Source organism: Pistacia vera, unplaced genomic scaffold (genome assembly GCF_008641045.1).
Source record: "Pistacia vera cultivar Batoury unplaced genomic scaffold, PisVer_v2 Contig432, whole genome shotgun sequence".
NCBI lineage: Eukaryota > Viridiplantae > Streptophyta > Magnoliopsida > Sapindales > Anacardiaceae > Pistacia > Pistacia vera.
Window position 1 is genome coordinate 595,224 of NW_022196260.1, and position 72,089 is coordinate 667,312.

Sequence of the window (72,089 nt, forward strand, 5' to 3'; positions counted from 1 at the left end):
AAAAAACTGTAAATTGCTATAATAAGTATCAAAAGCAAGAATTAGAAATAAAAATTTTAAACTGCAATAAGAAACAGCTTCATTTATTGCTTATAATTTTTGCTTTTCATCAGAAACTCCAAAAATACAAAAATTTTCTTGTATTTCTATTTTTGTTTCCAAGAAACCAAACAAAGAAATCGAGGTTGAACATACCTTTTTCGATTTTAATAGTGTTGAAAAGCCCTGCAGGAGAGCTGCTATGGCGGATGAGATTTGAACTATTTCCACTGCCACTCGGCTTCATCGGCGGCGGAAAACGATCCACCCCAACTGAATTCATCGCTCTATAGCCCATTTCAGAGCCTGAAGAATTCTGATTCTGCACGTTCTGTTGAGGCTGGCTCGGATAAAAACTCTGAGAAACAGAGGAAAAATTTCTCTGTTGATTATTTAATGGATGAAGACTAGTCTGTTGATTATTTAATGGAAGAAGACTACTCTGTCTCGGCTGTGGAGGCTCCACTATCTTCTCCGTCACTGGCAACTGTTGCTGGGTGATTCCCGGACTTTGTTCTGATGAATTTGTCAAAATTTTTGCGAAAATTCGTTCGGTTTCAGGGCTTGAGCTCTTCAAGAAGTCTTCACAGAATTCTCTGTCCAAATCTCTCTCTAAGAAACTTGAGAAGTATGTGCTTGGAGCTGATTGGTAACGTGTCAAGCTCGAGTTCAGCTGTCGCTGGTGATCATGGCGATGGTGGTGGTGCTGTTGAAGATCTGACTCCATTTCTTCTTGTTTAGGTTGTTTAACTCAGATCAAACTTTAGAATACCATTGAAGTAAGCTGAAAACAGAGAGAAACAAATGAAGAAAACAGAGAGAAAGTGAGTAAAAAAGTTGAGATTTTGATAACCACTAAAGGATTTAGAATCAAATCTGGAAACAACAACCCACTTCCATAATCTTGAATCTGATCTGAATCACTCAACTCAAGAAGATAACAAGAACAACAAAAATTAGCCACTCAAAAGCAGGAATATTATCATATAAAAAAAAAAATTAAAAATAACAGAACAATAACATGAACCCAACAAAGCAGCAAGGAAGGAAGAAGGAAACTTACTCACTCCCTCTCCCTCTCCACTATCTAAATGATCACTTTCTTTTTTTTTTTTCAGTACTTCTGATGGAAGTGTTTTTGTTGAAGCTGATGGTGTTGTTGTTGTTGCCAGAGACTGAACAGAGAGAAAGTGAAATGAAAAAAGCGCAAAGAGAAATTACAGAAAATATTTGTATGATGTGTACAGGAGGTGAGATGTAATAGGAACCAGAAATATGATAATTTATTTATTTTATTTTCTTAGTTTTTGGACTTGAATGCCCATCACATTCTAGATACTATTTTCGTAACGCTATCAAATCAAATACCAACAGTTAGATTCACTTGTATTAAAATCTAGGAAGGCAATTCAAGTCATTCCATGTTTTTATTTGTATGATAATATTCTCGGACTTTTTTTTGTGGGCGTCAACATTTTTTCTTAAAATTACACTTCAATTTTCCCAAATTGGCAAGAATTAAGTCCATTAACCACTTTTAACTCGTTGAGTGGTTGGACAACGAATCTTGAATCTATTATTTAAGAGATTCTGAAATTGAGTTATCTCGGATAATGCATATAAATTAGTTTAAACATTCATGATCATAAAAATTAGAAAAAAAAAAAAATTAAGTCAACTAAAGTCAATAGGATGATATAAATCTTGTAATTACTTAGTCTTGGATTAAAATATATAAGGACCATTATCAGACTTTTTAGTAACAATTAATTTTATTTTGCAAGCAAGAATTTAAGTTGAGCTAACGTCATACCGTGTTACATGATTTGAACCTCGTAACGCTATTAAAATCAGTATAAAAAATTGCATGACTTAGATTATGAACACATGGAGGTAATAGATTTTTTTTTTTCCCCGAAATATAGACTTAAACTCTCGCTAATAAAAATTAAATGGCTGGCATTGCAAGGGACGTCACTGTACATACGCATGAATTGGATGATTGCGAGGGCATGAAACACGATTTAATTAATTTTATCTTTGAAACTAAGCCAAGATGACTTAATGAATGGGGCACTCAAGGTGTCGAAATGTCTATTCTACCCCTCCTGCCTTGAATAGACGAAATTAATGTGACTCTAACAGTAGGACAACAAAACCCAAATGTTAAAATAATTTCCTCCATCAGTTTGGGAGAAATAGGACAAAAAGATATTATTTTTATATTAATTAATTTAATAATTAAGTGCTAATTAGATTATTAATATCTTATTGCCACAAGGTGGATGACCATTGGTCGGGAATTAAAAAATTAAAAGATGGGCTTAGAATTGTATAATTCTGGGTCCACATTTTGAGTTATGTGACACGCTTTTTAACGCAAAGACAGAAGTGTCCATGTGGAATCATAATTTATCGTGTTAGAATGAGGACAATTTTGTCTTAATATACTCGTGATAAAAATTAAATAAATAAAGTTTAATAATTAATTATATTATCATGTAGAATTAAAGTAAGATGCATGATGACAAATCTTGGTTGTCACATAAATTATGTTGCCAAATAGTACAAATACTTTTCTATGTTGCCATCATCATATTTATAAATGTTTTGGTTCATAATTAATAAAATTATTTGAAAAAGTTTTTATTATAAAATTTTATATGATCTTTCAATTTTTCTTTACGTTCGAAAGTTTATTTTTCAGATGTGAGTAGGCTTAAGAACATTTAAATCATAAGAAGATTCTAATTCTATATGTAAATATCTTGATATCTTTTTCCATTTATTTGGAAGGTATACTTCAAGAACGTTTAAATTAGAAGGGGATTCTGATTCTATATATAAATATCTTGATATTTTTTTTCCATTTATTGGGAAGGTATACTTTAAGATAATATTGCACTAAGTGATAACTTTTTTTTCTAAAAAAATAACATGATTCATGCTTGATGTGTTTCTCTTTCATGTTGGATTAAGTCATAGATTTCCATAAAATTAATTATCAAAAGGAAAAGCAACTTAATGGTGGTTCCCATCAAGACACTTACCTTGACATAACAAAAATATTGCTTAAAAGTTAATTTTAAGACTAATCAGAAATGCACGTGTTAAGTTTCTATGAAAGGACGATTGCCAACGGGTCAATCACTATAATAATCGACTTTATACCCTATAGTAATCTCCTAATGTGATTGAAATCTCAATTTACTTGTTCAAGATCTTGTTTATAGTAATCTAATTACTAAACGACAAATCACATTGAATTAAGAGTAATCACTAATTTTAATACATGATTAATTATCATATATGATGTTGTTAATCATGTGAAGCTTTTTGTGCTAAACACGTGGAACATTTGACCTGGGTCCCACCACTACAGAGTGAGGGGCCTGGGGATATTTACGATGTCGTTTTCTTTAATATATATTTCTTTTTATTGTGACTAATTTTGTCGTTTTTTAACTAAAGATTAGTCTAGTTTGCGGTTTGTAGTCTTGCCAAGTGCCCAAAATCTACTGATGCCAACTTTAAATGATGTGATTTTGAACATTATGCCTTGCTTTTAGCATATCAAGTGTACGTAAAAGGAAAAAGGAAAATATTTTGTTGATTTTAATGAGATTTTATTATAATTAAATTAAAAATAAATTCACTAGAAAATTATATTTAAATATAAATAGAAAATTGGATTCCAATCAATTGAACTATGATTTAGAGTTAAATACGACATTATATATATATATATATATATATATATATCGAAGGTGTCTGAGTCAACTTATATGCACGTCGATTAATCTCCTAAACCTTAAAGTTAATGACTAGATAAACCCTTCAATAACCATCTTTATTAGCAAACAAGAGAAATCAAACTCAAACCCCTTAAGTAATATACCTAAGAGTCTTTATCTGTGAAGATATGAATATTGTTGATTATGAAAACTAATATTTGCCAGTATGACAACTATTATGTTGTTATTACGTAGCTTAATTCATGGTAATTACATCCCTAATTATGTGAGATTACAGCTTTAAGACATGATATATGTTTTCCTTTTAGAGATTCTTAAACTTGTATAAATTGACATTTTGTACAAAACATTCATATATGAAATATACAAGAATCATTTCTTTGGTCTTTTACTCTTCTTTCTTGGGTAGTCTCTAGCAGATACTCTGTTCCTTTTGCCTTCTTCTTCTTTACTACTTCTTCTTCTTTAGGTTGGGACACTATCATTTCACCCGACTATCTAAGAGTATTTACAGGCATTATGTTATTCACTCTTTTTTGGAACTTGTATTAATAAATGTATAGTACTTAAAATCTTTCAGAATTTGAAGATTCATAATACAAGGTCTTAATATAGTATAGTGATAACAATATTTCTCAATAATAATCTTTTGAATTAAGGTCAAAGGAGTTAATATTGACTATTTTAATTACACTTAACCTAAAAATCTTTTAGAGGATAGAAATTTATAATGTAAGGTCATAATACAATATAGAGTAATGCTAGTCTTACTCACTTTTGTAAATATATAGCATAGTACGGATACCATATGTCATTTTAACAAAGGTGAGTAAGAGAAATGAGTAAAAAGAGTGAGTAACGACAACATTTTTCTACAATATAAGACGTACTGATGTTTCTCCACATTAATATCTCTTGAATCATGGTCCAAAGATTAATTTTTCTGGTCTCTACCCTTCACAACGAGGCCCTCCTAGCATAATAATATTGGTACGAGTTTTCTCTCCGTGGCCAACAAATATTAAATGATGAACAGTGAATCAAACTAAGGCATAGTATGAATAATTAATTCCAAGATCAAGAAAATCGGATCCTGTCGATTTCGGACCCCACAGCACCATTTTATAAAAGAACCGAACCGGACTTGACGGGTGAACCATTTGAAGTGTCAACACTCAAAATTAAATTAATTATATTTAATTATGTTAAAGCTTTAAACTATGCTAATTAAAAATAATTATAATATTGTTAAAGACTTTGGCCTTTGGGACCTTAGTAGTGAATTAGTGATAGTCACGTCTGCTTACAGAAGAAAAAAAAATTAATTAATTAGCTGTCGATTATAATTAATTACTTATTTAATCACATCAATTTAAGTTTTCAGGCTCACGGTCTGATTATTAGACCGAATATTAATGATAATTTTGTTTATTGAATTTAATTAAACACTAATTTCTAACCCTTTTTGTTTTTCATGATACTATAGCTTAATTTTTATTTAAAATTTTGACACTCTTTAATGAATGATTTATTTTGATGGAACGACGGTGAGAGATACTGAATTAACATTTAATGTAATTACTTAATTATCGTTAGATTAATAGTGATCAACATTTTATAAGGAATATCAAAATTTAAGTGAGAATATCCAAATCCAATTTTAATTAGAGGAAGATATCCATGATATAATTAATTTATTTAAAGAAATCGGCACAAAATGTGGATAATTTTTTAATATTGTTCTAGAAGTTTTAGACAATCAACACCTAATCACCGACGTTAAAGAAAAATTAGTCAAATTAAGAATGAAAGCATAAGTTAACAAAAAGTTAGGTCTGTACGGGGCCGTTTTTATTTTCCTTCTATTAATTAATTAAGTAATTGACTTTGATAGTGAACGGCACTCAAAGGCACCGCTTTTGTTGAAATTTAGTAAAAAAGATACCCGCAATTTTATTTTATTTTATTATTATTATTTTTTGTTTTACACTTTGTCCATTTATATATATAAAAATAAAAAAGATACCTCAATTTATTTTCTCTTTTTTCCCCTTCCTAATATGGGAAATTTATTTATTTAATTTATTAATTCTTGATAATTTCTTTATTTTTGAATAATAAAAGTTATTATGTATCTCAATCAATTAAATTAATGGATTTGAAATTTAAGTGTTTACTTTTCTAATAAAAAAAAGTAAAAAAAAAAAAAAGAATTTTTAATAATCTTGCAAATTAACTTTTCACATATTACATAGGGGCTAGAATATATCAATTTAAATTTGTAACTTAAAATTTTGATACAAATTTGTGAAAAATAAATTAAACTATGGTTATGTGTTAATTAATTTCATATCATTTAAAACGTTGAATCATAGATTGTCGAAAAATAGTGATAAATTTATATAAAAAAATTTAAAAATCTAAATATCATACCCCATTAAACAGTGTTACATAATACAATCGAACCCATTTTATTAATTTTTGTCTTTGGGGTAATATTAAATACAAGTATCATTAACAAAATTGCAAATTATACCTAAATCTTCTTTAATAGAATCCATTTTTTGGATAACTCATTTGAGAAGACAAAGCAAAATGAGAGAATTTGAGATAATGGGAAGAAATAAATGAACAATATGAATATCAAAAGGGCATTTTTGGTTTTAAAGGATATATATGCATAAAAGGTGAGCGGATGAGGTGGAAACTCAAATAATTGGAGCAAAGGACATGAATTGGAATAAATTCTTCACCAAAATTGTCATTACAAACAAAACCCTAACCTCTTGCTTGCCCTACCAATTTCCCTAACTTTCTTTGCCCATTTTGTTGAAAGATATGATCCACTAAAAAATTGGATTATTGTAATTATTATCAAAGTAATACTAGATTAGGAAGAGAAATATGATCTTCAGTAAGGAATTAAATGATATTTCATACAAAATTGACGAGATATATATTCAATTCAACTTTCTTTGCCTGTATTATTTAAAGGTATGATCGACTAAATTAGGTTGAGATGTAGATGGGAAATATATACTACATTAAGAATATGAATCTCTAATATCCATTGAGGGTCAAATGAAATATAGATGACTAATATGTGTTTTCACTTTTGTTGAGAACCATTACATGAAGTAACGAAATTAACGTGAAATCTTTTATTATTTTTCATGTTATACGAGTTCTCCTAAATTATTCAAATTCAAAGGGATGTGAACATAATTTCATTGTGAAAAAAATTAAAACTTTTTTAGTATGACCTGGGAAACAAGTGTTTAAACATATAGTATGATGATTTAATTTATATTCTTATTATTTTTAATTTTTAAACACGCATTTTATGGTGAATACATATGTTTTATTTTAAGTTAGTTCTAGAAGAATAATTATATATATATATAACATTGCTCGGTTTGGAAACAAATCTTATCTGAATAATTTATGACAGCGAGTGTGAATATAAAAAGAGGAGAAAAAATTGACAAAAGCTCAAGACATTATAAGTCAAATTTGTATGACTAATCAACAAATGAATTAATGAATCTCAACTCAAAACTTTTCTCCTCATAAATGACCAGATTTTTTTTCAACCAATTATTTTGGCTTATGTTCGCCAATTTGGGTTAAGCCCAATGGGGCCCGGCCCGTTTCTTATTATGGGCTTGATTGAGAAGAAAGTGGGCTATGATTCACAAATTTGGAATTTCTTTGGGCTTCATGTAGCCCATTAGAAAATAGACGAGGAGTAGTATGAATTTCCATTAAATTTTATTTACATTTGATTCTTATATGTAATTACATTTTTTTCCTTAGATTAATTTGAATGCTTTAATAAAAAGTTTAATATATACCGTTTGATTGAAAATTTTTTACTAATAAAAATAAAAAGCCCTATGTGGTTATAGTAATAACAAAATTCTTTCTATTATTAAATTGGTGACGGTAGGTAAGTAAATATTCATTAATTTATTATATTCTAAATTCTAAATGATATAAGAAAATTTATATAATTTATGAAATCTTAAGAGAAATTTTATTATTCGATTAAATTTTAGGGTTAAGGAAAAACCTTAAAAATAATTCTAAATGCATTCCTAATCCTATAAAGAATTATTACACATTTTTACGAAAATTAAATCATTTAAGTAATAAATAATTAAAAACTATTTCTTTCATTATTTTTTAATATTTTCCCTTTAATTTAATAAAATAAAACCTAAAAATTAATAATAAAATTAAAAAATTGAAAGTTCTAAAACTATGAAATTGCAAATAAAAATTTCAACGGCAGAAACATGATAAACTTTGCTTACTTGCAATTTCACTCTCATTGTATTACCAAAATAGCCCTCCTCCCCGCCTCCGAAATCCCCTAAACACCCTCGGAACCAACACGTGTCGCCACTACATGACGCGTAGCTTCTATCCAACGACGGTGCGAGTCCCAGAAACTGATCAAACCCCAGAATTTCCTCCTTCACAGAACTCAAACCCTGAACAGAACACAGAACTTCCTGTTCGAACTTCAAATTCCTTGCTCAGAATACAAAACCCTTAATTGGGTCGCTCTTGGTTTCTCTTTTTGACTCAGTTTACTGGTAAGGTTTCGTTTTTTAGCTCGTTTGTTCGTATTTTTTTAAAACTTTCCAAATTTTTTTGGCCACTTTGTATTTTGTTTAATTTAAGGTTAAGTATGGTTTAATTAGGCTTAAATGATTCAATTTTCTGTAGTTGTCATGATAAATTGTAAGTTTAGTTTATTTTGGCGTAAAAATAAATGTTTTGTTGGTTAATGTTGATATTGGGAATTTTATTGTTTGTTTATTCTTTGGCAATTTTGGGGCAGAATGAGAAGTGGGTAATGGCTAAAAATTGGATAAAGGAACAAAAAGTTTGATTTTTTTTTCCTTTTTGATATAAATGTGTGTTTAGTTGTAAGGGGAATGTGAACAGTACTTCCTTGGAGTGATTTGATGCTCATTAGTATCGAAGTGCCAGGATTCCTAAAGTTTTTGGAAGATGAAAATGTGGATTTCCTAATAGATTTATTGACTGTGCAAAGTGGGTTCGTTCCAAAAAAAATGTTCGTAAAACAGGGTGGACTGTATTTGTTTTATGGTAAATTGAATTGTTTCTAAGTTTAAAAGAGGTGGAGAGGAAATGATGTTTATGCTGATTGATGCAGTTGGGACGGTTGCTTACTTGTAGTTGAATATATTTTTCTGTCTTGGAAATGGTTTGACAAGCTTGTTACTGGCATATAGCCTTTGGGAATTACTTGGGAGACAAATAAATTAGGCTTAAGAGTTGAAGTTGTGAAAATTATAATATGAAATGGGTCACAATCTTCTGGATGGACTCTTAATCATCATTATTGCTCAAATGTGGGCATGAAACTTGGTTTGACTTATGTTTGATATACTTGAAAGAGAAAAGCTCCTTTGACTTTGTTCTTTGTTTAGGGAGAGACTTGAGTTGGTGCCAAGATTGGATGTGTGATATAGGGGCTTTACAGTTAATTTGTTTGATGGAAACATTGGTTAAATTGATGATTAGACATGGAATAATGCTTAGAAAACTTAGGAAAACCTTCTGTAGAATCAGGAATTAACTATGTGTTAGATATGTAAAATCCGTGGCTGAATAATCTACTTAAGAGTCAATATACAACCTATAACTCCAAAAACCATTAGAAAATAAAAAATTACAAAATGTTCCCACTTTAATTAAAAAAAAAAAAAGGGGACCATTAGCGGACAGAGACGACTAATAGTACCCAGGGCTCTTTTCTTTAGATGAGAAATGGCATTTTCTCTTTCCTCAGGACCAATGAATTTAGCTCTAAGCTTTCAAAGAGGCTATATTTTCTATAAAAACTATAGATATACATTGTGCTTTGCAGGTTGAGGTTCTTTGAAGAATATTAATGTTTTTGTTGTCACAGAAGCCTGTGTACTATGCCATAAACTTTCAAGTATTCTATAGAAGTTCCTAGGAAGTAGCTTTTAATATAGCTTCTGAGTGCCAGGATATGATAATTGCCTTTAGATTTTTATGATTAGTAATTCAACCATTACAAATTTTTTTGACACTAAGTACCTTTTTCATTTTAATTATTAATAACTTTTAGATCAGTGTTTTCTTTTGTCAAATATTTAGTACCTAAAAATTGTTATTTTTTTGTGCAACTTACAGAATCTTCTCTTTCCAATCATTCCAAATCTATATTTTGTTAAATGGACTATTTCTGATCTCCAACAAAGTTATGTATCAAGAAGTTTGGTCAGTTATGTTTGTTGTTATATTGGATTCAATTGATTAACATGATTAACTAATGAATCATATCCTGGGGTCAATTTTTGTTTGCACTTTTTATATGTTTGTTTCCATTTATAGTACAAATGCTTCTTGAGGTCAGAGTAGGGAAGTTGATTATTTCTGGATGTTGATCTATGTTAATTGTTATTTTTCATTTTAGGCACCTCCATGATGTAGTCATTTTGTAAAAAGTTTAAACCATCGCCACAGGATTTTGAACAACAACCTTTGTGACGCCATATGAAAGACTGAAGACAAATGTGGGGAAAAATTTGCCAAAATTTATTTTGTTATCTGTGATCTGAACAGACCCAATACAATGATGGGTTCTAATGAATTCACAGGCAATTCTCTTTTAGAGCCTCGTGATGATATGGAATTTGAATCTCATGAAGCTGCATATTCATTTTACAAAGAATATGCCAAGGCTATGGGGTTTGGCACTGCTAAATTGAGCAGTCGTCGTTCTAGGGCATCAAGGGAATTCATTGATGCAAAGTTTTCATGCATAAGATTTGGAAACAAGCAACAATCTGATGATGCCATTAATCCACGACCATCTCCGAAAATCGGTTGCAAGGCGAGTATGCATGTGAAAAGAAGGTCAAATGGAAAGTGGTTTATTTTTAGCTTTATTAGGGAGCACAATCATGAGCTTTTACCAGCTCAGGCACATTTTTTCCGAAGTCATAGAAATGTTGATCCGCTTAAGAATGATGTTAGGATAAGAAGACGGAAGAACATAGCTCCAGTGTCTAAACTCTTTTCTGCATATCAAAATGTTGATTGCTTAGAGAATTACATGAGAAATCAGCATGATAAGGGACGCAATTTGGTTTTAGATCCAGGAGATGCTCAAGTGCTGTTAGAATATTTTATGCATATGCAAGAAGAAAATCCTAAATTCTTCTATGCAGTTGATTTGAATGAAGAGCATCGGTTAAGGAATGTCTTTTGGGTGGATGCCAAAGGCATGGAAGATTATACTAATTTCAGTGATGTAGTTTCTTTTGACACTACATACGTTACAAACAAGTATAAAATACCTTTGGTTCTTTTTGTTGGTGTTAACCATCATATTCAACCCACATTACTCGGTTGTGCATTGATTGCAGATATGACTCTTTATACTTTTGTTTGGTTATTGCAAACGTGGTACATAGCAATGGGGGAACGAGCTCCACGAGTGATGCTTACTGATCAAAATGATGCCATAAAAGCAGCTATTGCAGCAATATTTCCAGACACATGCCATTGTTTTTGTTTGTTTCATGTATTGGAAAAGATTCCTGGGAATCTGGAGTATCTAAACCCATGGCACGATAGTTTTATGGTAAAATTTGATAAGTGTATTAACAGGTCATGGACTGAGGAACAATTTGAAAAGAGGTGGTGGAAGTTGGTTGACAAATTTCATCTCAGAGAGGTGCCATGGATTCAGTCACTGTATGAAGATCGCAAACATTGGGTTCCTACATTCATGAGAGGTATTTCTTTTGCTGCATTGTCTACAATTTCACGCTCGGAGAGTTTAAACTCTACATTTGACAAGTATGTGCGTGGAGAAACGTTATTGAGAGAGTTCATTGAACAGTACAGAGTGATTATTGAAGTTAGGTATGAAGAGGAAGCCAAAGCTGATTTTGATGCGTGGCATGAAACACCTGAATTGAAATCTCCATCACCTTTCGAAAAGCAAATGTCACTTGTGTACACACATGAAATTTTCAAGAAATTTCAAGTTGAGGTTTTAGGAGCAGCTGCTTGTCATCTTAAGAAAGAAAATGAAGTTGACACAGCTTCAACATATAGTGTGAAGGACTTTGAAGATGATCAGAACTATATGGTGGAATGGAATCAGTCTAAATCAGATATATATTGTTCTTGTCGTTCATTTGAATATAAAGGCTATGTTTGTAGACATGCTATTATTGTTCTGCAGATGTCTGGTGTTTTCAACATCCCATCTAAATATATATTGCAACGATGGACAAATGCGGCTAAGAGTAAGCATGCTATGAGTGAAAGATTGGATGAGGTGCAATCCAAGGTTCGCCGTTATAATGATCTATGCCGAAGAGCCATTATTTTGGGCGAAGAAGGGTCATTATCGCAAGAGAGTTATAATATTGCACTGGGTGCCATACAAGAAGCTCTCAAGCAATGTGCAACTCTGAATAACTTCATGGAAAACAATGTCAGACCTATTGCCTCAGATATTCTTGCTTTATGTGATGCTGAGGAAGAGAATCAATTTGGTAATGCATCTAAAGACAAGGTTCCCAATCCTTCAGTGACTTCTACCAACAGTAATCCTAGCAGAACTGAGGCAGGAAAGGGAAAGGGAATTAATGCAAATAAAAAAGGAAAGGTTAGTGAGTTAGATGGTTCATATTTTTGTTTCTTTGTCTTGTTGCTCTTGAAATGTTTTGATATATGAATTGGGTACAAAAAGTAATTGCAGTCTACTTCATATATGTGGCAGATTACTCAACCAGGCACTATGAATGTTGAGACTCAAGATGGCTGTCACCAAATGGTTTGTCATGCTCCCGGTTCTTTTCTATTTCAGTTAAAGAGTTAGTTATTCCTGGCATAGAGTAATGAAACTTAATGATGCTGAGTTTAGGACAATATACTTTCAAGCAACTTAATAGTACTTTTGAGTTACGTACTTACAACCTTTGGACACTTTGGTTATATAGGCGCCTTAATTTCACATGAGTTTGTAGCCACATAATTCATCTACTTGTATGTTAATTTGTCGTCATTAATATCCTCTAGAATATAGTTTTACCATTGATGATATACATATCCTAAAACATTAATACCCTTTGATACTTGTGGTTGCAGGAGCTTTCTGACATGAGGCGAACGCAGTTGCATAATTTTGTGCCAACCCAGCTGCAAGTGTTACCTACAATGTTTCACAATGTACCCACAACACAGTTTCACAATGTGACTACAACACATTTGCCGGATAATCGACTCCCTCGGTAACTTAAGTTTAGTTTATTCTGTAAAGATTGAGTACACATGAAATGTTTTAGGGCTGTAGGAAGTTAAATGTACTATTTTACAGTTAAGAAATTCTAGCCTGTTTCTCATCCCCATCTTCAATGTTTTATCTGGGGCCATGTATTCCAGCTCTTAAAATTATGGGGTATTTAAGCAACCCTTTAATTTATGTGACATTCAATGCGTATTCTCTCTGCCCCATCTCAATTTCTTCATTAAATAGTTTATCTTTAATCTTTACAATACTTTAAAATAAATCTATAATCTAACTTTGTTATGTGTCACAGTGCTCGAAATTCCCTGCAAAAATTCAGGGCATATAGATTATATATAATCCAATAAGAACATCCAGGAAGCTTCCAAACCTCTTCTTCTTTAGCCTTAGTTGCTCAAATCACATACAAACAAACTCTCAAAAATTCCTGAAAAGCTCTTGATTTCTTCCACAAATTTCTCAATCTGGTCAGCAAATTTCTGTTTAATATTAAACGGGTACCAAACATTGCCTGAGTTTAAGGTGAAAAGCAAGTAAATAATAAAAATGAAGGCAAGGAGCCGGATTCTGCATGTTCAGTGGCATGTTTTGTGGAAGAAGCACATGCAGAATCCCAAATATCTGGTTCATCATCATCATCTCACTCAATATTTCTTGGTCAAACTCCAGAACTTCGGTTGTTGATTCCCCTGGAAAACCCCTCAACTCTCATTAGATAGACAAGCATTTCATAAATTATTTGCTATTTCTGATTCCGTCCAACATACAGTCCGAAAAGCTAGTAGGTAAAGATTCAATAATATCTGAGTTTTACCACCATTGGATGGTCCAACGGTCAATTAGGACTCTTGGGTATATTACTCAAGAGGTATTAAATTCGATCCACCTGAGTTGCTAATAGAGATAGTCACTGAGAAAATTTACCCGGTTGTCAATTTCTGGGCCTCGGGGAATTAGTTGAAGTATGCATAAGCTAATCCAAACACCCCTAGTCAACCAAAAAAAAAAAAAAAAAAAAAAAAGTTATATCAAATGTTACGAAGAAAATGACTTTGATTACTTCTCTAGTAACGAAGAAAACAATTTATAATAGATTCAACAATAGAAGAAGATCATTTCTGACTGAATAAACTATTTTACGTCTATTTTGACCAAGTTTAGTTAGGGTTTTTTTATATATTTTGGGATGCTTGATGATATGGTCGGTAAAATTCAAAACCAAGATCAGCATGAACAATTTTATAAGTAAAGACATAACCCTAAAAATTTAATATACTAATCCAATGCATCTTGCACATGTGACAGATTAATTGATTAACTATTGATTATTAAAATATGAAAAAAAGAAAAATTCATCTTGCACATGTGACAGATTAATCTAATCCCAATCATGCAACAAGACTACAAGAGAAAAGGCATGATTGATGTTTAATTTCTCTTTTAAGTATGATAGTTTATTAAATTTATTTTAATCTCATAACTTGCCTGCCAGCTAATCGACATATCCGCTTCAGAATCTCCCCAGAACAAAATCAAATTAGCATTTTTTTTAATCACTTAATTTCCCATTTTCAAAGACAATGTTTCTTGAAATTAGGTTTTTTTTTTCTTTTTTTTAGTAAAACTCTCAGTGTTTTGGCTTTTTATAGTGAACTCGCACCGATTTCGGAAATGAAATCTTAACCCCAGTGTGCTTTTTGTAATGAACATCCATTTGTTTTGAAAATGTCATTAATTCAATATTAAAATTTATCAATATTTTTCTATTTTAACCTTCAAAAAGTTTATTAACCTCTCAATATTATTGACAAAATTTAAATTTTAAATTGATTGAAGTTGGGTGAATAGTAAAAACATTATTTAATTCAAACTTAAATAGAATAATCTTATTGTCTTTTAAAAAGTAAGGGTAAAGATTGTATTTTCGAAACCAACGGATACTCACGGTAAAGAAGATAAAAAACATGAGAGTTAGGGTCATATTTGCAAAATTAGTGGGTATTTATATAAAAAGGCAAAATGCACAGGAGTTAGGATTATATTTATAAAACGAGTGTCTACTCGCATTAAAAGACCGAACACACCAGATTTACTATAAAAAAAAAAAAAAACCCTTAAAAAATTAAAATATTTTTTTTTGTTATCGTCACTGACCCTTTTCAGATTATTATTTTAAAGATTAGCTGGTTGTCTGACCTTTTGCAAACTCTGAACGGAAGCAAATTATTTGTCTGTTAAATCTGATTCGCATTTGTTTATTAGTTTTAAAATCTTTTTGATAACTAAGACAATCCTGTGGATAAGGCTTCTCGTAACATGGTTGAGATTTGAGACTGGCTTGTCGGATATTGCCACTTCAATTATTTATTTAATCACAATTTTTAGGTCAATAATTTCAGTAAGAGTCAGTCAAATATTCAGCAATTTATCATATGACATATAAAGTCTTATAATTGATGTTATAGTTTTAATGTTTTGTTTATTAATAATTAATTCATGTATTATTATTACAACTATCATTATCATTTGAAAATAATGTTCTAATATTATATCCACTTAATAATTATGTAATTACGCAATTTTTATATGTTTTCTAGGAAATATCAAGTTATCAGAAATATTATCGATTTCTAACAATCATCAGACTTCCAATATTCTAATAATCTCGAAAGTAACGTTTTTACATTATCAATTCAATAATCATCAAAGATCGGTAACGTTATTGTCTCATAATTCAACAAATCACATCTTCAAGATATGTTCAAAAATTTTTGGTTGTTTGAAATCCACATGTATAAGTGATCGACTTCCATGATTTCAATGACCCACAAGCATTATCATCATCTTAATGGGGCAGCTTCCACAGTGTGATGATAAGGCAATCCCACGACCCAGATCACTCCTTCAGGCACAATCTGACTGGAGTGAACTGTATGGCTGCCCTGCATTAATTATAATAGAGTAATGCCTAAGTATCGAATTGATGATACCTTTTGGGCAGACAAAGATTCATATCCTCGTGGGGCAATCAAGAAGGATATCGACATTTACTTTGCCCCAGTTTTTGGACCCTTCATGCTCAATTAATCTCAAACTACTTATTTTCACGTCTGAATTCGAAATTAGAGTTTACGCAGAATCAAACCCAAGTTTAAAACTAGAATTTACTCCGAATTTTATAGTTTTTGGAAAGCAGAAAATTATTCTGAACCTTATGAGAGTACCAAACCCCAATTCAAAATTAGAGTTTAGGAAGAATTTTACAATTTTTTGAAAAAAAAAAAGCTTAGAAGAGTAAACTGTAACTCTAATTCTTTCGATTAATCTGTGAGTTTTTCCGATAAAAGAAGATATTAAAATTTAGGGGGGTTGTCATTTTCGAGAATGGCAATGAACCTGAAACTGCCACGTTGAAGAACACCCCATGCAACTGTGCTTCAGTCATCAAATCAAGTGACCTTCTTTGCACATTCTTATAAAATCCTGTTTGAAGCTTATCTCTTCCCCCATGTTCACCCACCTGTTTCTTTTTCAATTATTGGGTTCAGCTCCCCTTTCCCAACAGGTGTTTCCAATTTTCCCTACTTGCAGAAAATACTTCACTTCACTGTAAATATTCAAAATTTTCAGCAAAGTTCAACTTTGAATCATGGTGTTTTATTCATAACGGTAAAAAAAGAAAGAAAAATAATAATCATTATGAAATCATGGTCTAAAAAGTCATTTGACAATAATATAGTACACGTGGCAGCAACACGACGAAGAAGCTATTAAGAAGTAAGAACCAGCTAAAATCCACGTTAGGGGCAAAACCGTCACCCAAAAACTATCACCACTATTTAATAACAACGTATTCACTTCCATGCTCTAAATCAGAGTTCACTTCTCCCAACGTCTCTGCACCGTTTTGTTTAATCACGGTCACCATGGCTTCATTCTCCCACCACCACATTATGTTTTTACTGCTCTTCATCGCCGTTTGTTTTTCCGTCGTCCACGCCTGCCATCCGTCAGACCGGGCGGCTCTCTTAGCTTTCAAAGCTGCCCTCAAGGAGCCTTATTTAGGCATCTTCAACACGTGGACGGGCAACGACTGTTGTCACAACTGGTATGGCATCAGTTGCGACGCGGAATCTCACCGTGTTGCTGATATTAACCTTCGTGGTGAGTCGGAGGACCCGATATTTGAAGGGGCTCATAAAACTGGGTACATGACCGGCTATATTTCACCGGCGATCTGTAAACTGAAGCGTCTCTCGAGTTTGACTATCGCTGACTGGAAAGGAATCACTGGCGAAATCCCTCGTTGCGTCACTTCGCTTCCATTTCTCCGCATTATTGATTTGATCGGGAACAAGTTATCAGGCCAGATTCCGGCGGATATCGGACGGCTTCATAGGCTTACCGTTTTTAACATTGCTGATAATTATATAACGGGAAGAATTCCAGAGTCTTTGACTAATCTTTCTAGTTTAATGCATTTTGATTTACGTAACAACCGTATTTCGGGTCCGATTCCGCCAGATATAGGGCGGCTTCCCATGTTGAGTCGAGCTTTGTTGTCTCGGAATCAGATATCCGGTACGATCCCAGAATCTATTTCAAAAATTTATCGTCTCGCTGATTTGGACTTGTCCATGAACCAGATAGCGGGCCAAATACCGGCTTCTTTAGGCAAGATGGTGGTCCTAGCGACACTGAATCTTGATTTTAACAAACTTTCGGGGGCTATACCGGCGAGTTTGTTAACTTCAGCTATCAGTAATTTAAATTTGAGTAAGAACTCGCTTGAAGGAAGAATACCGGATGTTTTCGTGCCGAGATCTTATTTTACAGCGCTTGATTTATCGTTTAATAATCTGAGAGGGCCAATTCCGAAATCGGTGTCGCAGGCGTCCTATATCGGGCATTTGGATTTGAGTCACAACCATCTTTGCGGGAGAATACCGGCCGGTTCACCGTTTGATCATCTCGAAGCTTCTCAGTTTGCTTATAACGATTGTCTGTGTGGGAAGCCACTGAAAGCTTGTTAAAATAGTATATCGGCCGAGATGGGATCTAGTTTTTGGGGTTTAGTTCCGAGATATCGTGAATATATATGTTTGTAATACTATTTTGTAACAGTAAACAAGTACCATATTTATTTTGTTTCTACATTGATGTTTAGTTTTCTTATGATTATGAGATCGGAGAGAAATAGATTTTCTTTTAATTTATTAATGATTGTAATAAAATTAAGAATTATTTATAGTATTGGTATAAAATTATTATTGAATTAATACAAAAACTATGCTTTATAGGTGTTAGTCCATATTATTTAATTCTTTAAGAAGAATGTGTAATTTCATTGTTGTGGTGAAGGCTTGAAGTGGTGACATTTTAGGTTTAATGAAGCGGTGCCGTTTTGAGCAAAGGGTGAGTTAATTCTAAGCGTTGATTGACTAAAGATCCAATGGTTGCAATGAGTCTCCTTGGTCAACAATAAAGCACACTTAAAAGCATATATTTTCTTAAGTGATTACTCTCTCTTTCTTATCTGTTGAGCAAATTGGGTCTCTTAGGGTTTTTTCTTGTGATTTGCAGGTTGAATCTTGAAACTGGTTTTTTGTGATTGGTTTTAGATTATTGAGAATTGAATGATTGTTGTACTGAGTGTGTAAATCTGTATTAGATTCTTGATCAATAATGGTATAACAAGCTCATATGTTTTTCGAATACGTGGATATAGCTTACTCAAAGTTTGAGCCAATAAACCATTTTAAATCTTGACATTGTTGTGTGTGTTTGATGTTTCTTGTGTGCAACAGATTGGGTTTTGGATTTCGATCGACATTTATTTTATGCACAAAATTGCATGAATGGGCATTTAATGAAGTAATAATTTCATGCCAACTCACATGACAGGCATATGGTCTACTGACGTGAACAAAAATTTAAGTATTATATTATATTATAGAGTAAACTACTTTTTTTTTCCACCCAAATAATGAGTAGCGGCACTTTCGTATCACATGTTTTTTTAAATTATATTTTAGCATCTAAATTTATATTATGTTTTTGATTTTGGTATTATTGTGAGATGTTATGTTTTTAATTTTGGTATTGTTATGACTTATGACACCACACATCAATCATAAAAATCTTAAATTGTACTCCCGTCGACCCTATCAATCACAAGTAATTAAGTAATTATGGTTTCCGTAGCTGTCTCTCTCAAGTTAAATTCTGATCAGTCCCAATAACCAAAATCTAACCTTCTACCACTAAAAGACTCATCGGTCTTCTCTCTTCAAAAATCCTAATAGCTAATACCAAAATATAAATTTGGATAATAAAATAATATTTTAAAAATCTGTGGATAACAAAGTGTCATCAAATCATTATTTGGATGGGAAAAAGTCCATAACTCCATATTATATTATGTAAACTTTTATTACACATAAAATTCATTTTATTAATTTAATTAAAAAAATAAAATTATTCTAATCTCTCTATATAAATATATACATGAAATTTAATTTATATTACTGGACATAAAATCAGGTTTAATAACTTACAACAAAAACTAATTCCAGTATTTGCCAGAGTCGAAACAATTATCTTAAACTTCTCTCTTAATCCGAATTAATTTAAACTTGGATTGATATTAAAGAATAGTAAAAATAAACAAGTATTTCTTTCCGATAATATCCCTGTAGCCAGATCTCAGTCGCCAAGTAAAGTGAACATGCATGATGGGATGGAATAAGATGGATAATGGCCATCGAATTGTGGGCTGGGGGATAAACATTAAAAAACACACGTAAGACTGCATTCAAGCAGTGGGGCAGATCTCTGCAAGTACTGTCTGTCGACAGTGGAAATATTTATCTAATTCTGTAGCGGCGGCAACGTAAATCTTGCAATTCCAAGCAGTAAATGTTTGATTCTTGTTTCTTTACATCAACAATGGTCTTGCTTCAGCGGTTCCTATATGCCGCTCAAATAAACTCACGTAAACTATAATACATAATACATTTTGGTCTTCAATTTGAAAAATACTTATAAGGGACAATCTTACTACTCATATGATAAGTTTCTGGGACAATCTTACTACTGATATGATGAGACTATCCTATGACATAATGACATATATAGTTAGTTTTTATAATTGTCTCCTCCTTTTCTGGAATCCTTTTTGTCTTTTGAAAAAAGAGGCAAAGGCCCGATTAATCCTCATTTTTAGTCCGTAAGTTCTCCTTGCTACTGTAATAATTTCAAATGTCTTTTTATACATTGGCGCAGGTCAGATGATTGCCCCTAAGGCACTGATGGACCAACGCCTTCGTCTATCACCCGAATCTCTTAATTCACGATCCTTGTAGTTGAATTAACACTCCATGTGTCGGGACATGAACAGGTCGCAGTGGTGCTTTCTACAACTTTAAATCATCCATTGTGGTAGTTATTGATTAATTATGCTCATAGGTGGATGAAAGAGAAAATTTGACATATATATGACACATGTCATTATTTTATTGGAAGGTCTCACAATATCAGTTAGATGAGTCATGAGGTGGTATGACAGTCTTATATAAGTATTTTTTCATTCAAACGTAATATGATTACATCAATAAGTGCTTTAAAAGGGCACCTTCTTAAATTTCAAAGCAACTTTGACCACAATATGATAAAATTGTCTCTCGTATAAGCAGTGGAGTCCAAAAAATTATATTATGGAGTGAAAATGTAATGTTTAACAAATTAATGGAGGCCAAAGTTTAAAATTTATACAGGAAATTCGATTTAAGGGGATTAAGTGTAAATTTAACAAATAAGGGGACAAAAAATACCCTTTAAAGGATGAAATTGTTATTTTTCATCTAAAATTTTAGGCTTATTACACTACTTCCTCTAAGGTTTAACAAAAATTTAAAAGAGGTTCATTCCTTACACAATGAAATTAAAAAGAAATTGGACATTTTCAGATCATGCCTATAGAATGGCCTAAATAAAGCATCTTCTCAGTCTTCATGTAGTTTTGGACAAATATTTCAATGATAGATAATTTCTGGAAGGCTGCAGAAGAGCTGATCTAGTTTTAATTGTAAGAATGCTATCTCAATTTGTTTGTGCTGTTACTATTTCTTTCGTAATTATAATTTTTGTGTAGAACGTAACACTTATTAGGAGTAAAGAATTATGTTTTGACCCTAATTAATCTGGGAGTTTTCGTTAATATATCGGGACATTTATTAATTTTTTTTGGAAATAAAAATAGAAAGATTCAAACAATTGAGAAAAAAATTTCGAAGCTGATGATATTTATCTTCGAAGGTAAGACTCGTTATATTTCTTCCATTTACTAAGTGTTAGTTCAATTTATCTTCTCATTTATCAATAAATTTTTCTTCATTTTGCATAGATCTTTTTTTTTTCCTCTGTAACGCAAAATTTTGAAAATTATGTCATATTCTAATTATTCTTTTCATTTTGTTTCTAACAATTATGGCATATTCTGGGTTTAGCATTCAAGCTTCCATCCTTTTTGGAGTATAATATCTATTCTCTGGCTCATAGAACAAAGCAAAGTATATCCTTGTTCACTTTTATCACAATATGACAGAGCATGAAGTGAACTATAAGGATAAAAAATATCATCAGAGTCTTTGTAATGGAAAATCCTGAAGAACAGCATATCATGAAATTCTTAGACCTGCAAAAAGGTTCATCGTACTTCCCTACTTTAAAGTTTATAGTATTAAATCTTGGATAAACTAAACTTAAGCCTGATAATTGCGGATATAGCTATACCGCAAAATCATAGTTATCAAATTATGTTATGTCTGAAAAAGTAGGGCTGACGCAGAGCCCAATCAGCATAAATGGTCAGAGTCTAGACAAATCCTACAGCCATTCAGGCGCGGCCATGTCACATGCTGTCGTGAGTAGCATGTTCCTGCTAGTGTAGTGAGTATGCATTAGACTGACGAGAGGCTGGAAGCCGTCCACGTGTCCAATCCCTGCATGAACCGAGAAAATCATGCGAGTTGGTGAACAATGGGATGCAAAGAAGGATTTGCACGGTACCTGACCTTTTTTTACGGATTTAATAATCATTACCTCAAGGTATCCCACTATAAATAGAGAGTTTCTCTCCCGTTTGTGGGATTCGCTCAATTTGACTCTTGATTAGCTAATTTCGCTCTGTAATAGCTTATTCTCTCTCTCTCTCTCATTTGTATTCTCAATACTCCAAAATCAGCTCGCTAAGTAGCGACCTGACCTTCAAATATAAATACAATATCAGTGGACCTAGGATTCGCTTGTTTAAGCATCCGAACCACTTTAAACATTGTCTTTCCACCATTTACACTCTCCATCCCCTATTCACGTGTGTCTTCTAGGCCAACTCAGCATTTCACACGTGCGTTTAGTTGGTGTCAAAATCACAATCAACAGTTTGGCACTAGAAGGAGGACTTGATTTACTATTTGTCCTTCATTAGGAGAATCTCTGACTAACTGGTCCTGCAACAGCAAATGGCTCGCCGATTCAAACCTGAGCGAACCAATCATGGTGCTGAGGACATCCCCTGGTACAAGAGGACACTTCTCTCGAGGTGCCCTCAGTTCCACAAAATGCTGCGGGGGATATCCTTTCAAGCTCACAACTTGACCCTGCCATCATGAGCTACCTGGAGAGGTTCAACAATACTCTCCAAATGGTCAACCAAAGGTTAGACGGTTTGGACCGGGGCATGCCACCAGAATCAAATGAGGCGGTGCAATCGCCAAAAACGCCTGCAGGTCGTGCAAAAGCGCGGAAAAGGGCGATAGCCCCAGCCACACGCACCGCAGCGCGCCGAAGGAAGGGTAAGGAAGTGGCGAATAGTGAGCCTAAGGGCTTCAAAGGGCCGGCAAACACAGACTACGTCCCGAGTAGAATACCCGTGGCGTTAAGGCTCGGTGAAAGGTCGCATCCCGAGCCATCCCATGCCACGTCGCATGAGCACTCCCATAAAAGTATTAGGCGGGACGATTCTCATCACCGCCAGAATAACGATCCCGATCATCATCGTGCGGGAGGTTCCCACACTCCACAAGGCGGTTTATACCACCGCGAAGGTCGTGAAAATTCACCGCACCATTTGTCACCATCACACGACTCTAGCCAGCGTGTGTCAAAAGCGGCCGAAATTGTCGGTCGAGGCAAAGAGGAATCCGACCTCTGGACCTTTCTCAACCATAATCGCAAGGGTCGAACTCGCATGGGGGAAAGCAATCCCCAGATGGCTCCGCTGCCTCAGATTGAGGAGCTACAGTGAGCTCTAGATCAGCTAAAAGCTCAGCGAAATGAGCAAAGGTAGGTCGCAGTAGCGTCTCCCTTTTCTCCAGCGGTATTAGCCGCCCCTCTCCCATCAAGATTTAGAATGCCTGATATGCGGGCGTTCGATGAAAATTCTAATCCGCAGGATCACTTGTATGAATTCAACGACTTGATGGAGCTTTACCAGGTTTCAGACTTGGCGAAGTGCCGTTGTTTGGCGGTAACCCTAACCTCTCATGCCAAACGGTGGTTCAGGTCGCTCCCAGCGGGATCGATCAGCTCGTGGCCTTAGATGAGCAAGACGTTCCTGAGACACTTCCAAGTAAATCGAAAGTTCTCAATGCCTTTAAGCTACCTCAGCAACATAAGGCAAGAGAGGGATGAATCCCTCCAGTCTTACATCGACCGATTCCACAAAGAGTTTAATAAGGTAGCTCACACCCCCGAAAAGTCTGTTCAGACTCTCATCATAGCAGGAGTTCGCCCACACACCGACCTGTGGAAGGAGCTATAGGCTAAGGATGATGTTTCCCTCACCCGCTTCTACAACCTTGCGGAGAAGTAGCTTCGTATTGAAAACTCCATGGCGACGCTCCACCGTGGTGACCTTGGCGCTTCAGGTAGTGCGCCTGGTCGGGGAGAAAGTAGGAGAGTTGATCGCAGATGGGCTAATGACGAACAATGAAAAGAAAAGAAACTGCGGTTTGAGCCCAAAAAGTTTCATGCTCTAGTTCCTCGTTGCGATCATGACAGGAATCAGTATACGCCTTTGAATGCATCTGTATCGGCTATTCTTGTCAAGTCAGAAGAAGCCGGCCTGCTCGGAGAGCTTAAGCCTATGAAAAATCCCCCATCAGCCAGAAATAATAAAAAATACTGTCGCTTTCATCAGGATAATGGGCATCACACAGATGAGTGCCGAGCTCTCAAACAGGCAACCGAAGACCTCATCAAGCAGGGGAATTTCAAAGAGTATATAGATGACTCCACTCTCGTGCGGGAGAAAAATCAAGGGGAACTAGGAAAGAAGCATTGTGATCGCAAGGGTATCTGTAGCATTAGAGTAATATTTGGAGGGCCGCACCTCGCGGGAAATTCGCGAGGTGCCTAGGAAAGATATGCTCGCGCAACCCATCACGACCCCATAAGTGTGATGAATACGACGCGGCGACCACCGAAGGTTCGCAAGGAGGAGGAAATTACCTTCTCTGAAAAGGACGAAGTCTAATTGCATCATCCCCATGATGACACCCTTGTGATCACGCCCGTAATAGGGTGCTTCGACGTCCACAGAATGTTGGTGGACAACGGAAGTGTTGTGAACATCCTATTCCAGACAGCTTTCGAAGGAATGAATTTGGACGAGGCCGACCTGAAGCCCGCCTTGATCCCCTTATACGATCTTACAAGGGACCACCTGATCCCCAAAGGAACGATCTCACTTCCAGTCACGCTGGGTGACTTTGACAAAGTGACCAAAGTAACTGAATTCTTAGTAGTGGATTGCCCGTCCGCTTTCAATGGCATTCTAGGGCGACCTCTACTGAGAAACTTTAAGGCGGTCATTTCGATATACCATCTCAAGATGAAGTTCCCCACCCCGATGGGGATAGAGAAAGTAAGCGGATCTCAGCGCGCATCTTGCGACTGCTTTGTGAGGGCAGTACAGATGGCGTGCAAAGGGAAAGGCATCTCGCACGGCATCCCCAAGCATGCAATGGCGATCAGCCGGGTCGAACCACAGCCTGGCCCAATTGAGGATAATATGAATCCTCGTATTCAGGAATGCCCTTCCAGTGGGCCAGTCGATGATCTATCTGAGGTGTTGGCCTACAAGAGCGAGCCGAGCTGAGCAGAGTGTTGAGGATTGGGAGCAATCTCAATCCCCAGCTCGCCACCGAACTAACCAGCTTCCTCAGAGAGAATATCGATGTGTTCGCTTGGTTGCATACAAATATGGTCGGGATCAGCTCGAATATTATTTGCCATGCCTTGAACATTGACAGTGAAGCCAAGCCGGTTTGCCAAAAGAGAAGAGTGATGGATCCAGAGTGATATGCTACCTTGAAACTTGAGGTAGATAATCTTCTTTGGAATGGATCCATCCGAGAAGTGCTTTATCCGAGCTGGGTTGCCAACCCGGTTCTAGTAAATAAAGCCAATGGCAAGTGGCAGACCTGTGTCGACTTCACCGACCTCAACAAAGCATACCCAAAAGATAGTTTTTCCCTACCTAGGATCGACCAGCTCGTGGATGCCACCTCTGGGCATGAGCTGCTGAGTTTTATAGACGCGTACTTGGGATACAATCAAATTCTGATGTACGCGCCGGACAAAGATCATACCTTCTTTGTTATAGATTAGGGGCTGTATTGCTACAAGGTTATGCCTTTCGGCCTCAAGAATGCTGGCGCGACTTACCAGCGGCTGGTTAACCGGATGTTCTCCGAGTAGATCGGTAAGTCGATGGAGGTTTATGTAGATGATATGCTGGTCAAGTTGCATGTCGCTTCAGATCACATAGCGCATCTCGCTGAGATGTTCGACATTCTCCGGAAATATAGAATGAAGCTAAACCCTCTCAAGTGCTCATTCGGAGTGTCCTTGGGAAAAATCTTGGGATACATGGTTAACCAGAGGGGAATAGAGATCAACCCCAAGAAAATCCAAGCTCTCCTCGATATGAAAAGCCCGACTAACAAGAAGCAGGTTATGAGCCTCAATGGGCGAATAGCGGCACTCAGTTGCTTCATATCGAGAGCAACAGATAGTTGCTTGCTGTTCTTTAATGTACTAAGGGCCAATGAGAAGTTTGAGTGGACTCCCAATTGCGAACAAGCGTCCCAGAGTATCAAAGAACACCTCGGTAAGCCATATCTTCTGTCCAAACCTCTCCCTCAAGAGATCTTCCTTCTGTATATGTACGTCTCTCAGTTCGCAGTTAGTGCAGCCTTGGTTCAGGAAGAGAACATGGTCCAATGGCCAGTGTATTACCCGAGCAAGTGTCTGTCGGATGCCAAGATGCGGTATCCAGAAATGGAACGATTGGCTTATGCCCTACTGATCGCTTCCAGGAAGTTGCGACCTTACTTCCACGCACGATCCATGTAATGACCAATTACCCGCTCAGGTAGGTCCTCTAGAAACCAGAGGCATCGGGTAAATTGCTTAAATGGGCCATGGAATTAAGTCAGTTAGATCTGAAGTACAAGCCGAAAGCAACCATCAAAGGGCAAGCCGTTGCCAACTTCATATCAGAATTCTCATATCATCTGACGAATGAGTCGGAGCAACAACCTAGCGAAGTCATTCAGGAAACTGCCCAAAATCTATCGACATAGAGCCTTTACATCGATGGATCATCGAACAGAAAGAGGGTTGGGGCAGGTCTTCTCCTTTTGGGACTCGCATTCATGGCATTCTTCGGTTCGAGTTTAAGGAGACCAATAATAAAGCCGAGTATGAAGCTCTGCTCGCTGGACTGCAGTTGGCCAGAGAAATGGGTTCAACCACGATCATCATCCACAGTGACTCCATGCTGGTAGTTAACCAGATTTTGAGGCAGTACCAAGCCAAGGAAGAAAACATGATCAGCTATCTAAAGAAAGCTAAGGCTGCACTCAAGCTGTTCAAGCACTTCATGATCACGCAGATTCCTAGAGATAGCAACTTTGTGGTCGACGCCTTGGCAAGGATTGCCTCGTCGTTGGATTCAGATGCACCGAAAAGCATTCATGTTCGGTTCATCGAGACCCCCAGTGTTAGCTCGATCGAACAGGCCGTGAATGTAACAGAATTAATTTTTTGGATGACCCCTATCATTCAGTATCTTTGAGATGAGACCTTGCCCAACGACAAGGTTGAAGCAAGGACCCTGCGAATAAGAGTTGCTCGTTACATACTCATGGGAGATCAGCTATACAGGTGGGGGTTTAGCGCCTCTCTCCTCCAATGTGTAGCCAGCGAAGAGGTAGATTATATCATGAGGGAGATACATGAACGGATCTGTGGTAATCACACCGCCGCATGATCTCTCGCTAATAAAGTTGTTCGTCAATGGTACTATTGGCCCCTAATCCAAGAAGACACCCATAACTTTGTTAAAAGGTGTGACAAGTGCCAGCAGTTCGCGAACATACCACGAGCTCCTTCCCACCAGCTGATAACCATGACTAGCCCCTGGCCATTCTCCATGTGGGGAATCGATCTCATTGGTCCCATGCCAGTTGGTAAAGGGGGAGTCAAGTATGCCGCGGTCGCGGTGGATTATTTCACCAAGTGGGTCGAAGATGAACCGTTAGCCGCGATCATGACCAAAAAGCTCAAAGACTTCATCTTAAAAAACATTGTGTGCCATTATGGGATTCCTCACTCTCATCTCGGACAATGGTAAGTTGTTCGACAACGAGGAGTTCAAGCAGTTTTACGACGAATTGGGTATTCATAAAAAAATTGCCTCAGTCACAAGACCGCAAGCAAATGGCCAAGTTGAAGCTGTCAACAAAACCATCAAGCACACTCTTAAGGACAAACTTGGTGCAGCCAAGGGGAATTGGGTCGACTACCTCCCCGAAGTCCTATAGGCATATAGGATAACTCCGAGAACCTTTACCTTAGAAACCCCTTTTTTGCTAGCATATGACTACAAAGCAATGATCCCTGTGGAGTAAGGAACCAGTTCACTTCGGAGAGACCTGTACAACGAAGCTGATAATGAAACGCTTATGCGCTCAAGGCTGGATCTAGTTGAAGAACATTACAGCAAGGCTCAGCTAAGAATAGCAGCCTATCAGCAACGCGTGAAAAGGTTCTTTGACTCTAAGGTCAGAAGAAGAGACTTCCAGGTCGGCGACCTTGTTTTGAAGGAAGTTCTTCTCGGTACTAGAGAACCAAGTGCGGGAGTTTTGGGGCCGAACTGGGAAGGCCCATATTGCATTGCCAAGGTAATAAGACCGGGGACTTACCATCTCAAAAGGCTGAATGGTTTCGAAGTACCTCGAGCTTGGAATGCTGAGCATCTCCGACCATATTATCAGTAATTCCGAACTCAATTATTCCCTTATAAAGGTCGGTCTTAATTTTTGAATTATTTGTAATAGCAAGTGTATAATTCTGTTCGTTAGTAATCATTTTCCCATGTATACAATTCTGTTCGTATAAACTTGTACCATTATTATTGTAAACAGTTCAAATACGATCTCATATGTAAAGAATGCGAAAATTGTAAATACTGATGAAAGATTGTGAAAAGCAATATCTTTATTTATGAAAAGGGAAAAGTACATAAGTATAAAGGGAGAAAACAAGAAGAAGCGGATCACTGATCCTCATCCCCAGGTTAGTCGCCGGTTGCCTGATCGGACACGGGCTCCTCTGGAACGAACTCAGGCTGTTCCTCTTCCAGGTCAGGTCCTCGAGCCGCTTCCTCAGCTTTGGCCTGTGCCATGGAAGCAAGCTCGTTCCGGTACTTGTCAGGGAGGTCGGATAGATCCATCTTAGGATTCCTCGAAAGAAGGGAAAAGATGGACTGAATCATCCATTCTGCAGCCTTATTCTCGATCTCCGCCTCTTGCTGCTGCATCTCTGTAGTTAGCGAAGTGACGCGGCCTCGAGTGAAGTGGAGCTCGGCCTCAAGTGCTGACCGCTGCTTCTTAGTATTCTCCCACAGCTCGCCCCTTTCCCTCTCTGCTCGCATGGCTCGCTCAGAGGTCGTTTTCAGCTCCTGGTCTTTCTCACCGACCTCTCTGGTGAGTCTGGCCACCGTCCTCCGGAGCTCATTCATCTCCTCCTCGTACCTCTCCAGCTCAGCCTTCTGAAAGTCTACCGTGCGAAGAGCAGCATTCCTCTCGTTCAGGTACTGGTTCGCCGAGGTGGTGGACAAATCTCTCGCTGCTTCAGCGGCCGCCAAGTCTCGCTTAAGCCGCGCATTCTCTTCCCTCATCTCCACCAATCCCTCAACAGCCCTGAGCTAGACCTTTTGTAGGGACATGTACATGGAGAGCAGGGCCTGCATAGCGAAGAGAATAAAGTTATTTATATCGCATAAGCAAATGTCCTCGCCAAGGACAACTCGTTTACCTGGCTCAGGTGGTGGAAAGATGTGGTCATCAGGTCCATGGTACCGGAAGCCACGAACTGCTCGAAAGCCTCTGCAAACCCGCATTCGAGCAATGCAAAGACCACCGGCTACAGATGGTCTGGTAGCTGTCCTATAGACTCTAGGACGGGGGTGCCAACGCCTGTAGCGGGTAGAGTCCCCCCTGCTGGCTCTTTTCCTGACCTCCTTCCAGGGACTGAGGTCACCTGTTGTCCCACCTACTGACCCCTGGGAGTGATGGAGATGCTGGTCGCACCCCTTGTTGGCCCTCCTGAGCAGAATGCTTGGTAAGGCTACCACCTCTCGGGCTAGACGCCCAAACCCTCCGGTTCAGACTCCGACTCTTCGGTCCTAATTTGCCTCTTCTTTTTAAGCTTCTGGGCCATGATTTTCTGCTTAAGGAGAGCAGTGCCCTCGGGTCAGGCCAGATCGGCTTTCGAGGTGCCCTCGTCAGAGGGACCACTGGGGCCCGCTCCAGCTGGTCCAGTGGTACCCCTTCAGGGGAAGGAAAATTGCCTTGGTCATGGCGACTAGGGCACTCTGGGAGGCATGGTCACTGTACGTGAACGTCGTTAGTAAACAGTTCACTACACGTGAAGTCAAAAAAGATAAGGTCGACGCTTACTCGGTATGGTCTCTAGGGTCGCTTCTAAATTGAAGAAACCGTATTTTCGTAAATTTGCGGTTGTCATGAGCAGCCTCGCCTCACAACTTGCTTCGGACAGAAAACCGAAGGTTGTGATTCTATCCAGGTCCGCGAGCAGCTCTAAATTGGCATTTTGTTAACTGCCAGAGAAATAAATAGCTCGTTAGCGAAGAGCAAAAATCAAGTCAATAAATTCGAAAAGAAAAAGAACCTACTCGGCTCCTGGAAACGGCAAAGGCCGTCGTGACGAAAGAAAAAGAACTTCGTCTCATATGGTCCTACATTACTCGGATAACTATGTATCCCCGCTTCTATAGTAGTTCGCCTGGACAAGTAGTATGAATCCTTGTCTTTGCTGTTTTTTAGAATATACAAGTAATCGAGCTCTACTGTCGTTAGCTTGCCGAGCCCGTTCTCACAGCATGCGATGTACATGACAACGACAATCATGTACGCGTTTGGTGTGAGTTGTATTGGCGTGATCCCGAAATGATCAAGGATCGACCTGACAAAGGGGTGGAAGGGGATCAACCCTCTACCCTTGAAAATGACCTCGGAGATCGCAGCCAACCCTTGTGGCGGATACTGACCTGTATGTATCCTATCGTGAAAGACCTCTACGCTGATAGCGTACTGGTCTACCACCCTTTCAAGCTCTTCCTCAGTAAGTACCGAGAAGATCTCTCGAGTGGGACCCGCAAGAGCATCTTGCATGGGTGAACTGGTCCCTTCCTCGGCTCTGGTCGTTGGGGGGTCCATTCTCCTGCAGTCTACAAAAGCGACAAGTAGGGAACCATTCAGTCCTCGTACACAGTCTCGTACGATGACGTGGAGGAGAAAATAAATATTTCCTCCCTAAACTCTAGAAAAACCCTAACAGAATACTTAAAGGGCCACCATCAGTGGACTTGACCCAATAGAGGATATTTCATCTCCGATGAGCTACCAACGGACAGTCGTTGCATGACGACTGTCGAAAGCAAAATCAAACCAAAAATAGGAGAGGGGAATCATTTTTATCTCTTGAAATGAGAAAGATTGACTCTTCTCCTCCGAATATCAGACAAACACCACTATGGAAGGCAAAGAACCAAAATTCGCTAAAGTTTCTTGCTTTCTCTGAGAATGAAAGTACTGTGACTTTGCCTGAAGAGAGCTTGGGGTTTATATAATTGAGGAAGTGGCGCTTTGGTTTCCCGAAGTCAAACGACGTTTGGGTAGAAAACACATCTAACCGTTGATCGCTACCACGTGTCATGAATCAGCGAGGAAGAGTGACCGTCACGCCTCGAGAAACCAGATCGTCATCCCCTTCCGTTGAAACACTTAAGCGACGACATGTTTTCCCTCCTCCATATTTAATGCGCCCACGTCCGCATTTAATGCTCTGATAGGGAATGTTGTTTCAGCATGGCTCGCATTTAATACGCATGGCTGACATTTATTACGCTCAAGACACATTTGTTAGAGCAAAAGGTGCTTCATTTAAAGTATCCGCTGCAAAAGTGCAACGGATAACATCTGAAGAGGTCGTTATGAAAAACATTCTTCGTTTTGTAAGTCGCGAGGCAACGTGACTCTTCAACCTCGTCTCAGTGATAGTTGCGAAGCGATGTGATTCTTCGACCTCGACGAACATCAGCTGGGAAGCAGCGACCATTTATCCTCTTGAAAGCTGCTAAGTGTAAACAGGTCAAGGAATCCATCCAGGTCAGAATCATCAGTACAACACTGGGTACCTAAATCCAGGTCGCTGATTGTAAGGGCAAAAATCACCCTAGGTCGCATGCGAGGAAATGTCCTCTCGACCTCATTCACGATCAGGTCGCTTCGATCAGCATCTATTCAAACACATCAAATCAAGACATTTATAATTTCCAAGGTTCGATTCTCAAACCTTAAAAATTAGGGGTTATGCCTAGAAAAGTAGGGCTAACACAGAGCCCAGTCAGCATAAATGGTCAGAGTCTAGGTAGATCCTACAACCATTCAGGCGTGGCCACTTCGCATGCTGGCGTGAGCAGCATGTTCTTGCCAGTGCAATAAGTACGCACCAGACTGACGAGAGGCTAGAAGCCGTCAACGTGTCAAATCCCTGCGTGAACCGAGGAAATCACGCGAGTAGGTGAACAACGGGATACTTTCTAAGTCTTGTATAATCTTAAGGAACTCATTCTTATTATCTTTTAGTGACTTTTGTTCATCCATCTTAAACCCAAACAAACTCTGTTTTAGAAATAACCTATTAGGTACAGTCTTAGACTGATAGAGTGAGTCTAACCTGCTCCATATCTCTACAGCAGTCTTCTCTTTCTTGACTTCTCGAAGCACTTTATCGCCCAAGCCAAGAATCAGGGAACTTTTGGCCTTGTTCAGCATGTCTTGTTTTTCTGTGGTGGTTAACGTATCAGGTAGATCTTCTTCTCCTTTCAGAGCCAACGCCAAGCCTTCTTTAACCAACACTGCCTCCATCTTCATTTTCCATAAGCCGAAATCGTTTTCACCTGTAAACTTTTCCAACTCAAATTTAGTCGACATGTCTTTCTTACAGATCAGAAAAACACTCAGTAATAGGAAAGAGATCAGTTTTAATGAAATCCCAAAACACGACTAAAGAGCAGAGAAACCCTAACTGGACCTTTAACCAGCTCTGATACCAATTGTTAAGATTCTAGGGTTAATGAATAACTGATTCAGTGATGAAAACTTAGTGACAGATCAACAATTAAACTCATGACAGATAAAATAGAGACAAGTAGAGAACAAGACACAGCAAGATTATAGTGGTTCGGCTTTACAGCCTACATCCACTCTCCAAGGCTCACACTAGGGATTTTATTATCAATCAAGAATGTACAGTGATAAAGCTTTCTTCAGAACATAAGGTAAACCATTAAACAAGGAAAGAACACACCGATTAGAGAAAACCCTAAATAGCTCTGCCCAAAACTCTGATCTTTCTCTCTGGAAAAGCATGTGTTAAATACGCAGGCTTTTCTCCTGGATCATCAGCCATCTGTCCTTGATTCTCCATAACTGAAAGCTTGCTGGATCGATTCTAGAAGTTTCTTCAAGGTGAGGAGCTGTCCTGCCAAACAGGCTGTCGAGCCAAACAGAAATGAGAGAGAAATGAGGGCTGCTCGATAATGAGAAGACCTAATTAGATAAGTCTTTTAGGTTGGCCAAAACGACGTCGCATAATGGAAGTTTGACTTGGACACTTATGCTGACTTCCACCGTGGCAAATCAGGAGCCACGTCACCACAGGGTCGAATATATGCAAAACCATGGATGGCCATAAATATATTGGTTGACTTGTTGCTCCCCAGAAAATCAGCTTCCGCTGTTCATTCTTGAACATTTGTTTGATCTAGCCAAAAGAGAGATGCATGGTAACCTTTATGAGAAACTTTCCATGAACAAGCTTACCAGTGACCTCTTGAAAGTATTAGGCACATTTCTCTTGATAGAGGATAAGTTGTTTGAAGAACACTTTCCAAAAGCACTACATTTTGTTGATCTGATAAGACTTTGTCTTCAGCCACCAGAAAGAGGGATACAAAATGGTGAACTCAAAACTCTAGTTGCACCAACTATGATGGATTTTCACCAGGCTCTGCAAAATGGTAAATTCAAAACTCTAGTTGCACCAACTATAACGGAACTTCACCATGCTGGAGTTAATTTTAGTTTGGGGTCAAGCAATTATTTATTTGACATAAGATTCAAAAATGGGTCTCTGGAAATTCCAAAATTAACAATAGCCGACCAAGAAGGAGCTCTAATCACAAATTTGAGGGACTTTGAGGCATTGAATGGCGTAACCAACTATGTGACTCATTACTTTGTAATTATGAGTTGTCTTGTCAGCTCTGCAAAAGATGTGGAAGTACTTGTGCAGAACGGAATTATTGAAAATTGGCCATCTTATGATGAAGATGTTTCAACTCTTTTTCAAAACCTTAAAAAAGAGACCATCATAAATTTTGGTAGTTTCTACTACTATGATCTTATTGAAGATTTAAAGGCCTACTGCAAGTCCCCATGGCACAAGTGGAAGGCAACTTTGAAACAAAATTACTTCAACACTCCATGGGCCTCCATCTCTGTCATTGCAGCTGTTGTTCTCCTCATTCTTACAGTCATACAAACCGTGTTTTTTTCCATCATCAACAAGTAGATTCTACTTGCTTGTACTTATAATATATGCTTTGCTTATATTTTACTAGATTGTTGTGCAAAAACAATAAATAAATAAATATGAATTGATTGCTTGTATATACTTTGGTTGATTATTTCATTCGTATTTGATCATCTTCGTCATTTTAGATTTTCAATTCAAATGCAATTAATTGATAGCTAGCCTCTGTACAATGCTATAGCAAATTAATAGCCTTCATATTGAACTTGCTTCTTGCTTTGTTTGAGAAACATTAAAAATCTAATCAAACAATTATGTCCAAATTCTTATTTTAGTATCATCACCGTTAATTGTGCTACTATGACACTTCTTTTCTATATCGCCTAGCCAAAGAAAATTTTCAGGAAAGTGATTTTTGTAAAACTTAAAGTAAAATCAGAAATTCTAGAGAGAACTTAGACGAAATGTATTGTATTTCAACTGAATTGAATGGATTACAAATCGTAGTCAACTGATACATACAGCAGAACGAAAGAGAGGAGAGAGAGAAATGTTTTATGACAAGACTTAAACGCCACCGTTTCTAGCAATTACAAGTTAGTACTTAAGTTTATAAACTTAGCACTTTGAGCCTTGTGATTTTGAGGAGTCAACGTTGGTCAACACTTTTGAGAAGTCAACTTTGGTCAACATTCCCCCTTAAACTAAACTCTTCTATTTCATTTTCTGTTGTAGTCTTAAACAGCTTCTATGAAAACTTCAACTACTTTGGACAACATGCCAACATTCCCCCTTAAACAAAACTCTTCTGGAAGGAAGAGTTTAATTTGTATTCGCTAAGTAGAGAGAGGCTACAAGCCGTCAACGTGTCAAATCCCTGCATGAACCGAGGAAATCACGCGAGTAGGTGAACAACGGGATACAAAGAAGGATTTGCATGGTACCTGACCCCTTTTTATGGATTCAGTAATCATTACCTCAAGGTATCCCATAATAAATAGAGAGCTTCTCTCCCGTTTGTGGGATTCGCTCAACATTTCACATGTGCATTTAGTTGGTGTCAAAATCACGCATCAACAAATTACATCCAAGATTTTTGTAGCTGTAGTACCAAATACTCAATTTATATTTGAGAGAGATACGTTCCTTGTAACCCTTGAAAGGAGATACTTTCCTTACTCTTGGCTTTAAGAATTTTTTATTTTTTATTTTTTATTTTTTAAATGAGGGAAAAAAGAAGTCCATAAAAACGGCATAAATCGATCTTCTCACCCTTGATGTAGTTTTGCGCAGTACTAGAGGTGGATTGTGTCTGAAAGGCATCGAGAAAAGCTGATCGTTAATTTGATTTCTACAGTAAGAATATCTATCTATCATCTTTTTCTTTTGTGTTTCAACACTATTATTTAGTTTTGTTAAGCCATATGCGTACACTTCATATTAAACATAATATCTGAAAATTTTTATAACTACGAATCCCTTGAGTGAGTGATTTTGATAAAGAGTGTGGGCTCTAACATTCTCCTTTAGGCCTTGATGTTGATAGGGTTTTCGGGTAACTTATCATTTAGCAGTAGAAAATTAAATAAAATTTGTGATCTCTTATCAACTCTCACATCCAAAATCCAGAAGTTCAAGTTCGAATTTAAAAAAGGTTTGAACTATTATATATACCCTAGGTTTCCATAAATGATAACATTCCCTCGCGATATCTAAAATAACTGTAATCATTTGAAGTTAGTATTTTTCCTTTTAACTTTAATTTGAGAAGAGTTTTTTCATTCTTTAGGTTGTTAAGTACACATTACCCCGAATATGTTTGAAAGTGAAAATTTCATCCTTATCTTAAAAGGGTTTTTATGTGTCATTCTCTTAAGAATTTATTTTCTCTAGATTTTATTATTCAATATTATGTTGGAGATCTTGCATTAGAAAACACGAGGTTAATAACATGAACATAAATCGCACAAATAGACACGATATTCACTGTGGTTCGACATAACTCGTTTATAATTACGGATAGAGAGAAATCTACTATAATAACACCAACATATATATAAGAGTATACACAATATAAACCTACTTCTTAGTACCTCTATAAGGTTTAACCAAACTTTTGTATCACATATCTTGTAACTCTTTATTTTCTTATAACCTAAATTGGTTCCCACTCTTATATTTATAGGTTATACATGAGATATTATTTCCATTTGAATGTATGTAATTTCTATTCCTAATACAATTTTCGTTTATTCTATTTCTATTAGGTTTTACATTATTCTTTTCAACAATTAGGCTGTGTTTGTTTAACTATTTCTACCATATCCTACCCAAAATACACATTTGTTTCCATATTATGAAAATCTTATTCTATTTTATTCAACTGCTTTAAACCCCTTAGGTTTGTTAATTTAACTAAACACCCACCCAAAAAAGTTTAGAAATTAACAAAAACACCCCCACCTACCCACATTTGCTAGAATCCGTTCACCAACGCCGGAAGGTGGTTAGAATTTGGCGTAATGGCGTACTATCGGCTGGATCTGGACGGTACATCCACGTCCAAAGATCTAGCCGTTAACGGCCAAATCTTTGGCTGTAGCTGGTCGTCAACAACAGCGATATCTTTGGCCGTCATTGACGATCAAATATGGCCAAAATCAAGCATTTTCTGGCCAGATGACGGCTAGATCTTTGGCCGTAGCTGGTTGTCAACAATGACGATATCTTTGGCCATCGTTGACGATCAAACGTGGCCAAGATCAAGCCTTTTCTAGCCAGATCCATGGTCTATCTAGCCAGAAAAGGCTATATCGATGCATAACCGACCAGATCCAACTGATCGTGCGCCATTACGATGACTGCCAGTCACCCTCCGGTGGTAGTGGCCGGCTGCCAGCATTTAATGGGTGGGTGGGGGTGTTTTTGTTAATTTTTAATATTTTCTTGTAGGAGTGTTTAGTTAAATTAATAAATCTAGGAGGTATTTTTGTTAATTTTTAAATCATACCTCGTAATAATCACCCAACTAAACTTTTTCAAAAATCCTACCCAAAATAATAAAACAAACACACCTTATATTCCTCTTTAAATTAACTTTATTATAGAGATACAATTTTACAAAGAAACAATTAGGAAAGTGAGTTACAATATCCCAACATGTTAATTAATGTTATATTTATGAAATTATATAAATATTATGTGTGGAAAGTGTTACTTACTGATAATATAATGTTTATTGTCATTTGCTCATTACAATGCTATTCTTCAGTTACTGAGGTGATGAAGGCTGCCCCAGCGGCAATAGAGCAGATTGACAAAAGCGACGATGCTTCAGCTGACATTGAAAACACAGCAGCTTCGTTGAAAAGAGAATTACAATGCATACGTCCTTCACTTATTTCTGAGTGTTATATCCATAGAGTTCCAGATCGAGTGCGTCGCTCAAATGAATTTTTTTTTACACCTCGAGTAGTCTCGATTGGCCCGCTTCATCATGGCACAGATGAGTTGAAACCAATGGAAGATTACAAAAGAAATTGCCTAGCAGGTTTTCTTCAACGAACTAACGTAAACTTGGAAGAATTTGTAGAAGTTATAAAGAGAAATGAAGTCAGATTGCGTAATTGTTATGAAGAAATCGGTGGACTCAATAGTCATGATTTTGTGAAAATGGTTTTTCTGGATTCTGCCTTCATTATTGAGGTATTATTGGAAGATATTTCCCGTGATGATGAAGTCCCTGATTGTGAGAAGAGTTTATATTCGAAAAAATTGTTGCTTCATGAGATAAGGTGGGACATGATATTGCTTGAAAATCAGCTTCCTTTCTTTATTCTTGAGGAATTGTTTATACTAGCGAATATAACCATTATGATCAGACCTTCCATGCTTGAACTTACTCATGATTTCTGCAATAATATTTGGAATGATTTTCTGGACGTCGATAATTTTGGTGAGAGCCTTATTCTGGTGTGCTACTTTTCGTTGATTTCTTTAGAACTTGTATTCTACCTTCCGATTTGTTGGAAAAGAAGGCAGCTGCAGTACCCGCACCCAGTGTAACGCAGCTACATCAGGCTGGAGTGAAGTTTGAGCAGGGAATTAACAAATTTGAAATAATTTTCAAAATGGAATATTGGAGGTTCCTCGCTCTTAATACATCCTACCCTGGGGATTGTTTTAAGAAATCTTCTGGCCTTTGAACAATATAACCTTCCCGGTTTCATAAATGACACATTTTCTTCATGATAATCTTCTTAATCTGCCAAGGATGTGGATTTACTTGCAGGAAGTGGAATTTTGAAACATTCGCTCAGGAATAGTGAAGGGGTATCATCCTTTTTCACGATCTCGTCGACTTACAGGTAGTATGGGTGGCCTATACTTCTCTTTTCTAAAGATCTCAACAGGTACTGCGAAGCTTCTTGCAACAAATGATGGAACTTTGAAGCAAGATTATTTCAACACGCCATGGAGTATCTTCTTTTATGCTGCTGCTTTCTCCTCTCCTCACTCATACACCGTGCGTTCTTTCTACAATTAGGTTCTTGTAATTCATGTTCAAATCATTTTATTCTGATTTGCTTCTGTATATCTCAATATGCAAGGGTTAATAAAGAACAGGAGGCGATTCAGTTACTCTTTTGATGATTAATATCCTTTTGTGTTTGTTTTTACTGTATAATTACTTTTCCTAATTACCCCGTCTAAACAGAGACACGTCAAATACAATCCAACAACGTTTTTGAGAATAAAATTTCATAATACTCAAAGTTCATTCCTTTATACTTTAAATGAATAGATGTAATATTCTCATCAATTAAATACACCAAATAAAACAATACAATTAGTCCAATCCGAAATGGGATCCTTCGATTATATTTAAAAACCAACTTACTAATTGGATTCAGCTAGCAGCAGAAGTTACAGTCATATGTATTATATTAGATAAACATAAGATAATTAATGCCGAAGTCTACTTAATTAATTCGATAATAAACTTTTATTATATATAAATACATATAATTAGTATATTAATTTAAGTAAACTATCCAAATTAGTCTAATTTATGTATACAATAATTTTAGGCCCTTATATTAATTTTGTGAGTACCATGGTTAAATATTTTTGGATTCATTCGTAAAACATCATTGGACTTAGCTGCGGATCCATCATTTTTTGTAAGCCGGGGCACCTTAATAAATTTAATATCCAAATATGGTAAAAAAAATCATAGTTTACCATCTAGAGTAAGATATGATAACTAAAATTCATATAAAGTGATAATAATTATTACTTTTCACTGAAATTTCTTTGAATTTGTCTTTTCATATAATGATAATAATAAAAAAAAAAAAAATACATAGAGAGAAAATTGAATCACAATTATTAAAGTTCATTATTTATAATTTAGGTCAAATTAAAGATTAATAGTAATTTTTTGTCAAATATAAACTCACATGATAATTAAATGCATTATGCATATAGAGAAGACAAAATTTAGGAAGCTAGAAAAAAAAAAAATGAAGGAAACTAATTTCTTAAGGGGGCACAAATGTAATAGAACTAAAATACTTAGGATTGATAAAAGTTTCAAATTTTAGGAGGGGCCCAGCTCTTTCTGCTCAACAAGTCAACATGCGTCCACCACTGATTGGACTAATATAAGGAAATCCTTATTAAAGAAGTACCAATATTCTATAAATATATACATGAAATTAAATTTAAAGACATCCTTATTAGAGAATTACTGTTCTATATAAATATATACATAAAATCAAATTTATAACACAGAACTTAAAAATCTGATATAATCTCTTACAAAGAATAATTAATTATAGTATGCAAGAGTTGAAAAAGGATAGTGAAATTTTATCTTTTTTTTTTCATTATGAAAACTTGTACGCAAGCATTAACTTTTAGAAGCAAGGGTTCAAGCTCGAATTTTAAATTTTATGACATTCATATGAGGAATAAATTGTGTATATTAATTTATAATATCATAAATTATGATTTTTTTTTTTACTTAATTTGTTGTGTCAATACTAGCAGAGTTGATACTAGAAAACAACTATTTTTAATTTCGTTCTTAATCCAACTTAATTTAAACTTAATTAATAATTAACGAAGCCAGATCTTGCTTATCAAAGTAAATCTTGCATTTTGGAGGACAAAATGAGCATTAAATTTTATGATTTTGTTGTTGTATACATAGGGTTGATACTTGACTTGCCAGCTGCAGCTATAAAGTGAACGGTTGATTCTTTTTTCAAGTATTGATTCTTTACACAAACAATGGGTGAAATAAACTCACGCAAAGAAGAAATAATTTCTATCTTCAAATATGCAAGTCTTGTACTATTATTCTATGGAATAAGTGGTTTAGAAGTCAGCAAATTATTTTGTGAGTTAAGTGTGTGTTTTGGGCGAAGATTACTTACGTCTTACTTCAAGCGATAACTGTTTGGTTTATATGTTAAAATCTTTAAGATGTTCTTACCTAAGTTACTTGCAATTTACTACTCTTAAAGATATATGTTTAGTTCTAAAGTGTTATGGTCATTGTTTTAAAACCTGACTTGATCGATTCAACCGGTTGAACCGGTGACGTCAATAACAAAAATATTTTAAAAAAATTATGAAATAATTTCCCTTAAATTTCAATATATTATGAAAATACTCCTAAAATTATAAATTAATCCCTAAAATTTTCATTTATTTCAAAAATATTGTGAAAACTTGTACGCAAGAATTAACTTTTACAAGCAAGGGTTCAAGCTGGAATTTAAAATTTAGGACATTCATACGAGGAATAAATTGTGTATATTAATTGACAATATCATAAATTATTTTGGTTTTACTTAATTTGTTGTGTCAACACTTGCAGAGTTGGTATTAAAAAACAACTATTTTTAACTTCGTTCTTAATCCAACTTAATTTAAACTTAATCAATAATTAACGAAGCCAGATCTCACTCATCAAGTAAATCTTGCAATTTGGAGGACAAAACGAGCATTAAATTTTACGGTTTTGTTGTTGTATACATAGGGTTTATACTTGACTTGCCAGCTGCAGCTATAAAGTGTGGTTGATTCTTGTTTCAAGTATTGATTCTTTACACCGACAATGGGTGAAATAAACTCACGCAAAGAAGAAATAATTTCTATCTTCAAATAGGCAAGTCTTGTATTATTGTTCTATGGAATAAGTGGTTCATAAGTCAGTATATTATTTTGTGAGTTACTTGTGTGTTTTGGGCGAAGATTACTTACATGAACTTCAAAAAATAATTGTTTGGTTTATATGTTAAAAACTTTAAGATGTTTGTACCTAAGGTGCTTGCAATTTACTACTTTTGAAGATACATATTTAGTTCTAAAGTGTTATGATCATTGTTTTAAAACTTGACCTGATTGGTTCAACCAGTGAAGATAGTAATAAAAATATTTAAAAAAAATTATAAAATAGTTACTTAAATTTTAGTATATTACGAAAATACTCCTAAAAATTATTAATTAGTCCCTAAAATTATAATTTATTTCAAAAAAATACCGAAATCATTAATTGTCCCTAACATTTTGAAATAGTGCAAAAAAACCCCTATAAAATTACAAGTTAGTCCCCATAGGTTTGAAATATAGCAGGAACTTCGAAATATATTTTTCTTAAATAAATTAACATAGACGATGTGCAATAATTCTAGAGTATAGATCTTTTTCACCACTTTAACATTAAGTTATTAGGGTTGTAATATTTAAAAAAACTCTTCTGGTAATTATATACCTATCGTAGGTGAATGTTTTTATTCTATGTTCTATTTCTCCCTTGTGGTAATTATAATATTTTAAATTACATTATCTATAATTTGATAATTTCCATATAAGATTAATTTTTATATAAGAATATCCTTATAGAGTAACAATAAGAAGTGCATATTGTTAACCAATTTGGACATGTAATATGATCTGATGATCATTGAAATTCATTGAACGTAGTTTGAACAATAGAATTTAATTCTTTCACTTCTTTTTATTTATTTATTTACCAAGCACTGTTTTCATATTGATGATGTTGGTATTTCAGCAAGCGATAAGATGGATTATATCGAAGAGCATAAATCCATTATTATCAATGAGTTAGCGACTTCTCTGAGAAAAAGGTTCAAAAAATTGCATCCCTTATCGGATGAATGCTGCATCTATAGGGCTCCTCAGAGAAGATGTCAGTTAAATGAAGGACTCTACACTTCGACAGTATTCTCCGTTGGGCCGCTTCACCATCGTAGGGAAGAGTTCAAAGCTATGGAAGAGTTTAAAATAAGATACCTACAATATTTTCTTCAACGAACCAAGGTAAGTATGGAGCATTTTCTTATTTTTACAAAGGATAGAGAAACAAGATTGCGAAATTGTTATGCAGAAAACATTAAGCAGGGAAGTCATGAGTTTGTAAAAATGATTTTATTGGATTCTGTCTTCCTCATTGAGTTCTCACTGAGGAAAAGCATCCGCGATCAATTCAATGCTCCTTTGGATCGAATATTTACAAAACCGTGGATGATATACGATGTAATGGTTGACACATTACTCCTAGAAAATCAGCTTCCGCTGTTCATTCTTGAAGATTTGTTTGATCTAGCCAAAATAGAAATGCATAGTAACATTTATGAGGGACTTTCCATGAGCAAGCTTACCTGTGACCTCTGCAAAGGAATGGGTAAATTTCTTTTGATAGAGGATAAGTTGTTTGAAGAACAGTTTCCAAAAGCACAACATTTTGTTGATATGATAAGACTTTGTTTTCAACCATCGGAAGAAATTTGTGAACTCAAAACTCTAGTTGCACCAACTATAACGGAACTTCAGCAGGCTGGAGTTAAGTTTAAGTTGGGTTCAAGCAATCATTTATTTGACTTAAGATTCAATGATGGGACTCTGGAAATTCCAAAATTGACAATAGTCGACAGAACAAAAGCTTTGTTCAGAAATTTGCACGACTTTGAGGCATTGAATAGCGTAACCAACTATGTTAATGATTACATTAGAATCATGAATTACCTTGTCAGTGGTCCAAAAGATGTGAAAGTACTTGTGCAGAATGGAATTATTGAAAATTTGCTTTCTGATAGTGAAGATGTTTCAACTCTTTTTCAAAACCTTCAAAAAGAGACCGGCATAGATTCTGATAATTTCTACTACTCTGGTCTTATTGAAGATCTAAAGGCCTACTGCACATCACCATGGCACAAGTGGAAGGCAACGTTGAAACATAATTACTTCAACACTTCATGGGCCTCCATCTCTGTCATTGCAACTGTTGTTCTCCTCATTCTCATTATCATACAAGCCGTTTTTTATTGTCATCAACAAGTAGATTCTACTTGTACTGACATATGCTTTGCTTATATTTCACTTGTATTACTAGATTGTTGAGCAAAAACAATATATAAATAAATATGAATTGATCATTTGTATATACTTTGGTTGATTATTTCTTTCATATTTTATCATCTTTATCATTTTAGATTTTTAATTGAAATGCAACAAATTGACAGCTAGCTCTGTACAATGCTATAGCAAATTAATAGTCTGCATATTGAAATTGCTTCATGCTTTTTCAGCTCTGGATCCTTTCCCAGCTGATTGTCTAATAGAAGATAATTAAGGATGTGTAACTATGAGATAGCTAGAACCATAACGTTACAGGATATATACAGAATCCAAGAATATGATGTATATGTATAACTTTGGTTGATTAATTCTTTCATATTTTCTCATCTTTGTCATTACAAATTTTCAATTGAAATGCAATCAAATTAGATGCCTTTTATTTAATTTCATTGCTCATTCTATTTGTTAATCTTCGCTTAATTATGTCCCAGGGATTAAAGACTCACTGTTTCAAGTCCAGGAAAACCATCAATAAGTATTGAGGAATATTCATGTCTGATTACAAATAGTAGAGTCAATCTTACTAAAATTAATATAATTAAATAATGTCAAATTTAAAAACATTTGTGAACTTCCCCATATGACTGAGTGGAGATCAAACTCCTAAATGCTCCTGGTCAGGTGTGACAAATTTACCGCACTAAATTAGCAGATTGCAATATGGGGAACTTATTGCCAGCTCCTTTTAGGTATGGACAGATATTTCATATTTGTGAAAGGGTGTAATATATTGTTGGACAAAATTGCACTTGTCAATTTGCTATATTTTTGTGATAATGGAAGAGAAATATTGTTGAACACAATATAAAGGCCTAGCAGCCCAAAAAAGCCATTAATTCGGCAACCAAAGCAGACCCAACGAAACAAGCTGAAGGTCGAACCCAAAATCAATAAAGAGTTCATACAAAACAAAAAAGATGGTTGAAGCCATATGAAAGGGACCATAAGGTAAATACCAACTATTTAAATTGATAAAACACTCTCACCTAAGATAAAGGAAGAAACTAAGTAGAATAGGATTCATAAGGTAATAAAAGACTTTGTCTGATATCAAAACAGTAATTTATTAAGTTAGTATAAATGTGTTTTATATTTATAATGTAAAATTTTATTTAGTTTATTTTGTGTTTAATTAATTTTTGGATTGTGTAATTTGTATATGACGGGCCTTATTTATAATCTAAATTTTATTTAGTTTATTTTTGGTAGTAATTTTTAGCTCCCACTTTTTTTTTTTAATTATTATTATTTGAGAAGTTTAACCTTAAATAAAATTACTATAAAGGACACCATAAATTCTAAGTACACTCCCACTTATTTTATTTATTTTATTTATTTATTTATTTTTATAACATTTAAAACTCATTGTTTATCAAATATGATTTTTCATATCCTCATCTTTCTTTTTTCTTTACCTTGATTCACTCCAAGTATATTTATTCTTTTTAAACTTAAGTTATAAACTAATCCAATTTCATTTGTTTTTAAGAAAGGCTTTGATTTAACAAATTATCACTTACAGTAGAGTTTCTTGAGGTGATTGGAGTTCTTTTAACTTATAATAATGTATAACTTTGTACTTAACAGTTGCTGGTTGATGGAAGAAGTATAGGAACTATATAAAATCTATTTAGTAATTAGGAAATTAAAATCTTGAGTTTAATAGTCAAATTAATTGTTTATTTTACCTAACTTTTGTGGTTTATCAAATGCTCATCTTATAAGTATATATCATTATAGAACCAGCAATGCTTCCAACATTTCAAAATTTCATCATCTTACAAATTTTATCAATTTAGGGATTCAGTGTTTTTGTGCGTCACTAGGTTTAGAGAGAAGCAGTGTAATATGAGGCCTCATGATCTCAATCACAAAATTGTAAGTATGCAATCGCATCAAGATTCTTTTAGCATTTGGAAGACCCGATACAATTAAAGATTCTTTTAGCATTTGGAAGACCCGATACAATTAATTGTCTTGCACAATGCAGACAAAGAAATGAAGTAAAACTTTCATTCTTCTTTATGAAAATTATAGTTTATGTTAGAGTTGGTGAACTCTATTCAACGTTAGATACTCATTCTTAAAGTGTAGTGGAAGATTTTACCAAGTTGATTAATGGTTATCAAGTTAAGCATGAATCAACAACCACAAGCGATAAAGATAAAGCACACAAGCCTATACATGGTTTGGCTAAAACCACTCTTAGCCTACATCCATGGGACCTCGTCCAGATCGAAGCTAATCTACTATAACAACAAACATTACAAGCTATCACTCAAAGTTGATTTTAGCTACAGCAAAGAGAGCTCCCTATTTTACGTTACACTAAACATCACCCTCTGAATCTCTAATGCTTCGTCACTTCTAGGATCACTCCACACCAGGAACACTCCCGGACAACGTTTGAGCTCCACCCAAGCTTCACTTGCCGAAGAACACCTCCAGCTTCCACCGCTTGAACTCCTTTCAAGCTCTTAGCATAGGAACCAAGTTCCAGCAGCAACAAGCAATAAACAAAGATGAACAAAATGATGTAAGAATATATCCATACATGGAACCTTTCAAGGAATAAACTCTCTGAAAATTTCAGAGCACAAACAAAAATAATATCCAGGTTCGAAGATGCAAGAAAGGAGAAGATGAGTTTAAATAATCCTTGCTTGACCAATCTCTTTAAGACAAGTGGCGGACAATCTCTTTCATCTTTTTTTGGGACCACAAACAAAAGCTCACCAACTTTGCAGGACCACAGAGGAGAGGCAGACACCTATAAAGAGAAAACTCACACAAAAACCATGAAAGAGATAAAACTTGATGGGCAGGATAATATAAGAAAGACGCCACATGTACAAAAAGAATCAGAGTACAAACAAATACAATATCAAAGGTTGGCTTTACAAATGAGCAAGAATGATAAAGGCCAATTTTGTGCTCCCCAATTCTTGCCAAGTCAGCAAACAAGGGCTAACATATGTTGGTCTAAAAATGGAAAAGATTCCATCTATCTTTTGGGACCACAACCAAACTTTTGGGACCACAATTAAAAAGGGAAAAAGTTTGATTTTCCGTAGACCACTAAAGGATATTGGGACACTTGTAAATGGTCCAAATGACAGCACAAAAGATGCAAAGAAAATATCTTATATGTTAAGTAAAAAACGCAACTTGTGCAAGGTGAGTCAGACATGCGATGTTAGCACAAAAGAAGAGCGTGCGCACACACAAAGTAAAATGCGAGATGAAATGCAACATGCATATGTCTGACTTCAGTATGCACACACACAACAGATGTGCTCACAGACAACATAAGTTTGACAAAAATATTCAACAATCTCCCCCTTTGTCAAACTTATGAACAAAGAAACAAATTGATCATAAGATCAATATAAAGCTGTCTCATAAAAACAACCAATCAAATAAACTGAGATAAGAAATAAACACAAACACAAAGGCAACAAAAGCAAATGTTAACTAACACAATATGAATCAAGGCAAATATGAAACAAAAAACATCAAAGAAATTCAACAAGTAATCAGGCTAAAACAAACTCCCCCTCAACAAAAGTTCACCAAAGTCAATCAATTCGTATGAGCCAAAAACATAAACATATAAAGAGAGTTCAAAAATTGCAGCAAAAATAAACAACTTAAAAAATAACATATCCAACTTCCAACTCAACAAAAGTTCATCAAAATCAATCAATTCGTATGAGCCAAAAACATAAACATATAAAGAGAGTTCAAAAATGGCAGCAAAAATAAACAACTTAAAAAATAACATATCCAACTTCCAACTCAACAAAAGTTCATCAAAGTCAATCAATTCATATGAGCCAAAAACATAAACATATAAAGAGAGTTCAAAAATTGCAGCAAAAATAAACAACTTAAAAAATAACATATCCAACTTCCAACTCCACTCGCCCTCAATTCAACATCTTCTCTCCCTCTTTGTTCATAAGGTTTGAACTAAACCTCAATGACGACTTGATCAATGAATGGGAAGAATTCCTTAGCTTGCTTTCCTAACAGAGATGACTTCTAAAGATCCATGAAGCAAATGGAAAGATAAAACTGAAGAAACAAACAAGTTTAGAGCAAAGAGTTGAAAAGAAAAAAAAATCATGGGCAGTGTAGACAAGAGGTGTGATAGCACAATAAAATAAAAACCTTAAAAACGAGATTCAATTAAATAAAGACTCTACTCAAACAGATGTGCGCATAGCACGACAGTGTGGGCACACAACAAGCAGACTCAACAAAGTGTGCGAGCATTCAACAGATGTGAGCATTCAACAGATGTGAGCACACAAGGAACAGACATGAAAAAAACAAGTTGTAAGCATAGCATCCCAGTTTTGTAGCAATTTTCAAAAGCAGCAGACTTTATTTACAAGAAGAAGGACAACTAAATAAAATTGAAATAATGAAATGCTTCACATGAATTTTTGAAGGTCAAGACAGTCAATTTGTGCAATTCATCCTAATAAATCAAAATTTTCAATCTTAAAAAGGCACAAAAAAACTTATGAGGAAGTTGTCAACATTATGCAATCAAAATAACACCTCCTCTATCACACACAAGTGAGATAAATTTCCAAGAGCTTGTCTTAGTGTGTGATAGTGTCCTTAAGGGGGTAAAATGACACATTGGTCAATTTTAAATTTTGCAAGAGAAGCTCCCCCTTCCCTCATGCCCAACTATATTTAGCATTTTTCTTTTTCAACATAAGAAATAAAGATTTTTCTTTTCATTTTGATCAAAGGGAAAATAACTCTCATAAACGTAACCAAAATGTAGCTTTCACACTTATAAGAAGGTAGTCCTCTTAATAATAGATTTTCCAAAGTATAGGGGTCTCTACAAATAAAAAAATTACTTAAAACAACTTTCACACTTCATGCAAGGTAGCTCTTTCATGATGGTGACAAGAATGGACAATCAACTCATGATGTAATAAGGTCATGTTATAGAGAGAGTCTTAGTGGACACAACATACCAGAGTTAGCACACAGATAAGAGAAAATAAATGACAATTAGAGTGTTAGCACAAATCAAGAAGTCTTGACAAACAAAAATAAAAGTAGCATGTTCATGCTTTATTCATTGACTGAAATGAAAAACTACTCAAGTTGAAGTCGTCCAATGGACTTCCTCAAGAAAACAAAAGTATCATAGTCTAGTGCTTTTGTAAATAAATCAGCCAATTGGGATTTTGTGTTCACATGAGCAAGTGCAATGATGTTCTCCTCAACTAACTCTCTAATGAAATGATGTCTTATGTCAATGTGCTTAGTCCTAGAATGCTAAACTGGATTCTTAGAGATGTTAATGGCGCTCGTGTTATCATAAAAAATAGTCACACATTCTTGATCAACACCATAATCATTCAACATTTGCTTTAACCATAAAATTTGAGTGCAAAAACTCCCTGTGGCAATGTACTCAGCCTTGGCAGTGGATAAGGAGATTGAATTTTGCTTCTTGCTATACCACGTCACAAGATTATTTCCAAGATAGAAACATCCACCCGAAGTACTCTTCCTATCATCCAAACTTCTTGCCCAATTTGCATCATTATATCCAACTAAACAACTATTATAATTAAATGAGTACCAAAGGCCAAATTCACATGTGCTTGAAACATATTCCATTTTTTTTTCACTGCATTCAAGTGCAACTCAGATGGGTTACTTTGAAACCTAGCACAACACCAACATTAAAACAAATATCTGGCTGGCTTGCAGTTAAGTAAAGAAGACTTCCAATCATGCTTCGGTACATCTTATTGTCTACCTTTTTACCATGTTCATCTTTGAACAACTTAAGGGTAGCACTTATAAGGGTTCTAGCATGCTTTGCATTCTCAAGACAAAATTTTTTCAACATGTTTCTAACATACTTTGATTGGGAAATAAACATTTCATTATTCATTTGTTTAATTTGAAGACCAAGAAACATATTCAATTCCCCTTCCATACTCATTTTTTATTAGACTAATGAATTCAAGAGCATGTGAATGAGATGTAGAACCAAATATAATATCATCAACGTAAATCTGTGCACATATGATTTCATTGTTGGCATGCTTAATGAAAAGGGTTTTGTCGGCATTACCTCGTTCATAATTATGCTCAAGAAGCAAAATTGTCAACCTTTCATACCAGGCCCATAGGGATTGTTTCAAATCATAGAAAGCTTTCTTCAATCTGAATACATGATCAGGTTTGTGGGGATCTTGAAAGCCAATCGATTGTTCAACATACACTTCTTCAGTAGCATTCCATTCAAGAAGGCGCTTTTGACATCCATTTGGTATAATTTCTTGAGGCAGCAGGCAACATACAGCAGCAACCGGATTGATTCAAGTCGAGCAACAGGGGCTAAGGTTTCGTCAAAGTCAATTCCTTCAACTTGTGTATATCCTTGAGTTGTAAGCCTAGCTTTATTCCTGACAACATTACCAAACTCATCAGTTTTATTTTTGAAAACCCATTTGGTACATACTATGTTGATTCCCTCTGGTCTTGGTACAAGCATCCACATATCATTCCTTTCAAATTGTTCTAGTTCTTCTGGCATTACTTCAATCCAATTTTCATCTTCCAAGGCTTTTTTGACATTCTTAGTTTCTGCAAGAGACACATAACAAAGATGATTACTTTCATTTTGTCTTCTCCTTCTTGTAACCATTACCTCATTTGGATCTCCAATCACGGTTGAAGGTGGATGAGCTTTTTGAACCCATTTTGGTGGATCTTTTCTTCTTAGATTTCTCCTTTGAAGGTTTTCATCAGAAAGATCAACAACTAGCTCTATCCCCCCATTTTGCAATGACGAATCAGCAGATGATTCTTTGCATGGAGCAGATCCCGTTGCTGTAGCACCATAATTAGGTGACAACACATTTGCCGAAGTTTTAGGTTCAGGAGATTCAACAGTGTTCACACCATCTTATGTGGGCACATAAGGAACAAATATGTCTTGAATTTTACATTCTTGAGAATACTCTGAAAAATCTTATGCATCACTCAACACAAAATTAATGGATTCTAAGACTTTTTCAGAACGCATGTTATAGATCCTAAATGCATGGCTATTGGAAGAATATCTAATAAAAATTCCTTCATCACTCCTAGAATCAAATTTACCTAGATTCTCTTTATTATTCAAGATGTAACATTTGCATGCAAACACATGAAAATATGAAAGATTAGGTTTCTCACCTTTCCACAGCTCATAGGGAGTTTGAACAATACATTTTCTAAGGTAAACTCTGTTGGAAATATGACATGCTGTGTTAATGGCTTCTGCCCAAAGTCTTGTAGGAAGCTTTTTGGCATTAAACATTACCCTAGCCATCTCTTGAAGCACTCTGTTTTGCCTCTCCACAACACTATTTTATTGAGGTGTTTTTGATGTTGAATATTCATGAAATATGCCCTGCAATTCACAAAAATTAGCAAAATTAGCATTCTCAAATTCCTTTCCATGGTCACTCTTTATTCTCACAATCTTTGTAGCTTTAGAAATCTTCTCAACAAAAACCTTTTAGCTAATTTTTGAAATGCATTGAAAGAATCAGATTTCTCATGCAAACAAGCATACCTTGAAAAATCATCAACACAAACAAACACATACCTCTTACCTCCCAAACTCTTGGTTTGCATAAGACTGATAAGGGCTTGAAAGTATACATTTTATTAATGATTTAATTGGATTATTGTGGAAAAAGGTGTTTAATTGTTGGAGTTTGAATTTATTATTTCATAAATACCTTTTACGGGATCACGGGTGTATTTTGAATATTTTCAGGTTCAAGCAGATATTTGAAGGAAAAAGAATGATTTTGATGGAATTCGTGATGAGTAGGAACAAACGGTGCAAGAATCAGAGTTGAAACGAGAAAGTTGTGACGCGTCGAAACTACAACGTAAAATATGGAAATCCTTCAAGATGAGCATGCTTCGATGTTTTGATCATAACTTGAGTTGTGGTAATCGGAATTTTATGATTCTAGTGGATTTAGAAAGCTTATTCAAATAGCTACAAAGTTTGTGTTGATGACTTTACCAAATTCTGAAGTTCACAGACTCTGGGGACAGAAAGAACGATCACCATAGCGATCGTTTCTCATCGCTGCAACGATGCGTCTTGGGCCTATTTGGGTTATTGCATTCTCCTAATCCGAATATGAGTGGATTAAGGATTTTAATTCTTTTCCTAAGTAACCTGCAAATCCTAGCACTATAAATAAGGATTTTTAATTAGTTTTAAGGGTTTTTTAGAGAAGGAGAAAGGACGGCTACTATTTTGGAGATCGGAATTCTTGAAGTTCTCGTTCGCCAATTAGAGAAGTTTTTCTATTTTTATTTCTTGAACTCATGTTATTGAATACAATGGTTGTTTTTATTACTATATTTATGAACTAAATCTCTTTTCTAGGGCTAAGATGTAGCCCAATTTATGAATACATGTTGACTTAAATTGTTGTTAATTCTTATTGAGCTTTTATTCTAAGTTTTATTATTGTGCATAATGCTTTCAATTCTTAAGGGCTCGAGAGTTGAATGATTTTATGGGTTGGGTTGACATCAAGAGATGAAACTTGATTAGTCTAAGGTAATAAAACCATAGATTGAGCGAACGCTAGATATAGGTTACCGCGATCTGTGAGGCTTTGGTAAATTCCATAGAACTTAATGATCTCTTAGCTTCTAAATTCAACTTAGAGATATTTTGGGTTGTTGCTTAAGGGTTAATTCGCTAATTGTTCGAGAGAAAGTTAGTGGAATATTAGGGAGTTTGGCCTTTAGAGTAAGCTTAATTAGGTTAGCAACAATTGTCAATGCATAGGATTAAACTGGTGTGAAATCTGTGCCCTAGGTTTAGTCATATTGATTTCTCTACTAAAGTATTTATAAAATTATGCTTTTATTTAGTTTTTAATTTATTTTCGTTTTCATTAAATTCTGTTTCATCAAATAGTAATAAAATATACTAGTTTGGTACTTGGTAGGTAGTTCTCTTGGGATTCGACACTCGTTTACTCGAGTTTTACTACTTGCGTGATTTCGTACATTTGCGAAAAGCCTATCAAGGACCCATTAGATCCATATGGAGCAATTCCAAAACACATGAGGTATTGAGGTTAGACAAAGTTTTATGAGATATCCTGGTTTGTTTACCATGTTGATATGGACCACACACATTACCTTTTGGAAGTTCAAGTTTTGGTAGTCCTTTAACTACCTCCTTCCTGGAGAGTCATACCAAGTCCTTGAAGTTCATGTGACCAAGCTTCTCATGCCACAAGTTAGTGGAATCTGTTTTTGAACTAAAACATGAAAAGCAAGTAACAATTGTCATTTGACCTTTTTCCCTCAAGTAGAGAAACACTTTTACCATTCAAGATTTGAGATTTGTTCTTTGAGAATTGAACCACAAAATCTTTGTCACAAATTTGACAAATACTTATCAAATTAGCTTTCAAACCATCAATAAGTAAGACATCTTTCAAATCTTTCAAATCAGGAAGCATAATTGATCATTTGCTAAGAATTTTACCTTTCTTCCCATCTCTATAAGTGACATGTCCATAATCAACTGATTCAAGTTCAATTAAGAGAGATTTATTACCTGTCATATGCCTTGAACAACCACTGTCTCGATACCAAAGAGCAAGTAAAGAAGTATGAGACACAAAACAGTTCACATCAACCTTTGGTTTCCAAACTCTTTTGGAAGAAAAACCATTGTTAGCATTATGATTTACACTAGCAGCAAAACTATGGTTTTTAAGAACTTTCTTCAAATAAGCAATGAAGCTAAAGCATTTGGGTCTGATGTGACCTTTTTTGTTACAAAAATGACAAATGGGAATAAATCTTTTTTACCTTTACAACTTGTTCCCCATCATCAACCTTAGTAGGAATTTCAGTGGCTTTAACAAATGTGTGCACACAGGAAGATGATGTGCCAGCACTAGGAGAAAATCCCAAACCATACCTATCTCCAAAAGACTTTCCTTGTCCAAGCACTTCATCAAGTTTGATTGTACCTACATTAAATTTCTCAATAGTGGCCTTAGCCTCAGTTAGTTCAACAGTCAATACCATAATTTTTTCGGAAAAAATTTTCTTTTCCTTCATCAAGTTTGCATTTTCAATTCCAAGGGATTGCAACTTCTTAACAACCTTCAACCATTGATCATACATTTTGTCATATGCTTCTTGTTGTTCAGGATAGACATCATGGGATTTGTCAAAAGACTCACTCTTCTCATCTTCTTAGTACACAGTAAAGGCTAGAACATTTTCATAATTAACGGACTCATCTTTTTCACTTTCATTCTCATCTTGGTCATTCTCACTCATAGTGGCTTCCATTATCTTACCCTTCTTTTTTTTCAACGTGTTAGCACACTCAGATTGTATATGCCCAAACCCTCACATTCGAAGCACTTGATACCCTTATTTTTCATTTCTTTATTTTTTGAAAATCTTTTTGGAAAAGGATCAAGGGTTTGTTGGTCATAAATTTTTTTCACAAAAGGTTTTCTACCATTTCCACTCTCAAAAAGTTTTTTCATGTTTTTCTTTAAAAACTTTGCAAAATTCTTTGTAAGTAAAGCACAATTTTCATCATCCAATGAACTTAAATCACAATCATCAAAAGGATCGAAATCAAACTCATGTTTGAAAGCCAAACCTTTGCTTGGTTTTTGTTTTTCCCATTGTTGTAGATTCAACTCATAGGTTTGGAGAGAGTCAATGAGTTCATTGATGTCCATAGCATCCAAATCTCAGCATTCTTCAATGGTGGTGACCATTGACATAAACCTCTGGGGCAAAGAGCAAAGCACTTTCCTGACAAGTTCAGCATTAGAATACGTTCTTCCCAAAGAAAAACATTCATTAGAAATATCACAAACTCTGCCAAAGAAATCAGTTATAGTCTCATCTTCTTCCATGTTCAAATTTTCAAAATCAGTGACAAGTCTTCTAAGCCTATTTCTTTTAACAGTACTAGTTCCCTCATTCTTAACTTGAAGCCTATCCTAAGCATCTTTAGCAAGCTGTTAATATAACTTTCATTTGGTTTACATTAACAGCATTAAAAAGAGCATGAAAGGCTTTAGAGTTATAATTTGCCAAAGTTATTTCATCAGCAGTCCAACTAGCAACAGGTTTTTGGTCTAGACACTTCATTTTTAATAATAACCGGGGCTGTATAACCATTCACAACTGTGGACTAAACTCTTTCATCTATAGACTTAAGAAAAGCATGCATCCTAGGTCTCTATGTATAATAGTTAGGTCCTTCTAACAAAGGTGATCTATGAGCAAACCCTCATTTAGTAAAGAAACTCATGATGAAAGACATTCAGATAAATGCTAACACAGCAAATGGCATTGCACACATAGACAAGCAGTAGATCTAAAATAAAAATGCAACACAGATCAGATTTCGTCCAAACACAAGACCAATAAGATGCACACAAAAACAAACAAAATAGGTATGGATCTGCTAAAGTAACTTATCAAAACTTGCTCTGATACCACTTGTTAGAGTTGGTGAACTCTATTCAATGTTAGATACCCATTCTTAAAGTGCAGCAGAAGATTTTACGAAGATGATTAATGTTTATCAAGTTAAGCATGAATCAACAACCACAATGATAAAGATAAAGCACACAAGCATATACATGGTTCGGCTAAAACCACTCTTAGCCTATATCCACGGGACCTCGTCCAGATCGAAGCTAATCCACTATAATAAAAAACATTACAAGCTATCACTCAAAGTTGATTTTAGCTACAGCAAAGAGAACTCCCTATTCTATGTTACACTAAGCATCACCCTCTGAATCTCTAATGCTTTGTCGCTTCTAGGATCACTCCACACCAGGAACACTCCCGGACAATGCTTGAGCTCTACCTAAGCTTCACTCGCCGAAGAACACCTCCAGGTTCCATGACTTGAACTCTTTTCAAGTTCTTAGTGTAGGAACCAAGTTTCAGCAGCAATAAACAATAAACAAAGATGAACAAAATGATTTAAGCATAAATCCATGCATGGAACCTTTCAAGGAATAAACTCTCTGAAAATTTTAGAGTACAAATAAAAATAATATCCAGGTTCGAAGATGCAAGGAAGAAGAAGATGGGTTTAAATAATCCTTGCTTAAGCAATCTCTTTAAGACAAGTGGCAGACAATCTCTTTCATCTTTTTTTGGGACCACAACAAAAGCTCACCAACTTTGTAGGACCACAAGAGGAGAGACAGACACCTATAAAGAGAAAACTCACACAAAAACCATGAAAGAGATAAAACTTGATGGGCAAGATAATATAAGAAAGACGCCACATGTGAAAAAAGAATCAGAGTACAAACAAATACAATATCAAAAGTTGGCTTTACAAATGAGCAAGAATGATAAAGATCAATTTCATGCTCCCCAATTCTTGCCAAGTCAGTAAACAAGGGCTGACATATGTTGGTCTAAAAATGGAAAAGATTCCATCTATCTTTTGGGACCACAATCAAAAAGGGAAAAAGTCTGATTTTCCCTAGACCACTAAAGGATATTGGGACACTTGTAAATGGTCCAAATGACAGCACAAAAGATGCAAAAAAAAAAAAAATATCTTAGCTATTAAGTAAAACACGCAACTTGTGCAAAGTGAGTCAAACATGCGATGTTAGCACAGAAGAAGAGTGTGCGCACACAAGAAGTAAAATGCGAGATGAAATGCAACATGTGCACACACACAACAATTGAACACACAGTCAACATAAGTTTGACAAAAATATTCACCTAGAAAATTATGAATTGGTCCATACAAGTTTGAAATATAGCAAAAACCTCTGAACTTGAACTCGACCAGAGAGGCTGCCATTTCCTGGTCTGATCGGCCAATACGAGTTTTAAAATAGTGATCTGTAGAGTCACCTCGAGTAGTCTCCATTTAGCCCACTTCATCATGGCAGAAATCAGTTGAAACTAATGGAAGAGTACAAAAGAAATTGCCTAAAAGGTTTCCTTCAATGAACTAAGGTAAGCTTAGAAGAATCTGTAAGGAAAAATGAAGCTAAATTGCGTAATTATTATGCAGAAAGCATCAGATTTAATAGTCATGATTTTGTGAAAAGGATTTTACCGGATGCTGGCTCATTTCTGAAGTATTATTGACAGATTTTTACTGTGATGGATTTCATATTCAAAAACCATGGTAGTTAATTAACGCAGTGGACGTCATGTTTATGCTTGAAAATATGCTTTTGTTCTTTACTCTTGTGGATTTGTGATATGAAATCAAGTTTCCAATTCCTATTTCATCTTATCTCATCCATACACACAACATTTTAGCACCTAAAACACACAAGCTTGAACCAACACAAGTTTGACCAAGACAAAATCAAGCACTCTCAATCTCTCTTAACACCTTAAATCATCAATCCTAATATGCTAACAATCTCCAAAGATTAACCAACCAAGACAACTCACAAATTGAAGCAAAGAGTTCACACACAAATCAAAATAGAGAATGGGAAAATGGGAACCAAAATGCAAAGATCTTACTAGGATAAATGGCCAAGGAACATTCAAGCTCGAGGGAAACTCCACCAACTTGAATTTAATCCACCACCAAGCTTAGTCCGAAACTTGGATAAGGAAAATGCAAGAAAATTCAATCTCCATTGAAACACTATTCATCATATTCATTTTCTCTAACCTTAAAGAATGAGAGAGTTGCCTTTCTATAGGCATTACAAGTAAGGGGAAATGCCCTTTACAAGATATTGCAATATTACACATAAATTAAGGGCTTAATTCCCACCACAAATTCAAAACATAAGGCCATACCTATTTAATGCAATAATACAACCACTCTCTTAATTTTAAATCTATGTCTCTAACAACTAATTACTTGGCTAACCTTCATCCATTTGAATAAAATAATATCCAATCATTGGGCTTGGGCCAAATAAACCTCTCTACACTTGATGCCAATGGTTTGGGCCAAAAATTAGGGTTTGAGAAGTGTCTTGGACCTTTAGCACTCCATGGATAAGCTTGTGAACTTCTTGGAGTGATTGGGCCGATTGGTGCACACCTTGCAAAGCTTTGGCTTCTTGATTCTTCAATGGAAATCTTGCACAACCAAGGAATCATTTGGCCTTAGAATCTCATAAATTTGCTTATGCTAGCTAATATACCATCATCCCCCTAGTCTGACATAGATGAGAGACATTCCATGATTAAACTTACTCATAGTTTCTCAAAAAAGTATTTGGTTGATTTGGTGAACAATGGGAAATATGATGAGAGCCTTTATTCTAGTGTGCGACATGTCGTTGATTTCCTTAGAATTCGTATTCAGCCATTGGAAATATGATGATAGCTAATATGATAAGTTGTTTGAAGAGCACTTTCCAAAAGCACAATACTTTGTTAATCTGATAAGACTTTGTCTTTAGCCATCGGAATTGAGGAAGGAAAATTGTGAATTCAATGAAACAATCTAGAGAGGAATACAAAATCAAACAAGTAAACACACACAAATATCAAACTAATAAAGAGAAAGAAAACACGTGTGATTTACCCTGGTTCATCCAATAAACATGCTACATCTAACAAAGTTAATATTATTGAAATATCTCCTCACCTCTCTTGTTACAATGAATGTATTTGCCTATAGTTTTCTATCACTCATATAAGAGAATAATAAATTTATATACTAGGTTTAATGGCAAAACCTAATATTACTAGGATCTCTTTTCCTAAGCCCAAACCCATTTAGGAATAAAATTACTTAGAGAAATCCCAAAGTGACTTCTCATGGAATAGGCCCAAATCGCTTACGGGCTCGGAGATGCTGCTTCGCCCCTTATTGTCAAAGTAGTCGACAACTTTAACATTCAAAACTCTAGTTGCACTAGCTATAACAGAACTTCACGAGGCTAGAGTTAAGTTTCAGTTAGGTTCAAGCAATCATATATTTGACTTAAGATTTAAAGACTGGACTTTGAAAATTCCAAAATTTACAATAGCGACAAAACATAAGCTCTGATTGCAAATTTGCAAGACTTAAGGCATTGAATTGTGAAACAAAAAACTACCATATGATTGATTACGTTGTAATTATGGATTATCTTGTCAACTCTCCAAAAGATGTGGAAGTACTTGTGCAGAACAAAATTATTGAAAATTGGCTATATGATAATGAAGATGTCTTAACTCTTTTTCAAAACCTTCAGAAAGGGACCAGCATAGAATCTGATAATTTCTTCTATTCTTGTCTTATTTAAAATCTAAAGGCCTATTGCAAATCCCCATGGCACAAGTGGAAGGCGACATTGAAATACAATTACTTCAAGACTCCATGGGCCTCCATCTTTGTCATTGCAGTTCTTATTCTCCTCATTCTTATGGTCATAACAATGTTTTGACCGCCCTTGACCCAACCACGGGTTCGGTTGTCGGGTTTCTTGGTTCAACAGGTTGGACCTGTCGGTTAGACCAGTGACATTAGCATGTCCAATAGGTTTGAAATCCAATAAACACACTCTTGCAATATGGGCAAGAAACTACGAAGCAACCAGGTTACGACGATGACAACCAATGACTAATCATAGTTTATGATGATAAGGGTTTTGATATGGAGATGAAGGTGATGATGATGGTGGTGTCAAGTGGGATGGTTGGCGTCGGAAGCTACCGGAAGCAGGGGGAAGATAATTGATTTTGCAAAGCAGACAAGTGGTGGCAACGACAGTAGGCGACCAATTAGAGTTCGGGATGATGAGGGTTTTGATACGGAGATGAAACTAATGCTGATGTGGTGTTAGGTGGGATGGTTGGCATTGGAAGCTGTCGGAACTACGGCAAAAGCTACTAGAATTAGGTTGTATTTGGTAGAGAAAAACTATGTAACTAAAAGCACTACCAGGATTCTATTTGTGGGATTGAAAACCTAGCTACCTACTTGTTATCTATACTTGGATCTAAATTGATAGATTCCTTTAAATTTGAGGCTTTCACATTAGATAATGTTTGTTGCCCGTGTAAAGCTCACCAATCATGAAGTTGTGCAAACACTCGACGAATTAACACAAACATAATAATTTTAGTGGTGCATGGTTGTGCACACAACATATAGGGCTTTCACTTTTAGAAAATTGATAGATCACATGCTTGAGGTGCAAAAACACATCAACAAAATAACATGGAGACATAAAAATTAGAATGATGCATAGTTATGATATACATATAACTTGAAAAATCCATTCCTTTAGAAATTTTAGTGTAAGGAAGAGCATATATACTACTTTCCCCTTAGCAAACCAACAAAACAATCCGTCAGCAATGTTTTCAAACAATCTACATAACTGTGCTGCTTTCGACTTAAAAGTCTTAGTTGTTTCTACAAAAGAAAAGAAAGAAAGAAAGAAAGTAAAAGTGTGCTTTTATTGCCAAGAAAAAGAAATTGGAAACAGTAAGATGAATAAGTAGTCCCCACAAGGTTGCCAAAAGTCATTGGCTTAATACAAGTAGAAGAAATTCTCCAATGATCAGATAAAAAACTCGGTAACAGAACATCTACAAAGCATATGCAAATGAAATAATGAAAACTATAACGAATTGAAATACATAAGCAATATCTACAAGAGAGAACATAATGTCTTAAATTTACCATTAACACATCTAGTTATGAAAAAATCTACAGTAGACATGACAAAATGTGTAACCACATTACAGTGCATATAACCTTTTGTATACTTGCAAAATAATATCGAGAACAAGACATTTTCTATCACATTCCATGAATTAATGAAATGATAATAAACCACCATCAAGCACTTATATTGAACTACAAATATCTACAAATACTCAAAATAATGCAAAAGAAAACAATCTATAAAAATGTAGACTTTAATTGCGTTACATCATCTAAAAGAAAATAGTGAACAATTATCAATAGGAAAATGTGGGCATCACCAATAGAAGTTCATGAAAGTAAAAAACATAGCTAGGAAAGTGAGCATGAGTGCATTAAGAAAGCAACTTCAAGTCACAAAAACCAAAAAGAAAAAGAGAAGAGAAAAAAATGGTCTTCAGTGAAAGCTCATGAAATTAGAAAAAATACAAGGAAAATGAAAATAAATGTAGTAAACAAGAAAAAACTAAAGTAAAAACATGAAGATGACAGTAAAAAACTTGAAAAAAAAGTGCGTAAGCCTCATCACCACACTACCCACCCCAACTTTCATTCACGTGAAAATGGAGTTTGGACTTTGGAGAGAAATCTAGCATAAATGGAGTGAATCATAGAACATAACTGTAGTGCATAATGCAAAAAAGTTGCCACAACAAAATAAGTCAACACATGTTTGGCAATAAGAGATGTAATTAAGGCTTCAGTATATGAAGGTGGACAAGAATGATCCTATCTCAAATATCCAACCACATTTTCCACAAAAGAGTGTGTGTGTATGTGCGTGCCTGTTATGTGCATGTCGCGTGAGTGTTGTGTGCATGGTATAGTTTCTAAACATTGGAGTGTTTATATATATAACTGAAAAATGTTAAACAAATTAGGTCCTAGAGATAAAAATGTTAAGTGCAGTCACCAAAGTTTTTGGGGTCAATCTTACCCCGAAAAAATTCAAGCTTGCCGGTGGGCTCTGCACCACCACCCAGATGTGCCATATTGGAAGTAAAATCAATTTAAGAAAGAAAATTTTATACCTGAAAAAAAAAAGAACCAAGAAACATATGTAACCGAAGTATATTTCAAAAGAATAAATAAAATATTATATATGAGACCAAGAAACCGCTATAGATTTCAAATAAATTCAATAGCAAAAAGTTTATACCTAGAAATAAAGAAACCAAGAAACCGGTCGTAGCCTTAGGAATTGATTAATGCCCTTTCACAAAATCAATAAAGGTTACGTTAAGATGTACATAACATCTTCTAATTTACATAAAGAGTATCAATCATATTTCTAAAGGCAAATCTAGAGACTGGGTCATTGGAGAGGATGTAATTTAGTTTTTTTTTTTTTTTCTTTTTTTTGAGTGAAGAGAAAATGACGGGTGTGTTTGATAGAGTATTTTGAGTGGTATTTTTGAAAAAATTGAGTTGGGTTGTTATTACGAGAATAAAATTTGAAAATTAAAAAAACACTCCCTACATTTGTTAATTTAGGTAAACACCCCCTACAATAAAACATTAAAAATTAACAAAAACACCCCTACCCACCCATCGGCATACAGCCACGACAGTCGAAGGGTGTCCAAAAGTCATCAAAATGATAATAAACCACTATCAAGCACTTATATTGAACTACAAATATCTGCAAATACTTAAAATAATGCAAAAGAAAACAATCTCTAAAAATGTAGACTTTAATTGCGTTGCATCATCTAAAAGAAAATAGTGAACATTTATCAATAGGAAAATGTGGGCATCACCAATAGAAAATCATGAAAGCAAAAAATATAGCTAGGAAAGTGAGCATGAGTGCACTAAGAAAGCAACTTCAAGTCACAAAAACCAAAAAGAAAAAGAGAAGAGAAAAAAATGAAGTCTTCAGCGAAAGCTCATGAAATTAGAAAAAAATACAAGGAAAATGAAAATAAATGTAGTAAACAAGAAAAAACTAAAGTAAAAACATGAAGATGACAGTAAAAAACCTTGAAAAAAAGTGCGTAGCCTCATCCCCACATTGCCCACCCCAACTTTCATTCACATGAAAATAGAGTTTGGACTTTGGAGGGAAATCTAGCATAAATGGAGTGAATCATATAACATAACTGTAGTGCATGATGCAACAAAAATTGCCACAACAAAATAAGTTAACACATGTTTGGCAATAAGCGATGTAATTAGGGCTTCAATATATGAAGGTGGACAAGAATGAGCCTATTTCAAATATCCAATCACATTTAGTCACATTTTCCACAAAAGAGTGTGTGTGTATGTACATGCCTGTCATATGCATGTTGTGTGCGTGTTGTGTGCATGGTATAGTTTCTAAACATTGGAGTGTTTATATATATAACTGAAAAATGTTAAACAAATTAGGTCCCAGAGATAAAAATGTTAAGTGCAGTTACCAAAGCTTTTGGGGTCAATCTTACCCCATAAAGACTCAGGCTTGCCGGTGGGTTCCGCACCACCACCCAGATGTGCCATATTGAAAGTAAAATCAATTCAAGAAAGAAAATTTTATACCTGAAAAAAAACAGAACCAAGAAACATATGTAGCCGAAGTATGTTTCAAAAGAATAAATAAAATGTTATACATGAGACCAAGAAACCCCTATAGAGTTCAAATAAATTCAATAACAAAAAGTTTATACTTGGAAATAAAGAAACCAAGAAACCGGTCGTAGCCTTAGGAATTGATTAATGCCCTTTCACAAAATCAATAAAGGTTACATTAAGACGTACATAACATCTTCTAATGTACATAAAGAGTATCAATCATATTTCTAAAGGCAATTCTGGAGATTGGGTCATTGGAGAGGATGTAATGTAGTTTCTTTTTTTTTTTTTTTTTGAGTGAAGAGAAAATGACGGGTGTGTTTGGTAGAGTATTTTGAGTGGTATTTTTAAAAAATTGAGTTAGGTTGTTATTACAAGAATAGGATTTAAAAATTTAAAAAACACCCCATACATTTGTTAATTTAGGTCAACACCCCTACAATAAAATATTGAAAATTAACAAAATCCCCCCTACCCACCCATCAGCATATGGCCATGACAGTCGAAGGGTGGCCAAAAGTCATCAGAATGATAATAAACCACTATCAAGCACTTATATTGAACTACAAATATCTGCAAATACTCAAAATAATGCAAAAGAAAACAATCTATAAAAATGTAGACTTTAATGCATCATCTAAAAGGAAATAGTGAACATTTATCAATAGGAAAATGTGGGCATCACCATTAGAAGTTCACGAAAGTAAAAAACACAGCTAGGAAAGTGAGCATGAGTGCACTAATAAAGCAACTTTAAGTCACAAAAACCAAAAAGAAAAAAGAAGAGAAAAAAATGGAGTTTTCAGCGAAAGCTCATGAAATTAGAAAAAAATACAAGGAAAATAAAAATAATTGTAGTAAACAAGAAAAAACTAAAGTAAAAACATGAAGATGAGAGTAAAAAACCATGAAAAAAAATTTGTGCAGCCTCATCCCTACATTGCCCACCCCAACTTTCATTCACATGAAAATGGAGTTTGGACTTTGGAGAGAAATCTAGCATAAATGGAGTGAATCATAGAACATAACTGTAGTGCATGATGCAAAAAACTTGCCACAACAAAATAAGTCAACACATGTTTGGCAATAAGCGATGTAATTAGGGCTTCAATATATGAAGATGGACAAGAATGATCCTATCTCAAATATCCAACCACATTTAGTACATTTTCCATAAAAGAGTGTGTGTGTATGCGCGTGCCTGTTATATGCATGTCACGTGCGTGTTGTGTGCATGGTATAGTTTCTAAACATTGGAGTGTTTATATATATAACTGAAAAATGTTAAACAAATTAGGTCCTAGAGATAAAAATGTTAAGCGCGATCACCAAAGTTTTTGGGCTCAATCTTACCCCAGAAAGACTCAGGCTTGCCGGTGGGCTTCACACCACCACCCAGATGTGCCATATTGGAAGTAAAATCAATTCAAGAAAGAAAATTTTATACCTGAAAAAAAAAAAAAGAACCAAGAAACATACGTAGCTGAAGTATATTTCAAAAGAATAAATAAAATGTTATACATGAGACAAAAAAATCACTATAGAGTTCAAATAAATTCAATAACAAAAAGTTTATACCTAGAAATAAAGAAACCAAGAAACCGGTTGTAGCCTTAGGAATTGATTAATGCCCTTTCACAAAATCAATAAAGGTTACGTTAAAACATACATAACATCTTTTAATTTACATAAAGAGTGTCAATCATATTTCTAAAGGCAATTCTAGAGATTGGGTCATTGGAAAGGATGTAATGTAGTTTTTTTTTTTTTTTTTGAGTGAAGAGAAAATGACGGGTGTGTTTGGTAGAGTATTTTGAGTGGTATTTTTGAAAAAATTGAGCGGGGTTGTTATTACGAGACTAGGATTTAAAAATTAAAAAAAATCCCCTATATTTGTTAATTTAGGTAAACACCTCTTACAATAAAACATTGACAATTAACAAAAACACCCTATCCACCCATCGGCAGCTGGCCACCACCGTTGGAGGGTGACCGAAAGTCATCGGAATGATGCATGATCGACTGGATTTGTCCTTTTTTGGCCAGATCCACGATGGATCTAGCCATGAAAGAGTAGATCGGTGCACTACCGGCTAGGTCTAGCTGGTAGTGCATCATTATAGTAGATTCCGACCACTTTTCGATAGTGGTGGTCGGAATTTGGCAAATGTGGGTGGGCATGGGTGTTTTTATCAATTTATAAACTTTTGTTATTGGAGGTGTTTAGTTAAATTAACAAACTTAGGGGGTTGAGGAATCTTAATATTTTAAGTTGAATAGAATAAGATCAAATTTTTAGAATATTGAAACAAATATCTATTTTGGGTAGGATAGGAATATGATATGATAGAATAGAGAAACAAACACACCTTAATTATTGTGTCTTGTTTGTGGAAAAAGTCGGTTTATATATGGCTGGGCTGTCAATCTTGGACTATAATTAGATAATAAAATGGCCCATGTGGTTATATTAATAACAAAATTCTTTTTATTATTAAATTCTTTTTTAATTTATTATATTACAAATTCTAACGGTACAAAGAAAAATTTATAATTTATGAGATTTTATTATTTAATTTTTAAAAAAATCAAATCTTCTTTCATTATTTTTTAACGTTTTCCCTTTAATTTAGTTAGAAAACAAACCTAAAGTTTAATAATAAAAATTGAAAAATTGAAATTACAATTAAAAATATCAATGGTAGAAACATAAACTTTGCCTATTTGCTATTTCACTCTCATTGTATTATCAAAATAGCCCTCCTCTCCACGAAATCCACTAAACACCCTCTAAACCAACACGTGTCGCCACCACATGACGTGTGACTCTCAATCTAACGACAGTGCGAGTTCCAGAAACAGATCAAACCCTAGAATGTCCTTCTTCACAGAACTCAAACCCTGAACAGAACACAAAACTTTCTCTTTGAACTTCAAATTCCTACTCAGAATGCAAAACCCTCAATTGGGTCACTCTTGGTTTCTCTTTTTTGCTCAGTTTACTGGTGAAGTTTCGTTTTTTAGCTTGTTGGTTCATATGTTTTTGAAACTTTCCAAAAAATTTTAGCCACTTTGTATTTTGTTTTATTTTATGTTAAGTATGGTTTAATTAGGCTTAAATGATTCAAATTTCTGTAGCTATGATGATAAATTGTAAGTTTAGTTTATTTTAGCGTAAAAATAACATGTTTTGTTAGTTAATGTTGATATTGGGAATTTTATTGCTTGTTTATTCTTTGGCAAATTTGGGACAGAATGAGAAATGGGTAATGGTTAAAAATTGAATAAAGGAACAAAAAGTTTGATTTTTTTGTTTTCCTTTTTGATATAAATGTGTGTTTAGTTGTAAGGGAATGTGAACAATACTTTGGTTGAGTGATTTGATGCTCATTAGTATCAAAGTGCCAGGATTTCTAAAGTTTTGGGAAGATGAAAATGTGGATTTCCTAATAGATTTATTGACTGTGGAAAGTGGGTTCGTTCCAAAAAAATGTTCTTAAAACACGGTGGACTGTATTTGTTTTATGGTAAATTGAATTATCTCTAAGTTTAAAAGAGGTGGAGAGGAAACGAGGCTTATGCTGATGACTTTTTGAATATATTTTCCTGTCTTGGAAATGGGTTGACAAGGTTGTTTTAGGCATATAGCCTTTAGGAATTACTTAGGAGACAAATAAAATAGGCTAAAGAGTTTTGAATGTCTCAAGATTTTCACGTGGACCTGATAATATATGAAGAAAGGTTTCTAATCAGGGTTTTTAAGGTTTAGAGTCAAATTAATGATAAACTAAACATAGCCAGTATGCAAAAGTCTCTGGGTGGGAAGGAATGTGTTGAAGCAGTCTCCAGTTCCACCACCATTGAAGTTTGAGTGATTTTGATTTGCAAATTGTAACAAATGTTAAATTCTAGGTAAAATTTGACTGAAACATTTATTATGATAGATTTTGGTATATTAATCTTCTTTATAATTAACTCTCGACTTTCTCTTCACCCTTCTAAATGAGTATCCTTCCCAATTTTTCACCCTTCTTAGGCTAAACATTGGTGTTTTTTTCTTCATTGTCATTGTGCCAAGTTGTCTGTGAAAGTTCTAGTCTGTTTGGGTGTGATATTGACTACTTCTTACGGTGGCTGAACCCTAAACCATTTTTTTCCTTCTTCATTGTCTTTGTCACAAGTTGATTGTGGAAATTCTAATCTGTTTGTGGCCGAAATTGATTAGTTTTTATCGTGGCTGAAGGTTATTGTAAAATTCTGTTTTAGGTCATAACATAGAGATGAGGGTTCAACATCTTGGAGATCCTCAACTTTTTACATTACAAGAAGCAGCAATACTCTAGGTTGCAACAGTATTACCATCTTGGTCACCAAGGACAGCTCATATACTGATCACATTTTGGTCTATCTATATATTATTGATCATTTTGCTCTATGTATATTGAATCAAAATTATGACAATGACAATGCTTTCTATTGAGTAAAATGCATTGTGATTTTGCAATTTGGATTGTTATTGGGTTTAAATTGACAGAATTAATGTAATATAATATAAATATTAGCTTAGTTTGCAGCATATACAGGGACAAAATGGTAATTTCATATGTCAAAATTTCAAAGTCTCAATGGTTATTCATTCATCACAGATATTAGGGATAAATTAGTCATTTCATTTTTACATATTATTGGGGATATGACAGTTATTTAATTATTAAAAAGGGATATATAAGTAATTGACTCTATTGACTTGTGATATATAATAATAAATAAATTTTTAATTCAAAAGTCAAGGATATTTTCATCTTCACATTGAATATCATCGGTTTTAAAAACTATTAACAGAATCTAATGTTTAGGTAGTAAATTAGTATTTTAAAATCTAAAGGTGGGAAAGTGTCATTAGCCATTTTTTGGGTGGGAAAAAGTCGTTAACTTTATTGGTTAAACATCCCCAATCTCTTATGTTAAATAAGGATAAATTTGTAATTAAGAAAGGGAGAAAAAATCGAGATGGGAGGTTACAAGATCGTTCATCACCACATGTGAATCCATGGTTATCTGCAATTCAATTTTAACCAAAATAAAAATGTAAAAATAAAAATCTAATTACTTTTGCATTGGATTTGGAACAAAGAAAAATTAATTGCAAATGTAACGTCTGATGATCAGTATTCTACTATCTGCTCTAGCAAATTTGTCATATGATATTCTCTATTCATTTCAATGTTCATTAAATCCGCACACGGATAAAAAAACATGGAGCTCCCAGGTATATACAATGTTGCTTCCCTTTTTTTTTTGTTAGGAAAATTCATTCTTCTTCTTCTTCTTCTTAGTGTTGTCACAATAGGTTGAATTAATACATCAGGGTATGTTTGAAAATGGCTTTGTCATAGTTAAAGCCATTTTATATAAAGATCCAAGCTCTTCCCCCTACAAACAGTCCTGGACATGAAAGCAAGCTGTTTAAATCATTGAACAATGATAAATGAAAGAAATTTATCATTGTTCAAGGCTTGGGTTGTGAATAAACGATTTCTGAAGGAAGGAATGAATTTCTCCATCTGAAATTGTAGCATTGCTTGTAATTCCAATTACTTTCTTTACAAATATAAAATAATGATAATAATAATAATAATAACAACTAGATTTCATAGCTTAGGTTGTTTTTACTTTTTTGTGCTCTGGTTGATTTTTCTGCTTAGTGGGGGTTCTGTTTGGTTGGTGGCGTGGGGCTCTTGGTGTTTGGTGCTCTTGGTCTGTTGTGGGGTGTGGTGTACGCAAAGTCTGCTGCTGCTGCTGCTGCTGTTGTTTTGGGCTGTGGTGGGCAGGTTTGTCTTTGGTTTTTTGCAGGTCCTGCTGCTGGTTGGCTGTGTGTTTGTGGGTGAAGGTTGGATGGGGGTCTTGCTTGGTTGGTGGCGTGGGGTTCTAGTCTGGGCGGGTTGATTTGTTGTGGGGGTGTGGTGTGCTTGGTCTAGTGTACAGATCTTAAGATTTAATTATTTCTAAAATGTCATCTTATTGCATCTAGAAGTATATGTTGAAGAAGATTATTTGGTACTAGTAAAATCTAATATTGTATACAAAGAAAAAAAAATTATTGAAAATTTTCATGATAATGCTTTCAAAATACAAAACACATTACTAACAGTATAAATAAGTATTTAAATGAATATTAACATCTTAATTTTTATTAATTATTGTTTTAAAAAAATAAATAAATTTTATTGTTGTTTGCATTTGCCACACCTATCTCAAATTCCGTGTTATGTCCATGAGCATAATGTCTTTAATGCATGAACCCCACACATCCCTTTAGGGGCATGAAGTTAAAACTTCTGAAATTTTAACTTAAGACTACTTTATCATAATGTAACATATGCTCTCAATATATCATGGTACACATGGTCCAGGAAATATTATGGTCATAACTTAATAATGTCTTTTTTTTTTTTTCACTTCATTTTTTTTTATAACTCAATGATTTATTTTATTGTAAATAAAACCTTTTTAGAATACCAACAACATAAGCAGGCGTGGAGGCTTAGTTAAAGGAAAAAGAAAATTTAAGCCCATTAACAAAAAGAGTGATCCTACTGATAGTATCTCTCAGGATATGCAAAAAACTCATCATGAAGCAAAACTCAATAAGGTGCAATCTACTACAAACAATATTGAGAAGTCATGTAATAATCACTATTCTCTTATACAGCTAGAAAGAGCAATTGATTGTATTGTTAAACATCATTTAGTAATTTATTTTTTAGTACTTTCCTGATCACCAAAACAATTCATTGTTATGGCTATCATGTACACTCATTGTTATTATTGTTTGCTAGTTTATTTAATATTCACCTATTTAAGTTACATTTTAGCATAATTACTATGTAATTATAAGACATAAATATTGTTGCATACTTTATCATTATATAGGAATGGAGTAACAAGAATAAGACAAATAGATCAAAGTGGTCTATGCCTCCTTACACAGGAAGTAAAAGTTATGCTCGATTTAGACATCAAGTGGCATGAATTTACTTTCAAATATGAGATTAAGTTTAATAATTCACACTCATTATTTTTTAATCAATATGTTCATAACTTTTATTATGACAGCAAAAGAAAAAATGATATACTCCTTCTCGTGTTGAAGTTTGGATAGAACCTTGCAAAAGAAAAAAAGATAAGCAAGTTGAATCCAATATAGGAGACATTATTGTAATAGCTTTGTATTCTCTATAACTATTTCATGATTTTTTATTATGCACACACATCCAAGCTAATACAATAAATTTGTTTTGCAGTCACAATTTGTTCGATTAAAAAAGCAACAAGTAGAAGGACAAATCTTATTGAATGATGATGAAATATTTGAAGAGGTCCTTGGTCCAGAGAAGAATGGCTGTTTGTGTGCTTATGGTCAAGGAAAAAGTATTACTGAATATTTTGGAAGTAGACCAACTAAAGCACAACTTAATTATGAAACAAGTACAAACAACTAGGAAGGAAGCAAATGAAAGGGTGGAGGAGGCAAAGAGGGAACCAAATGAGAAATTAGAAGTAAAAAGGCAAATGGAGGAGATGAATAGACGATGGGAAGAGAAGTTCATGATAATGCTTACAACTCAAGGTCAACAATCTTCAACAAATAACCAAATCCCTTTGGATGAAATTGTAAGTTATTTGAAAACTGCATATATACTATGAAAACCATATTTCTTTTACATTAATCATAAAGTGATATGCAATGATTACACTAGTCTATATGATTAATTTAATTTTTTTTTTTCAAATTGATATCGTAGGTTGGTGAAAATTTGTAAATGGTAAGGAAAGATTGCTATGACATTGAATATTCATATTTTGTAAAAAAATTAATAACATTTTAAATTACTAGGATGAAGGACTTTATGAGTGGACAATTATTTGGTTGGAAATGACTTTATTAATGTTTAATTTTTTACATTAGAAATTTTCATATGACATCATATTATCTATTTAATATAAAAGAATTTCTATAAATTTGTAATTATTATTAAATTTGTTAATTATAGCAATATTTGTTACAATTAATTTTAATCGAAGCAATAAATTATAAATTTTTGATATAAATTATTTGTTCCATTGCAAATAATTATAATATTTAGCTACAAATTAAAAGTATTCATAGCAAGTTATTTCAATATTTAGCTATTAACACACTATGTCCATAGCAACTGAATTTCATATATAGATATGACTTCAATATGTCTATAACAAATAATTATAATATTTAGCTACAAATCAAAAGTATTCATAGCAAGTAATTTCAATATTTAGCTAGTAACACCTATGTGATCCATAGCAATATCTTTTCATATATAGATATGACTTCTACATGAGTGCAAGGGCTTCGTATGCTAACTCTGCGTTCCTTGCAAGGACAAAGCACATTGAGACAGATGTGCATTATATTAGAGACTTAGTTGCTTAGAAAAATGTCAGTGTTTAGTATGTTGCCTCTGAGTATCAAATTGCTGATATTTTGACCAAGGCTCTCCCAAGTAATAAGTTTGTTTTCTTAAGGGAGAAACTTAATGTTACTGATGAGTTACTTGAATAAGTGAGTGTGGCAGTTGAGGTTTTCTATTGGATTATTGTGAACAGAGAAGATTTAGTTCTTTTAAGTTTGTGACTGATTCTCTAATAATTCTTTTCTTCTGGATTAATGTGCATAGAGTTGATTTTTTTGGTGTACATAGTTGATTTGTGGTGTTCTTGTGGTGACTTAGCTCTCCTTTGGGTTTGTGGCTGATTGCTTAGTTTGTCTTGACTTGATGATCTTTTGTTATGGTGGTTACTTGTGCACATAATTGTGTTTGGTGTACTTGTGGTGACTTAGCTCTCCTTTGAGTTTGTGGCTAATTGCCTTGTTTGTCTTAATTTGTGCATAAGGTAGACTTGGTTTGCTTGTGGTGACTAGTGAGTGTTCAATTCTTAACTACCTACTTGATGCTGATACAACCTTGAGTCTAAGAAAATATTGTGGTTG

At 34.8% G+C, this 72,089-nt stretch overlaps 5 protein-coding genes across 6 annotated transcripts in view; 4 read left to right on the plus strand and 1 right to left on the minus strand.

Annotated features, from left to right (window-relative positions):
* LOC116143802 (transcription factor bHLH122-like) overlaps positions 1-1,294 on the minus strand; it is a 2,347-nt gene extending 1,053 nt beyond the window's left edge. The window contains exons 1-3 of one of the 2 annotated variants that reach the window (XM_031429260.1): positions 1,103-1,294; positions 934-967; positions 196-823 (exon numbers count right to left, since the gene is read on the minus strand). In XM_031429260.1, coding sequence (XP_031285120.1) covers positions 196-766 — 571 coding nt within the window. In that variant the 5' untranslated portion in view covers positions 767-823; positions 934-967; positions 1,103-1,294. The remainder of the gene's footprint in view (positions 1-195; positions 824-933; positions 968-1,102) is intronic. The other variant, XM_031429259.1, reaches the window with a different exon arrangement.
* Positions 1,295-8,216: 6,922 nt separating this feature from the next.
* Positions 8,217-13,309, plus strand: LOC116143781 (protein FAR1-RELATED SEQUENCE 4). Its single transcript, XM_031429238.1, has 4 exons — positions 8,217-8,395; positions 10,276-12,486; positions 12,601-12,654; positions 12,969-13,309. The coding sequence occupies exons 2-4, from the start codon at positions 10,435-10,437 to the stop codon at positions 13,113-13,115; spliced, it is 2,253 nt and encodes a 750-aa protein (XP_031285098.1). The 5' UTR covers positions 8,217-8,395; positions 10,276-10,434; the 3' UTR covers positions 13,116-13,309.
* Positions 13,310-17,032: 3,723 nt separating this feature from the next.
* LOC116143788 (DNA damage-repair/toleration protein DRT100-like) lies at positions 17,033-18,282 on the plus strand. The gene has a single exon (XM_031429245.1). The coding sequence runs from the start codon at positions 17,055-17,057 to the stop codon at positions 18,159-18,161; it is 1,107 nt and encodes a 368-aa protein (XP_031285105.1). The 5' UTR covers positions 17,033-17,054; the 3' UTR covers positions 18,162-18,282.
* Positions 18,283-33,564: 15,282 nt separating this feature from the next.
* Positions 33,565-34,359, plus strand: LOC116143694 (putative UPF0481 protein At3g02645). Its single transcript, XM_031429134.1, has one exon. It carries the CDS (start codon positions 33,565-33,567, stop codon positions 34,357-34,359), a length of 795 nt encoding a protein of 264 aa, XP_031284994.1.
* Positions 34,360-42,417: 8,058 nt separating this feature from the next.
* LOC116143695 (UPF0481 protein At3g47200-like) lies at positions 42,418-43,755 on the plus strand. Its single transcript, XM_031429135.1, has one exon. It carries the CDS (start codon positions 42,418-42,420, stop codon positions 43,753-43,755), a length of 1,338 nt encoding a protein of 445 aa, XP_031284995.1.
* The last annotated feature ends 28,334 nt before the right edge of the window (positions 43,756-72,089 follow it).

Bases quoted from the DNA above. Each gene is read 5' to 3' on its own strand.
- LOC116143781 (XM_031429238.1), top strand. From the start codon at position 10,435: ATGATGGGTTCTAATGAATTCACAGGCAATTCTCTTTTAGAGCCTCGT. The intron at 12,487-12,600 runs GTTAGTGAGTTA...TATATGTGGCAG, and splicing joins ATGCAAATAAAAAAGGAAAG to ATTACTCAACCAGGCACTAT. The intron at 12,655-12,968 runs GTTTGTCATGCT...TTGTGGTTGCAG, and splicing joins AAGATGGCTGTCACCAAATG to GAGCTTTCTGACATGAGGCG.
- LOC116143788 (XM_031429245.1), top strand. From the start codon at position 17,055: ATGGCTTCATTCTCCCACCACCACATTATGTTTTTACTGCTCTTCATC.
- LOC116143694 (XM_031429134.1), top strand. From the start codon at position 33,565: ATGCATGGTAACCTTTATGAGAAACTTTCCATGAACAAGCTTACCAGT.
- LOC116143695 (XM_031429135.1), top strand. From the start codon at position 42,418: ATGGATTATATCGAAGAGCATAAATCCATTATTATCAATGAGTTAGCG.